This window comes from Ixodes scapularis, unplaced genomic scaffold, assembly GCF_016920785.2.
Source record: "Ixodes scapularis isolate PalLabHiFi unplaced genomic scaffold, ASM1692078v2 PGA_scaffold1__304_contigs__length_218370807, whole genome shotgun sequence".
Lineage (NCBI taxonomy): Eukaryota > Metazoa > Arthropoda > Arachnida > Ixodida > Ixodidae > Ixodes > Ixodes scapularis.
Window position 1 is genome coordinate 16,551,153 of NW_024609846.1, and position 72,089 is coordinate 16,623,241.

General features: G+C 44.7%; 2 protein-coding genes across 2 annotated transcripts; both read left to right on the forward strand.

Moving 5' to 3' along the window:
• The first annotated feature begins 763 nt into the window (after positions 1–763).
• Positions 764–35,832, forward strand: LOC115309204 (chymotrypsin-C-like). Its single transcript, XM_040223552.1, has 7 exons — positions 764–836; positions 10,927–11,107; positions 16,946–17,079; positions 19,576–19,707; positions 26,039–26,152; positions 33,983–34,182; positions 35,611–35,832. The coding sequence occupies exons 1-7, from the start codon at positions 764–766 to the stop codon at positions 35,830–35,832; spliced, it is 1,056 nt and encodes a 351-aa protein (XP_040079486.1).
• Positions 35,833–47,090: 11,258 nt separating this feature from the next.
• LOC120850861 (zinc finger SWIM domain-containing protein 1-like) lies at positions 47,091–50,076 on the forward strand. The gene is made up of 3 exons (XM_040223528.2): positions 47,091–47,435; positions 48,112–49,816; positions 49,951–50,076. The coding sequence occupies exons 1-3, from the start codon at positions 47,137–47,139 to the stop codon at positions 50,074–50,076; spliced, it is 2,130 nt and encodes a 709-aa protein (XP_040079462.1). The 5' UTR covers positions 47,091–47,136.
• Positions 50,077–72,089: the final 22,013 nt, after the last annotated feature.

The window sequence follows — 72,089 nt, forward strand, 5'->3', positions numbered from 1 at the left end:
GTCGATGCCAGCGCACCTAGAAAATGACGTTATGTGAATAGCACCTATAGAAACATTCCTGCGGTAATCGCAACGCTAAAGAAAGGAATAAAAGTGTTATGAGTTGGGACACGATCATTACTGATCAAACATTTATAAAAAAATTCCATGCACTTTTTTGGGAAATAAGTGCCTTCTGTACAAAACCGTATTAAAGTAAATTTCAGGTTGTCCGTGAGAAAATTCACATTCGCGTGGATTTAACTCACGGTTTTTAAAAACAGTTAGAAACCAAAGCATTCGTTTTCTAAAGAGTACAGATGTAAGTAACAATAGTTCAAGGTAATTAAGTTCGCGCTAAGAGCACACGTAAAAGCGACATTGTCTTCCTTACTTCATTATTATGACATCCCAATCCTATTGTTTAGTAGCAGGAAGTAGTTAGAGTGGTTTTTTGCGTTGTCGGAATCTCACAACTGGGAGATGTGCGTACGTTGGAAGCTTCTTGACGTGATAGGTTGCGTAGGCTGTGAGCTGCAACTCCTTGTGTATTTCCCTTCTTTTAATCAATGTGGCGTTTCCTAAATGTTAAATGTTGACCACAGCAGTCAATGTTTGCTTTTTTGCTCCTGACTTATCACCCAACAAACGGTGTGCGAATAGAAACGCGAAACCACATTTAAAAATGATAAATCAGAAGAAAAAGAAATTCACTGGGAGATATTCGCTTAAAAAAAGTTCACAGCGTACTTCGAGGCACGCTCCTCTCGAGAGAAGTCGTAAAATGAAAACCGACATATTGGTTTTGATTATTTTCTACTTAAAACGAAACTCCGCATCTTCTCCTCGCTTAACCGGTATGTATCTCATATACGTTAATGTTGTGTATTTGAGATATATGCGCGTTTTCCCCACTAGAAGGACGAAAACCATTGTAAAGTTCAAGATTACACAGCTGGCAGATTTCAGATAAGATCGACCAAAGGGTGGCTGGTCGACATCTTTAAATCAACTGATGTTTTTATATGCCCTTGTCTAGTTTCTGGTATAAACAAATTCACACCAAGTTTTGACCAGAAAAAAAGTTGGAGACAGGAAGAGTCGGAAGGCATTGATTGGTGAACAGTTGCATCAACACCCACTGATGGAGGCGGCAGGTTTGACAGTGAATAACTAAAATGATAAAATTAGAAAACTTCTATACTTTTTGGAAACAAACTATGACTACAGCTTTCTTGTTAGATATAGTAATAATATTTATTTAATTTAAGTTAAATTTTTTTCTTAAAAAATGCCAAACTTGCCTGATCGAACGAAAAATGTCAAACTTTGCAGGCCTGTATCTCATGAAATAATTTAATCCCACCATATATTTTTGATAGCATTCTACTTATATACGGCTGATACTTAAAATATACGTATATTAGGTATCTGAGTCAAAAGGGCTAATTTCCATCAGCCCTTTTCACTTGAAGAGGCTAGCTCCCTGTTGAAAAACGCTAAAGGGAGGGAGAGGAAGACTGAATTCGACAAAAACATGAATCGTGGTCGCCCCTATCTTTATGAGGTTTCCCATAACCCGAAACAGGTCGCAGGTCGCTATGGTGTCCAGACTGTATTCTCTGCCCCACAAAAAAATGGGTCAGATACGTGCAAAGGTGGGTGCTATTGCCGAAAGCTGTTAAAAAACCAAGGCACCAAAAGCACGCAGTGCCGTTTGTGGCCTGTGTGTCTGGCGTGGTCTATAAGATACCCCCGTCTTGTGGCAAGGTGTACGTTGGACAGACGGGCCGATGCCTAAATGATAGACTTAAGGAGCATTCGTATTCACTCAGGGCTACCAGTCGGGGTTTCGCTACCTTTACACTGCAGGGACTGCATGTGCCAGCCTAATTTTAGTGAAGCCACTGTTTTGGACAGACATAGAGACAAGGTGACAAGTGACATTATCGAGGCCTTTTTTGTCTCAGAACATGGCGGGAGATGCGTCAGCGAATCGTCAGTGGCGCTATCTGACAAAGAGTTGGGGTACCTGCGATCGACTATGACGGGCATTACGTAGCCACTTATTGGACCTATCGCGACATAATATGCTGGTTGGTTCGCACGTTTGTCTGTGTCTACATAATTTTATTCGATTAAGATGATTATTGTTTTCTTCCTTCCAACCTTGTGTAATGAACAGCAGTTGTTAATTCAGCGCCGTCGTGTCGTGTTTGTTCCTTTACTATTGGCCGAGTTTGTTTGCTGCTGGTTCTTCCCAAGATGTTCATTTTAAACCAACTAGCCCAACACGTCAAATTGCTGTATCTGAGTGATACGATAGCCGTAATATATTTAGCCAAACATGAAAAAAAATCAAACGACAAAACATTTCGATGCAAATAAAAAAAAAAAACACCAGCTTCGATTTTTTTAATTTGAGTACCCTGTCATACTCTATTTCGGAATTCATTTCTATAAAAAAAAACAGGCTCCAATATTTGATTGAGAAAGAAGACATAACTTCCCAAAGTAGGGTCCTTTTTCAAAGCCTGTACTTAACAGTGTCATATACGAGAAGTGACTCTGAGTTCGAGTTTCCTGAATCTAACACACATCTTTCATATATTTCTATTCAAATGGGGTCATTAATAACTATATCAATCGTTCACACAGTACAAGAGAGGAGAAACTACCGTGTACAAAAAGCTACCATATTACGGACTAGTGATCCGAGAAAAGATCCTGCAGCCATCGGCCACTGGGAACTTTGTTTACCTTATTGTCTAATGACACTATATGCTCTTCTTTCTTTCTCTCTATCTCAGTCTTTCTCTCTGAATTATATCCCTGACGTGTATCTAGAATAAAAACGCAGTAAAGCAGCTCCTTTCTCCGTGATGGTGTTCTGTGGTTAGCAAGAATCATTTCCTCACGAAGATCGCTATTATGGCGCTTTAGTTAATGAAGTATCAGACCACACTCCTCGCTAGTTCTGGCAAAATGGCTGATACAATTTATTTCGCATTTCCCCGCTCGATGTAAAGCATAAGATGGTTCGCTTCAACCAGCAAAATATTGCTTGTTTACTGAGCAGTCGTGGAAGTCGCCATCCCACTCGTTGGCCTCACGCGAGTGAACGATGATTCCTTTTTGGTGCTTATAGGGCGTTATCTGACCGCTACAGTATTTTCAGATAAAGGCCATACATATTTACAGAGAAGTGATGTATGCATTGGATCTCGGATAGCTCGTCACCTCTGCGATGTAAATTTGGTAGCTTGTGGCAAGATCATTGAAAGCAAACTAAAAGATAGCAGGATCAAGGCCACCTTCCGATATGTGGATGATTTTTTGTTATTCTGTGTAACACTGAAGTGAACGAAGAAGAGGGTGGGTGCAAAGCAAAAGTTTTGCAGTGTTTCCAAGAATGTTGTTCCGAATCAGATTTCACATATGAATTACCCGCTGCAAAATCCGCCAGGTTCCTTAACCTGGTGTTTCAGTTCGAAGAAGGCCACGCATGCTGCAGATATGAGCCGCGCTCGTGCCACGGGTTTCTTCCATACAACTCGGGGAATTCTAAAATCATCAAAAGGAGTGTTTCCACAACTGCTCTTATTTCCACCCTAAAGAGGTCATGTCACCATCAACTAGAACCAAGTTGTGAAAACCAGATAAGGCGTCTTCGTGAGTCTGGTTATCCAGAGTCTCTCCTGGTGGCCGTTTTTTAAACCATTTGGCAGAAATCGAAATGCCAGCATGCAGGGAATGTGGCTTCATCGAAAGCTACAAATCGAAGAAACTTTGCGGTTATACCCTGCGTACATGGACTCACGCACAACCTAAAATGACTGCTGGAATTTATGATATTCGGTTGTGTTCTCGGCACCAAACGAGGCGTACTCCATGTGCCGCAGAACTAATCAAAGAACAAATCAAGAAAAGGAACGATGCCCTATTGCTCACAGGACGCAGTATACCCCGTGCCAAATGGGCGTTGTGTACCACATACCACTTTCCTGTAGCAGGTGCTATATAGGGAAAGCTGGGCGGTGTGGTGAACGATCGAGCTAGGGAGCACGCGGCTTTTGTTAAAGGAACATTGGCGGGACATCTCTCCACAAACTGCCGCTCCTGCAATTGCACTCCTAATATTAACAACATTACCACTCGAGGGCTACACCGGAACGCATATGCAAGCAAAGTAATTGAAGCCCCGGCCATTGAAAAATGTGGTCAAGTGCGCGTGAGCACCCAGTCTATCACGGTCCAAACGAAAGAAAGACAACCCTTGAGGTGTGGCATGAGCCACTTGGCATCCTAATAGGTGCAGCGCCCGGACATGGGGGATAGGTTTTTATCCCTAGCTGCAGTAGAAAAAAGAAAAGAGGAAGGCGAAGTATTAAAGGAGGGAAGTCGATAGTCAGCGGTGTGTATCTGTTTTCCTATCTTGGTTTTTCTTATTTGTAACTAACTGTTCAGCTTACCCTATTAATATGTACCAACTAGCTCAAGTCAAACCTGTAGTATGATAATATTAGGCACAAAGGGGCGCACCGACAGACAGCAGAATCCCCAAATGCTCAAGCCCCGTCTAAATACAATAGAGCGTAAACACTGTCGCCATGTTAACCTAGAAAATGTTAACATGGCGACAGTGTTTACGCTCTATATAGCATGGCGTGTGGTATCAGCTAAATCCTTACGCGAGGTGCAAGGAGAGCCCTGAGAACGTGTCTGCTGCCTACGCTCTAAAAAGACATGGAGGAAAAAGGCAGCAACGGCTCGTCTCCCTCCCTTCTACTGACGCGCCCCCAAGCCGACACGAGAAAAAGGGAGGAACGAGACGTTTTTCTCCTTCTCCAGGCAGGCGGGACAAAGCTTTCGCCCTCCCGACTCATCTTCTTTCGGTTTCGTTTTTCGAGCACGTCGCGCACATTGTTTAATAAATGTTTTTGACTTGATTGAGCTTCAGCGGCAGCGAAGGCCGCCTGTAATTCCGTCTTGTAGTCCAAACGTGCAGAATATTTCGGTTGCACTGACGTTTTTATCACTTATTTTATCAAACGAGCAAACAAAGCCGCTAGAAACAGCGAAGTTCCGGAGCAGTGCCAGCAGCGCTACGTGCACTGGGTAAGATGGCAGTCGTCGGATTGCGGGATCCATGCGGAACTACAGTAGCGGAACCACGCGGAGCTGTGTCGACTTTTTCGATGTTATGGAAATCGCAGGAACTGCATCCAAGACAGGCAGGTTTTGCTGCCGGCTGCCTTCCGTGCTGAGTTCGGTTCTGTTTTCCGATGCCGAGTGTCAACCGGCAATCAACGTGGCTCTGTATTTCTGCGTGTCAGCAACAGCAGCAACATTGTGATGGCAGTGTTGTGCGTTGTGAACAGACGACTGGAATTATCGCCGATGTGACCGTGTGTTCGCGTATTAGTACTGTAACAACACAATGAGATAACGTAAACTGTCGGGCATTGATGCCGCTGGTCGGGCCGTGATCGGAGGGGGCGGGGTGTCGCAGTTTGACATTCCACTTTACATTAAAGAGTTTAAGACCACTTGAGGAATTAGGCGCAATCGATCGACGTGCGGATAGTCATGTTGGAACGCTGGTCTGAATGGTAAGCTAATATCGTACTGAAAGAAGCCAGTGTGACTGTCGGTTGTCTCCTCCCCGAGATTCGATTGTGCTCTGGGGAAAGGACAGAACAGTACGAAATTATAATGGAAAGTACGTGTATTCACAGTGTGGAATTTTAGCATTAAAAAAAAGTAGCACGAAATAAAAAAAATTGTTACTCTTTATTTTGCTGTTAAAATATACTACGGTTCCTGGAGAAACTGCCCTCCAAGTGGCGCGCTAGAATGAGCGCTATAAGTTTTCCAGCACGCCACGGCGTAGCTCCGTACACTTAACACCTGCCGCAAGTCGCGGCTTTGACTGCATTCCAGTTGATCGAAAAGCAATTTCTCTGCCCGTGAAGCATCATTTCCAGCTGGTTGATTATCTGTCCTACAGAGATTAATTCAAGACGGCAATTGCAGCCGTGCGCGAACAGCACAAATAGAAAAACAAACACTACAATAGAAATACAGGCTACGACGTGCCGTGCGGGGAAACAAACTCATGGCTGCGAACCGCATTGGAGCGGCGTGATTTATTGGATTTCAAATAATTACGGCATGATCGAGCGCTTACTTTTTAATAAGAGATTCATCCTCTGAGCCATTCAAAATACTCCCAGAGGTATGACATTGCTGACAAAAAAAATCAACACGCTGGGAATATTTTTTATTGCTTACGCAGACACCGAAAATTCCGTACGTTCAAAACGACCATTATAAAAGACGGAAACGCAGAGCTGGGGTGAAGTCTTCGGGTTTTAGTGTGCCGTTGTATTGATGTTCGTAAGTGCCATGCACGTGTATGCGCTCAATGTATGTCCACCTGATGCTTGTAGTGTGCGTGTGTGTGTGCACATGTGTGTACAGTACAGGTTCCCGAAGATAGCGAAGCGCGAGATGGCCAGCGGAAATATTTTTTTGTAGAACATGAATTGGGCGGCACCTGGCGCAACCTAGCCTAGCTACTTGCAATTACTCTGTTTGACCCTGCCATCTGGTGGCAAAAGATTTAACCTTCTTTCCCGGTACGCGATAAACAACAACTTCCAGTTTTTTTGTTTTTTTTCTTTTTTTTTTTTTTTTAAGGCGGCTTTTCGTTTTGCGGATGTGTTTGCCATTTCTCCGTGATGTGCGGTTGCCGAAGGAATTGTGACTCGAGGAACTGCAAAGGTAAGACGTAAACGGCGCGAAGAAACCGGGTATCGGTTGACTCCGTTTAACATCGCAGTGCTGACGACGAGAAGACTGAGTAGCTGCTTTAGAAACGCAAGTTTCTGTACTTGTGGGGGGAATGTGGCTTCGGAAAAAAATACAGTTCGCGGACAGCTCGTGTTACGCTTTTATTTGCTGCTCCTCCCGTCCCGTACAAGAAACATAGCGTCCTTGTTAAGCCTTATTGAGCTTGATTTGCTCGATTCACCGCCGGTATAATGAGATGCAGGCGACGGAGGAACTATTTGCTCCCCTGCTTCAGGGACGAAGTTTTCTGCCTTTCCCTATCGATACCCTTTTTTCTAAGAGTGCATAGTACTTCACGAAAGACGAGGTACAATGTTCGCGCCAATGTGCCAACCAGAAGGACGTGATCTTTGTCATGCTCGACGGGGAGAAAACGCTCGTGCCAAAGCGCTTCCTGACACGCACAAGCCGAGAGGCCTTTCGTGTATACGAAGGCAAGGATCCTGATTCCGGCGTTAGGCTAACAAAATTTTATTCCTTGCGCACTAAATAGGTGAAATGTATTCCAAACCAGGAAGTGTGTGTCTGTGTGCGCTGCGCTAATTATTGTCCTTGTATTGCCGTTCTAGAGAACGTTATAGGCTCAACATTCAACACTGGTTAAAGGAACTCAGCATTTCTGTGCGACCCACTAACAGGCCTGCGTCGTTAAGTACACTGTGATCACTGCCCAAAAAGCCAGTCTCTTAGACTCGAGGAACTTCATATCCCGGAGGATGAAGAGATTGTGCTTACAACATGGGAGTCCGGCGTTCTTGTGAAAGCGACCTTGAATCCTGAGACTTTACTAAAAGTTGTTCAAGTAACGGTTCAAAAATGGATATTTCAAAACCTTACGCGACAAACGCAAGGTAGAGCAATCTAGGATGAAAAGCAGTGCATGCAACGCAGAAGCATTGCCTTTCATTTTGACTTTCCTGAAAACTGGACCATTTTGCTTCCGGACGTGATTCAAGCATACAACTTAAAAAAATAAGAACAAATCACAATATTTCTATGTGTAGTAACGACAAGAAAATCTACAAAGAGCTTTGCTATCATCAATGAGGACCTATGTTGCGACGACGCTCACACGCGCTTGGCTCTGGAAAAAGTGAAAGAGTGGGTTGAAGACAACGCTGCGGTACACTCGCACGTGACGTACGTAAGTCACGGGGTCGCCAGTCATTTTAAGAATCGCTACCAGATTCACCAGTATGCACAGAGCAATTGCCCACAAGCCTAGTGGTTATTTTGTGCATCTGGACATAGGAAAAGGCACGCGATGGAGTTGGCGGACTCGTGAAGCACCAGGCCACGCTGAACAACCCAAGAGAACGTGCAGTAAACGCAATTCAGACGGCCAGGACAATGGTGAACTTCCTATCCGAGAAACGGAAATGCGCGCATCTTGTGTATTCGGACAAAAATGAGGTTGTTCGGTATCGTAAACAACAACTACGACAAAAAGTGGCTGACGGTGCGCGCCTTTCCTGGCATTCAGTCTTGGCGCGCGCGGCAGCTGTGAAAGACATCAGCAGAAGGGACCTGTGGCATATGCCAGCACGGACAGTCGAATCTGGTTAGAAAAAAAAAACTTTATTAAATGGGTGCAGCGGGGCAAGCCTTGGCGTAAAGTGGCGAATTTGATTCCCCAAGGACTGCTCATTTTGAATACGTGGACATCTTAGTTCTCCCAGTTTTCTTCGCGGAGTATTGAACCTACTGTTTTACTTGGTTATAGCTTATAATCGTTATCTGATCACCATACGAGAATCACAGAACGTTATCCTCTCGCAGGATAAAACATCTCGGCTTGCCACGATCCATTCGTACACCGAGAGTATCGAAGCTGCTACATTCAGGCGCGGTCGCACTCTTCACCTGAAGTTGTTTGTACCTGGAAATGCATAGCCAACCTAAACATTTTTTTATATTATATCTGTATTTCTGTGTGTGGATGTAAAGTAATTTCTTTTACTCTAACTGTAAAATATACCAGAAAGTAAAACTTCACACTCCCTCATCATTTCTCAAATCACTAGTCTTTAATACGATACCTCTTTGTACAGTGTATGTGAAACGCTGTAAATAGTTTCTCCCTACGTTTACTGTGTGACCTATTGCTCTAGCTGTCAGTGACCTCATCACAACAAAAACATATGAAAGATATGTGTTAGTTTGGTGAAACTGGAACTCGGAGTCACTTCTTGTATAGGGCACTGCTAAGTGAAGGCTTTGAAAAATGACCCTTATTTGAACAGTTATGTCGACTTTCTCAATAAAATAATGCGACATATTTTTACTACAAATTCATGCCAAAAAAGTACATGACAAGGTACCCAAACTAAAAAGAAAAAAATATGTCGAAGGTGGTCTTTGTTATATTTGCCTCGAAACTTTTCGTTGTTTGATTTTTTCCCTCGTCTCTAAATTTATCACGGCTACCGTATCACCGGATATATTTAATATATATATACAGGGTGTTTTCTTTTTGTTCTTACACATTTGTTTAAAAAAAAGCGTGAAACTTACAATAATGCGGTTTGTGCAGGTGTCCTATACGGCTTGGCGGACGTTATGTGGGTGGGTAATCTTTGCGATAAGTCGACCAATTAATTAAAATCTGTTAATTCACTTTTTAATTAGTGGAAATAGACATACGGTTTCAATTAGAAACTTGTAGATCGTCATTGAAAACCACTAAATCAACTATTTTTGGAAGGATATAACGTCGGGGAAGCATTTAACAGCGTTCCGTAAAAACGCTCCATTTGGATGCGTTTCTAGATTTCGGTTTCTTATCGGAGCGCATCACCGCGCCCGCGGTCCTGCACCCCAGTGGCTGAGACGCGCAACACACGTGCGCCGCACTTCCCTACATTCTACGAGGGAGGCGAGGACGTGGCTTCGCGTCGCGACCGCCGGGGAGCAGGATCGCCGGCGCGTAGATGCGCTCCGATAAGAAACCGAAATCTAGGAATGCGCCCAAATGGAGCGTTTTTACAGAACGCCGTAAAATGATGCCCTGGCGTTATATCCTGCTAAAAATGGTTGATTTAGGGGTTTTCGATGATGCTCAGCAATTTTTTCTAATTGAAACCATATGTTTATTTTCAGTAATTAAAAAGATGATTAACGAATTTTAATTAATTAGCCGACTTATCGCAAAGATTAGCCGCCCACATAATGCCCCCTGGCCGTATAACCCACCTGCACAAACCGCATTACTGCAGCTTGCACGTTTGTTTTTTATACAAATGTGTAAAAATAAAAAAAACACCCTGTATATATATATATATATATATATCCGTTACTATAATTTGAGCAAGCCGACCGCAAGCACTGAAAGCAGACCTTTAGTATACTTGAGTGCACTTCTTGTATACTGATTTTGAACTACTTTTTACCGTGGGCACTACGATTCTACTACATGTACTAGTTTTGTACGGACGGGTATACTTTCAGTCCACCACAATTCATACTGGAAGTATACTTTAAATACACTTAAAGTATACAATCAGTACAAAGACCGCACTGAAACTAAACTTTTAGTATACTGCAGTACACTTCGAGTATACTGATTTTGAACGACTCTTCACTAAGGGAAGCGCTTGAATATCTTTATGCATTCACAATTCCGATCAAACATATTTTTCGTCATTATTATTGTTCTATACTTCACTTTAAAAAAGTTAATGCAAGGGTGCAGGCGAGCTCGTTAAGAGCTGAGAGTTTTAACTTTGGTAAGTGGGGTGAGTGCTGTCCCGTCCTGTTTCCCCGGTCTGGTTAAAAATGTGAATGCTTCCCTTGCTTTCAATTCTGCTTGTGCACTAAGGTTTTGCGGAATCATTGTAGCCATAGTGTACTGACAGGATCTCGCCTGTTCATATTCTGACACTATAGTTCCATGTATGCAGTTTGTATTACTAAGTTTAGTTCTTCATGAAGAGCCAAGAACATTCATCGAAAAACCATTCTGGTAGTTCTCTGTCTCATATACCGGAACTTAATTAAATGTATTGCACTGCTATTCTTTTTCTACAAAGCATAACCCCCTAATAATTGCACATAACCATTACCAATAAGACATGTCTAATTCGTTTCGTTCAGGGAATTGCGGACTTGTTACAACAACGCCAGACTCTGTGATAAGTGAACGCATTTTGAACGGCACAAACGCGATTGCTGGAGCTTGGCCATGGATGGTTGAAATTTTACAAGGAAACCAACACCGCTGCGGTGGAGCCCTGATAAGCTCCCGACATGTGCTAACGAGTGCTCACTGTCTAACGTAAGCAATTCTAGATCTATTATTCTGTAACGTTCTGATAGAATAAATCCCAAAGCGATCTAAAATATTTCCTCTATATATAACACTAGTCAACAGTTTTACGAAGCTCAAGAGAAACAAATTTTCGGTGATCCTTTCCTTGAAAGCACTGTCGTATTTTCCGGACTGTCGTGTGCAGCCGGTTCATATTTCGCGCCTTGTGCCTAGAAGGCGATGTCAGTTGCGAGTTTAAACTACAATCCGCATGTAAGAGATTTGGCAAGCGACGAGACAACCGACTGCGACCCGCTTCGCTGTCGCTCGGTCAGTCGAGCGACTAGGCAAACTGCATGGAAACGACGGGAGCTAGCGGAAAATTTGATCAGCGACTATTCTCGAAATACAAAAACTAAGCGATCCGACGATTGACTGCGAAGCGCGAGACACATGCGCGTTAAAACTGTCCGATCCGGCGTGCGAACTGTCGGGAAGAAGGCTGCTCGGATTCGCCGCACAGGACGGTTCGTGACACATGGTTTCCGACACGTCGTTGCTTCCAGTTGCGTCGCTCCGTTCAGCTCCGCCCAGTTTCGGGTGTCCCTCTACCAAATGGATGAATGGATGCTAATGGCTATATCTATAACGGGCGGTAGCCCGCGCCACCTAGCCTAGAAAACTAAAATACTTGCCTCGCCCTTGTTGGTTTTTCTGACTTTAAAACAAACATAATATTTTTATTACATTCTATTAAAGTGTGCGTGTGTAAAGATTTTCCGTGAGGCTACTTTTCTGCTCAACATCACTTAATCGCGAAGGACCGCAGCGGACCTTAGGAGCCATCCCAGCGAAACGAGCACTGCGTACAAATCACGTGATTACGTACCGCGCGCATGGCTGCGTCTCTCCCGAAGCTCACATGACACTCACATGACATTGGAATGGCTCGTAGCGTCCGCTGCTGTCCATCCTAAGGTGAAACCGAGTATATTCGGGTTTCGACGGTCTCGATCGGTCCCACAAGGCGGGCTGGCTTGGGCGCGCGAAAACAGCAGCTCGTTTTGTTCGCGCGGGAAAACTCGATATGGTTTCCAGTGATGGCGTCCGTTCCCTTCACAACCACGACTCGCGTCGCGTGACGCACCGCGCACCGCAACATCCGCTTCCCCTAGCACGTAGCGCCTCCTCGCCCGATCGGTCCGAAAGTCACGTGACAACATGACCTTCGCACCATCCGTACTCATTGGCTGCGGCCCTCCAAAAATCGGACCGTGTGTGCGGCGATATCCGGCAAGTTGGTCGCATGCCGGCGCCGGACGGAGCCCCCGTCCGACGCTCCGGTGCGATGAAAACCCTCTCCTTCGGACGTCGTTCCGGCGGTTCGCACGTCGGATCGGATGCATTTTCCGCGGATGTGTCTCGCGCTTGGGAAAAAGTCGCACGTCGCTGACTCATCGCTGTCGCCACGCTCTTCTCGTCGATCGCTTAATCGCTTACATGCAATTCAGCCCTAAACGTTCAGGTGTGAGTTAAACATCGGTTGTGAGCTAAACTTCAGTTGTGAGTGAAACGTCAGTTTTGAGATAAGCGACAGTTGTGAGTATAGCATTTGTCCTCTACGTCTTTAGCTCTTCCTCGGCGTTTCAGTGTTCGTATATTGCGTTGTATACTTACAGAGAGAGTTCTTCTAACAGCACACCTTGAATAAAACCTGCTTTATTAGCTCACACAGGAGCTTATGTTATAAATAAATTATCAGTAAAAATTTCTGGGATTCACGAAATCCGTCATGTCAAGTCAGAATGAAGGATCTAGAAAAAACGAATATTTCTATTTTATACCGCAACTGGAGATACTCTGACCCACGTAAAACTTAAACTTTTGAATGTGTATAGTCCGCGGACTCTAGCTCGGGGTAAACGGTACGGTATAAGAAATGGGACGCCTTATTTAAAAATCGATCGTTTAAACTTTTTTGGAAATATGTGAACGTGTCACTTTCGGGGCGCAGGAACAGAGTGTTTATTTGTTTCTCCATGCACCCTTACAACATCACCACACACTACGGAGGACGCAAGCATACCGTTTAGACCCCTTTCCAAAGTCCGCGCCATCGCCTGTCCGATATTGCTCGCTCACGAACTCTGAGCGTGTAATGTACAAAAAGACTGCGTCTTCGTTCGGCGAGTACTCGGATCCAATCACGCGTTTCGTGTCCCAGCAATGGCGACCGCCAATGTTGCTCGGAGAACTTCTCAAAAAAGTCTATTGTGGTCGGAGACGTGGGCATGCTCTTCAGTCAATACAAGTGGAAAGCCGTTCAGCTCGCCCGGAGATGGAGCAGAGGGTGGTGGGCGAAGATCTATGGGTTTGATTTCTGGTTGGCGTGTATATGTGTTTGTTTAACTTTATCTGTTTCAGTACATCGTCTTAATTCTGCTGTCATGGTAACCAAACCGGTTTTTCTGACGTTTCCTGATACCGGGTATGTGTGGTCCGCGGTTTAAGATATACATGGTGTGCACACCGCGCACGCCGCAGCATACAAATAAAACCCACTCCTCGTCTTGGTTGCATTCGGTGCCGCCAGATGGCTCTTCGATAAGCGGCTAATGAAAGCTAATGGGAGCCCGTCCCGGGCTAGGGTTCCTATGGTTCTTTATGGCAGGCAGGCTTCTTAAATTTTCCTCCTGGGTGAGCCACGGCATGTAGAACCTGAAATTTGTGCTACTCGTGTTCCTTAGACATTGCTTCGTCATTGACTCTGGTTTGGCACCTCAACTATGGTGCCTGGAACGCGCGTCTCCGACTGGGTTGTTGACCGCGTACAAAAAGTAGTCCCTCGGGTTCTGCCCAATGACGTCATAGCAGTGCTTCTGTCGCCTGTCTCGATCCTGGCGGCGTCCCAGCAGCAGTGGAGTATCTGGCAAGCGCCGCTCCTGCTGCAGGTCCCTCTCAAGCTGGACAGTTCACCGAGGTTTCTGCAGCGAGCAGTTCGGACACCGTGACGAGAGCGACATTCGCGATCGCTCGTGCATTTTGCCAGCAATTCTACGACCAACTGCCAGGATAGCGACATGCAACAGCACGACACTCCAGGCTTGTGACATAATTTTTTTACACGAGGACTACATTTGATGTACGGGCAAGATAGGACTCTAAAGACACCAATCAGAGACGCGTTTCAGGCACCATATCTCAAAGGCGTCAGTGTCAGTTTTACAAAGGCCATGAAGTGGGCAGATATCTGGCGCGGTGTTCAAGAGAGCGTTCGTCAAGATCAAAGCAGACGCTTAGAGCGGCAAGACCGCACGCCCGGGTGCCATGGGGTAGGGGACATGTTTACTCCCTTTTTCTCTTGCTTAGTTGCGCCGCCTGGGCGGCGCAACTTAGCAAGAAACTCTAGCAACCTTAACCGATAGCACCATCCCGGTTCCTGGTTTCTGCGGGCTTAATTCCTGACCAGCTCTCTGTTTACTATTAGTTTCGAATTCATTTAACTTGTAGACGACAGCCGTTGCTGATTTGAGGCCCGAGCTAGTTACGAATTGCGGCAGAGACGTCGAGCGTCATCTCAGCTTGCAAACGTCGGAAAGGGTTGCGTAAAGACAGCGCTGTAGAGGTTGGTTGCACTATTTCTCTACGGAGTGCGGTGCCGTTGGGGCCGAGAAGCGCTCCGATTGCCAACCGAAACTTAAAAACCCGTCAAAATTGTGCTGTTTCTTAGAAAGCCGTCTAATACCCCGCGTGCCTTCTATCATTCTGCATATGTTGATGTAGTGTTTTTGGATGATGCTCAGCAATATTCTAAATGAAATCATTCCCTTAAACTAAATACTTAAAAAATTAAGGAAAAATATTTAACAATTTAATTATCCCGATCTTTAATAATTTTTTCTCAATAGGCCCCTGCCCTAGGACCAAAATAACACAAGCCTTTTTATGGTGCGATGCGTAGTTTTCGCAATGTCAAATTTGTCCATCTTTCGTGATAGGGTGTTTCTGCGAAAGCTTTAAAAAAACTAAAAATATGCGGATTAAAATTTAAAAAAATTACCTGCAGAAACAAAATAGAGGCCTTAGAGGACGTCCAGAACTGCAAAAATATACTAATTCGAGCGATGATTCACTAACATTTAGTAATTAATGGTTTAGTTATTGAAAACAAACATGTGGTTCCACAGAAAGACTTGCCCAGCATCATCGGAAACCACCGAACGAACTTTTTTTACAAAGATATAAAGCAGCTGCGGGGACAGCATTTTACGGCGCTCTGAAAAAACGCTATGTTTACACGCGTTTCTATGCTCCAGCCTCTTATAGAAGCGCACTTTTGCTTTCCGGCCCCGCTCCCCACTGGCTAGACGCGCAACACACGTGCGCCCTACTTCCCTCCACCCTACGAAAGAGGCGAGGGGGTGGTTTTGCGTCGCGACCACCGGGGACCGTATTCGCCCATATTCGCCTTATCGGGGCGCAAAGATGCGCCCCGAAAAGAAACCGAAACCTACAAACTTGACCAAATTAAGAGTTTTTTTTTTTTTTTTTTTTCAGAACACCGGGAAATGTTGCTCCTGTCTAATATCTTCGAAAAATAGTTGATATAGTGATCTTTGGTAATTCTTAGCAGGTTTCTAGTTGGAACCCTACCTTTATTTTCCCTAATTAAAATGTTCATTAACAAATTATACATAATTAGCTGACTGATTGTTACGATTATCCACCTATACTATGCCCCCTGGCTGTACAACTCACCTGCACAAAGCGCGCACGTGCAGGTTACGAGCAAGTAAAGCCAAAAAAAACACCCTGTGTAGATTTCGCAGTGATTTGGCTACATGGGCGAACGGACAAATGTCTGAAACTATGTGATTGTGTTATAGAGCATTTCATGCTTTAAAGGTAGAGGCTGCACCATCGGGTCACCCCCGTTATGAAACAAGTATAACTACAAGGTGAAACAAGGAGACATGAGGCTCTTTATATCAACCGGAAAATTCGGTTTCTTAACCTATCGCGCTACGACTCTGTGCAGCGTTAACCACAGATGGCGCTTTTTTTTTTTTTTGTAAAATTTGCGAAGAGCGAACTTACCTGAGGAAAAAGTAAAGAACGAAAAAGGCTTAGCTCCTATAGAAACGCGGCGACGCCACCGGTCTGCAAACAACACGGCGCCGTTTCGCACGGGAGACAAGAGATGGCGCAACAACCGCCGCCAACGAACGAGCATACGGCGCCGAGAGCAGGCCTTTTTAGCAGACGATCTTTTCGACTCAAAAGCGGCGCGCGTTCCGTAGGCGGCGACAGTCGCAGAAACAAAACAGACAGGCGCGGTAACAGCAAGGAACTGCTGTTTCTTGTCTGCAAAAGGGCCGGCTCTCGGCGTCGTCTGCTCCTTCGTTGGCGGCAGTTGGCGTCGCGACCGCTCGCGCCATCTCTTGTCTCCCGTGCGAAACGGCGCCGTGTTGTTTGCAGACCGGTGGCGTCGTTGCGTTTCCATAGGAGCTAAGCCTTTTTCTTTCTTTACTTTTTACTCGGGTAAGTTGGCTCTTTGCAAATTTTACAAAAAAATGTACCATCTGTGGGCAACGCTGCACAAAGTCGTAGCGCGATAGGTTAAGAAACCAAATTTTCCGGTCGATTTAAAGAGCCTGCCGTCTCCTTGTTTCACCCTGTATATGCAACGTGTAAGTCTTCGGCAGAGCAATATGTAGTATTTTTCAAATGTTTGTACTGAAGCCCTCTTTAGTGAATAATTTCAACCAGGGGGATGCACTAGGTCTCACATCGTGTTCATGTAACGTTCCTTTAAAGTAGAAAGTAAGCTCAGATATAGTAATGTCACGTATAATTAAATTACAGCAACGAACCCAAGAAATTATTTACAGTTTCGCTCGGGAGCTATTTAAGCCGCAATAAAGGGGGAGGAGGACGGAAGCAAAACATTAAGACAATCTGCATGTACTCTCAATTTGTGAACGGCGAATTCCAGGCAAGTGACCGCATGAATGCTCTAAAGAAGATTTTACATTACCAAGATGTTGTGAATGCAAATATTATTAATCAAGCTTGATTAAATTAACTGAGCTGCTGAGTTACTAATTCTCCATAAGAAAAGAACTTTCTAATAAATATCCATATGATCCGACTCTTTCAGCATATACTATGTATTGGTTTCAGTCTCACTTCATTTCTCGACTACATCACATACATTATGTACTTTCGGGGAAGTCAATGTGTTCATGCTATATATTATTATAAAATACTTTTGAGCTGTTACAGCTAAAGGGACGGTTAAATATTCCAGTTTCTTAATAGCTCAAACAGTTTTCAAGAGGCTATAGAATATAATAATTCAAGCCTGTATTGAAATTCAAATGCCTCATTTCGAGAAGGAATGCTTAATCGAGTTCGGTGGGACATATATTAAAGCATTTATTATCTGTGCTGCAACGGGAGACGATAATGCCAGTTCTATGAGTGACATGTATTAAACAGGTGGCGCCGGAAGTCTTTCCTAGAAACATCATCTCCCGCCAATATATGTATGCTCTTTGGTGTGGTAAGAGGTTAACCGCCCCTCGGCGACACCGGTATCCTGATGCCTTTAGTGTGCCTGAATTTGAAGTGGTTCAAACTGGTCAATAGGTGTCACGTGATTCGTGTTATGAGTTACGTTCAGCAGTACAAGGAGCAAGAAGTTGACGAGAGCGTTGGTCGTCTGCAAGCACTTCCGCCTTTCCGCCCGCGATCTTGCTCTTCGCATTGAAAACGCTGACGTGCAACGAACCTGCACACGAATTGTCCGCCACTAAACTGAGAGCGTTCTCCAAGGTTCAAGTTCCTCCCTTTCTCAAATCTATGTTTTCTGGAAGATCTTATTCTGAAAACAAAGCGACGAATTTACTTTGGTTTTACGGCAGCTGGGGCTATGTTTGGACATTCTTATCCCTATTGTGCCACTTACTAAATTCTTGGAACGCGGCGCAAATTCCATTGGCTGGTTTCCACACTTGCGTATGAGTGCAGCCAAGTGTTTTAAACAACATTGTGCACGCAATTGTGGTCGCTTACGACGAAAGAACACAATTACCAGTGACATCATCAATTGGGTATCCCTGAAGATTTAAAATGTTCGCACATTTCCTTTTCCTGAACAATTCTTTTGTTTCACCATGTACTTAAGAAACGTTTAATAATGCCATTAACGACCATGGGCAATATATAGGAGAAGCAATTGATATCGCAAAAATCGAGAAACATTCACACCAGTTAAATTCAGTTTTAATGCTACCTCAGTAATGGCGCCAGAGTAGAAACATCGTGTTATGTCGTTACAAGCGAGCGCAAGTCTGCAACACGCCCTTGGTTGTAGAAAAACAATACGCAAGGGTGTATACGAGCCTTGTGATGAAACTTTTGTGAGGGGAGCCCACCATTATAATCGATCAGCAAATTTTTACTGCGCTCACTACGCTATGAGGATATCATTGATCCCAATAAAAGCCAGCAGCCTTCATCTGTAACAAAAAGCTAATATTACAATCTAATTTATTGGGTAAAAACCATGAAAACACTTTCATGACGGCTAAAATATGAAGAAGTGTTTGACACAAATAAACACTTGAGACATTTTAATTACGTGAGTCCAGAACTTGTTAGAATAACCTATCCATTAATGAATCCATCCACTAGTCAACAATGACGTTCAAACAATTATTCTGTCAAAAGAGGTATGGGAAAGGGCTTGACAACCCTTCCCTAGGGTTGTCAAGCTTAACATCAATAACCTAGTTACTGGCTAGAATTCTATTCGTTCGGAACCAAGGGTGATTAGCGCACCTAGACTTGTTGCCGAACGTAAATAATTTATTTTGTGTGCGCAGCTTGCAAAGAGAGAGACAATCTGGCGTACAGCTGAAATTAATATCACGCGTCTGCTTGCTAAAACGTAATGCTTTCATGTGGAAAACTTTTCTGAGTACATTGTGTTATGATTGTTTTAATATTTTCAGTATGACCTTGTTCGTACTTCACACTTCTCAATTGCTCAAATAGCGCTTGGTAGCTGTCAACTTGACGGCACTAAAAAAGTATGTACGTCTTTTTTATTTGTTTTTTTCCTCTACTCCCAACGTCGTCCCATGGCATTTCTATCAATGCGGCACTAAAAAGAACAAAAATTGTGTTTCCTTAATAAACGATATGCGGTTCTTTCATACTTAGGGCTATAAACGAATTCCGGAAAATGATTTAAGATTAGTACCCTTATTGCATTTATACATTCACAATTACAAAGTTTTATCCTCCTCGAGAATAGACCAATTAACGCTATTATTATTTTGAATGCCACCGATTAGGTCATGCAAAGGGCTAATAAGTGAATTATATTGTTGATTCTATCGTAAGATACTAATCTTAAAGAATATAATATTGTTCCCACTCAATTCAGAATTATATCAAACCTCCCGTACCTTTCTTCTTTTAGAAAGACATTGCCATCATAACACTGGAACGACCTGTGAATTGTTCAGAAACCATTAAAACAGTTTGTCTGCCCGACATCAATGACAATCCGGATTGTGACGTTCCCATGTACGTTGCTGGATGGGGATTCACTGAACGTAAGGGCGACTAATAAAGTTGTCATTCGAAACTCCCAAGGCTAATATTGAAAAAAAAAACAAAAAAACGGAACGTATATTTTAAAAGTTTCTGTCTATTCACATTGTGTTAAGCTGCCGGCGTGTACCGCAAGTTTAGAAAAAAACGCCCACCCAAAATGAAGAGATATATGATGAAAAACATGGGGAGGTGGGCTATCTTTGGGGATACCACAGCAAAACTTTATAACGAATAAACGTTAAACGCCCTGGAACGGACTGCAAACTAGGTGACGCGGGTACTGACACCGCAGTCCGCGGACACGGCGAATTCGCGTTTCACGATGCGATAAACACGCACAAGTATGCTACGGACTCCTCTGCCACGGGAAGGGATACCGCAGGCTGAGGACGCAGCAGACAGGTGTTTCAAAGTGGGAAGGACGCGCAGAAATCCTCCGATAACTCGCACTTCGAGGGAGCGGGTACCGCAAATCGCGTACGCAGGACAATTAATTTTTACGGTGCAATAAACACGCGGTAACCCGCTACAAATTTGTCTGTATCGGGAACCAATATCACGCGCGCAGATCGTGGACAAAAACACGGGAATCCACGACAAATTGGTGTGCTACAGGATCGCGAGCGCAACAGAAACGTATTTCACAATACAAAATACAAACGGGACGAACTTGCATGAAATCAAGATCGCGCGCGCACATCATGGACAAAAACGCGAGAATCCGCTACAAAGTTTACGTCACGGAAACGGATACCGGAAATTGCGGACGCAGGAGATTCTTATTTTATGGTGCAACTTACACGCCGGAAGAACTCGCGTGTTACGGGAGCCGATATCGCGCGTGCAGATCGCGGAAGAAAAAACGCGGGAACACGGTATGACCTCGCCTGTCGGACGTGCCGGAACAGGAAATTGCGCGGTTGATGGGATTCCCGTAAGACAGCGCCTGATGTCCGACGGGAATCGGGTGGTGGGCGATAATTCGGAGTTTTATATTACAGATAATTACACATAAAAACGGGACGGGCGATCTCTCGGGGGCGTGCGTTGTCTTGGACATTTACGGTTGCTATAATGAAAGGAAGGAAATCACAAATAGTTGATGCCACCTCGGGTATTTGCTGGGGTTGCCGTTTTACTCATGAAAAAAACAGAACCTTCATTTTTGGGACCCTCGTTGTTTTTAATCCTTACTAATGAACTCGAAAATGATGTATTTTTTAAACGTGCGATTATATGCCCATGACTGGGTAGTTTACTGAAATTTTGGCATTTATTCAAAATACAGCATTATGCAAGGTGACCTTCATCGTATTCTCAGTTGGTGTAATAACTGAAACATGGAGGAGGAAGTTTAGAGGTGCCACCATGTACAGTTTAACAGATAACACCTTCCACTCCTTTGATCTAATTCTACTGCGTGGCCCAAGAAGCGGTGAGGCTCTTTAAATCGACCGCGAAATTCGGTTTCTTAACCTATCGCGCTACGACTTTGTGCAGCGTTGCCCACAAATGGTGCATTTCTTCCTTTTTTTTTTTTGTAAAATTTGCAAAGAGCGAACTTACCTGAGGAAGACGTAAAGAAAGTAAAAAGCTTAGCTCCTAAGGAAACGCAGCGAAGCAACAGCACGGCGCCGATTCGCAAGGGAGACAAGAGATGCGGTCGCAACGCCAAGTGCTGCCAACGAACGAGCATAGGGCGTCGACAGCCGGCGTCTTTAGGAGACGATCTTTCCGACCTGAAAGCGAAGCGAGCGTTTCTAATATCAGTTGCCAATGCATTATTTTATCAATCCTTACTAATAAAACATAGTGAATGAACTCATAATCGATCTAAAAAAAAGATCTATTAAGTTATTTGGACTGTTTTTTTTTTTTTGTTGTTTTTTTTTGTGGTACTTAAGTCGTCTGCTTTGCAGTTCCTTGTTGTTACCGCGCCTGTGTTTGGTTCTGCGACTGTTACCGCCTGCGGAACGTGCGCCGCTTTTGAGTCGAAAAGATAGTTTGCTAAAGACGCAGGCTCGCGGCGCCATATGCTCGTTCGTTGGCGGCAGTTGGCGTCGCGACCGCTTGCGCCATCTCTCGTCTCCCGTGCAAAACGGCGCCATGTCGTTTCAAGACCGGTGGCTTCGCTGCGTTTCAACAGGAGTTAAGCCTTTTTCTTTCTTTACTTTTCCTCAGGTAACATCGCTCTTTGCAAAATTTAAGTCATAAAAAATGCACCACCTGTGGGCAACGCTGCACCAAATCGTGGCGAGCTAGGTTATGAAACCGAATTTTCCGCTCGATTTAAAGAGCCTGGCCGCTCCTTAGGTCACCCAGTATAACAAATGAACTTGTACCTCTAAGTGACCGAATGTAGTCCTTTGGCGTATATTCCACTGAAAATCTTTCCTGACGAACCGACCTAGGATTAACACAGTGCTCAAAAAAGCTCCAGTCTTGTTTTTCTGTGTTTTTTTAATATACGTCTACTACGAGAGCATCAGTAGATTTTTCTTACGCCAGGGTATTTTTTTTTTCAAAACTGTCTTTTGTTAATACTCAAACAAAACGAAAATCGACAAGAGTAGGTTTGGAACGATACTACGTGTTACCCTGCGATGGACTAGGTTCCGAAGCCCGTCGTGTGGAGCACTGCGTCAAAAAATTGGGCATTCACATTGCAAAAGAGTGCGCAAGAGAAATTACACCGCGCAGTGTACGAAGAGCAATAATTTTTCGCAAACGATTGTCTGTTTTGGTAGGGCGCTCTTTTGTATAGGTGAAGTAAAACTAGACGGTATTTAGTCTCATAATCATTCATGCCGTATTTCGTAAACATGTCAACTGTTTGGAGAAGTTGGAGGGCACGCAGGCGACACTAACATAAAGTCGCTTAGCTAATCGAATCCAATCTGTTTGTACGAAACCAGACCCGCATCTGCCTTCCGCACATGGTCCACACATACGCTCTTCCATGTTGAGCACTCGATTCGACTCATCTTCATTTCTTAATGGCCATTGGTTTTGAACCCAGGATTTCTTCGCCCCATCTCATCCAGATGGTATTTAGTTCTTTCAGTAGTCTTTCACAAGTAGCAAGCAGATGGAGCCGCTGCCAGGGCTCGATAACCAGACGGGAAACTCGCCTCCGCATGATGCGTCTTGGCGCACTGATGCGTACGACGGAGCAAATATACAGCGTGGTTTCTAAAAGGCTCGTTGTTGCACCCGGCGGCCTGTAGCACTGGGCTTTAGTCCATTGCAGGATGATACGGAGCATAGTCATACGTTATTTCGCAAATGTCCGATCAAACTTGGAATTTTAAAGTTGAACGTTCTACTAATTGATGCTTTAAACAATTCTTTTATCCACCAATAGTTCAAGAAAGAAATCGGATTTACAGTTACATGGCGTGAATGATCTCTAATTTTTTTTTCTTTGCTTTACCTGTTAATCGTACGTAAATACTGCTCGTTTTTCCATGCTTTGGAGGGTAACATGCTCTTTTCCTTTCCATGATACTCCAGTTTGTTCATGCTTCTATTTTCGTGTATTTGTTGGATATGCCTTTCTTCCAAAGTTGTAATATATTGTAACGATTCCTGTGATGATGCCCTTTGGGCGTTGCAGTATACTCCTGTATAAACACATTAGACCATACCTAATTAACAGTCAGAGTAAGTTTATTGCATTAAAATTACGACACAGCTGTGTATTTGGGATACAACAGCATATTACATTTTTCAGACGTTACTAAAAGCGCTTTTCCCGTACACTGTTACGCTTCCACCGAGAGATAATCAAATTATAATTTTAAAGCATACATGAAACCTGCATATAAAACACTTTATTTCTTTGAATGGACTTTTTACAACAATAGAAATTTAATGTGCCGTGGACTAGTAACTATATGATTTTTCCTAAGAATTTAAGTCAGCGGTTTATCTTTAAAAAACTTCACAATTTAATACCCGCTCCTGAGGAAATGTTTAAAACGCTACATAAACCGTTAACACTTCTTTTTTTCTTGCAAGATACCCCCTTGAAACGCATTTTCTTCACATCACGTACGCTTACTTGCTGTTTTGTATGTGCGTGACAGTTCAGAACGGCAAAGTTCGTAAGGAACTACCTCAATAAAACACATCTTAGGAATGATACCAGATAATACACTCTAAGAAAAAAGATGGTCTCAAAAGACTAACGACAACATTTGGTCCTCTGAACTCCCATTTGCTCCCCGAAGAGACCATCTGGTTCGAGCTAGGTACCGTGCGCCAATGCTGGGGACTAACTGTACTCGACCAGGACTAACCGGAAGGCGCGCGGGAGCAAAAGGAGCCCCGGGTGCAAAAGCGCAGGAGCAAAAGCAGCGGAAGGCGCGGGGGAGCAAGAGCGCGGGAGCAAAAGACGCGCGGACAAGATGGCGGCGTCTGCTTTATCGCCGATGGCCAGCGTTAGCGACGCAAGAGGCGACATGTTTAAAGGTTGAAGCTGACTTTATAACGATCGCAGCCTCCGTACCAGCACGTCGTGGAAGCCGCCGCTGACTCAAGCGCAGCCATTGTTGATGCACTGGCCATGCCGCTTTTGAGCATTGTCCTGGCGTCCTTCTCCTTTGCATACTTTTGAACGTGCTTTGAAAGCGTTTATATTTTCTTTTGGTTTAACTGGAACGTAGAAAAATATTTTTATCACTTAGCACGTGGCAAAAACCTTTCCAAAGACGAAAAAGATAAATTCTGGTTTCTCTTCTTTTTGTATTCTTTACAATCCTTTTTTTTTTCGCAAGAGACGACGGGGTTGCCACGGAGACGCGCATGCGCACAGCGGGGAAGCTATGCGGGGAAGCGAGAACATGGCTCCTGGGAGCCTATGGGGACGCTGTTTTATAGACTGTCACAAATAATTACTGTGTGTGCCGTTTCTTCTTAGTAAGAGATACACTCATTGGAAAGTTTAGCAACAATATTGGAAAACAGTATTGGTGTGAAAGCAGCACCATATTTGTAACGTCGTTCACGGTTGAGATAGTCACTGACAAAACGACTCCTCTCAAATGATCAGTATAAAAGGCGCATGGGTAGGCTTTGGGGTGACGATTGAAATAGCGTGTCGTCGCGTGTGTGTCGTCGTGTGTGAGTGGTGCGTGTGTCATCTGTATTCTAATTCCTGATCTATGTTAAAATGTTATAACGTGTGCAAATGTGAAAAAAGCGTTGTTCGTATGTGAATGTAATGAGCGCGGATAAGATCTACCCCAGTGATACTAATTTTTTTTACCAACTTTGAATTTGACGTTGACTAGCGCCACCTGGGTGTGTAAGCGCGCAATTTGGTACTAAATAAGGTAAGGGCGCAACATTTAGTCCCAGGGGCCTAACTGCAAGGGTGCAAAAGTTACTCCTGGGGGTTCAACTTTGAGGGACTAACGGTAGGGGAGCAAGGGTTGCTCCCGTCGCCGTTGCTGCCCTAGGGGACCAATGGTTGTGTCAGCGCATTTGCTCCCTTGAGGGAGCAAGTCTCGCTCCCTTTTTTCTTAGAGTGTAGATACAGTAAACATGAGCGCGTCCACGTCGGCTGCCGTGATTATAACGTTAATAAACGAAATCTAAGGTTTTGGCAGTAAATCAAAGTTGATGGTGCTAAATTCCTGTCAAAGTAATTTATGGCTTTATTATTCAAATAAACATATAAACAAAAATACTGTATTTCATGAGAAACCACAAGGCAATTATTTGGGGAGAATAATTTCGGCATGTATTAAATCCCGTAGGAATTATACCGTTTTAGAAAATATTAAGAATGCATACAACAAGTAATTTTAAGAGTTTCTTGGTCACTGGTAACATCCACATGGCATTATGAAGGGCAGTCGTGATGGGAAGGCATTAAGTTCATAACAAAACTGAACTCTCGCTAGCTGTTCTCACTAACATTTCTTCATGTAACTACATACTGGCCGGCCCCTCGATGCGAAAACCAAATTTGCAAAACAGTTTAAAAAAAAAAAAACGTCTGTATTGGTTCAAAAAACGCCTAAATACATTGCCGTTATAATGTCAATTCTAAAGTCCTCACCGTGTGTATCAAACCTCAATTTAGCAATTGTGATGTACGGTGCCAAAAAACAATAAAATCGTCTTCGCTACGAAGGCGTACACGGCACACTGTTTTGCCAATGCTTTGGTGACTTGTATTCACATAATAGTTTATAATTATTCATACTTATTCCCTTAGACTATACTCGCGACAATTTGTTGAAGCACTCGTAAATGTGAGCACATAGGGGATCGAGCTACATTAATTAATCCCTCTATTTTATTTTGTACTTCCTTTTGCAGCGGTCATAAAAAATAACCAGTCTCGGTCTAAAGATGTGGACGTGTTTCAAGTCGAAGAAGCTTTGATGACAGTAAACTCCGGCTCTGAGAAAAAATCCCAAGAAGTAACTGAAGGTGGGGTATACCAATGCGCTCAGATGTCCTTACAGGGGCATTGAAAGGTTAAAATAATATTTTTTCTGCAATCCAAAAAGATTAAAAACGATGCATGGACATTATCCACGAACTTCGAAACTTGGAAACTCAGCATTTGCGAAGTAAAAAAAAACACGATTTCCCAAAGCCGAATTTGAAGTTCGCGCCCGAACCGCGCTAGTGCCGTGACGTCGAAGATACAGTCGTCCAGCAACTCAAGTTTCTCTTGCGCTTCCGAGTCATCCCGACCCGAAGTGTCGCGGTCACCCACGTCCAGCGATCGAACGCTCTTCTCCGTGCCCGCCGCCTGTTACAGTAAGCAGATGACGCTTCACTTGCGAGTTTGAAGTTATTTTAGGGCCCATTTAGTGATCTCAAATTCTTTCGAAAAGTGTGAGCTCGACGAGGACGCGCAGTTGACTTTTGTCAGCGGCGTGAGGGGCCACGTCGTGCCGGTTCTGCTTGAAAGGCTGCCCCGGCGGAGTTACCACCGAAACTACGGTCAAACAGACACCAGACCCAGGTGTCTTGATTATTTGACGATTTCCTTTTCGAAGTCTCAGAGGCCACCGGGTAAATAAAAAAGAGAACTTGGTCCGATTCCCCGACTGACCGATCATCCTCAGTGCTATATGTGCGTGCGCCGTCAGCGGCGCGATGTTCTCCGAAGGAGGATAAAAAATCAGGAGGCGACGTCACTCCGGACTCCGATTTTCGGTATCTCAAAATGAAGGGCGTTAAAAAACATGTTTTACCAATGTCGATATTAAATTTTCTAGTAATATAGCTAACAAAGCTTCTAAATTTTATATATTTTTTTTTTTTTGGCGTCACAAATAAAAAGGTACAGGAAGGTGAGAAGAGGAAGGCAAGGGTGTGAAAATGAAAAGCCGTTCCCGCTTGTGGGGAACGTTTTTTTTTTTTTTGCGTTGTGGTTTTTTTTGTTTTTTTTTGTGTCTATGTTACAATTTGCATCGTTTTAACCAACAAACAAGAATGCGACGTTTGGGGTGTCAGTGCCCCTTTAAAGGGTAACCGCAAAGAAAAAAGTGTTTTTTGTTTTTGTTTTTTAACAGGCCCTAATTGGGACAAGCATATTCCAAAACAAATCTTCCGCAATATTTACGCCACAGGACGTAATTTAGTCGGAGTCACAACTAGAGCACTGCACGGGCCGGAATTTCTAGGCCCGGCCCGACCCGGCCCGGTAGAGACACGGCCCGGGCCCGGCCCGAGCCCGACAGAATTTTAAATTTCTAGGCCCGGCCCGACCCGGCCCGAAAGAGACAAGCCCGGGCCCGGCCCGAGCCCGACAGAATTGTTAATTTCAAGGCCCCGCCCGACCCGGCCCGATGGCTGTAGCCCGAAACAACCGATATCCGTTTGAACCCGTCCTGTTTCGACCCGCTCCCGAAACGAGCTCCACATTTGAACCCGTCCTGTTTCGACCCATTCTTTAAACACCCTTCCCATATGAACCCGTCCCGTTTCGACCAGTTCCCTAAACGCCCTTCTCGTTTGAATTTGTCCTGTTTCGACCCATTCCCTAAACGCCCTTATTTGAACCAGTTTCCGAAACACCCTTTGCGTTTGAACGCGTCCCGTTTCAACCTACTTTTATAAGGCCCTGCACATCGCAACCTCTTCGCAAAAAGTCTCCATCGTTCTAAGCCTGGTCTGCGCACCTTTTCTGTTTAAGAATATGTTCTGAAGTAGCTTTACATGTCAACGCGTTCTTAAAATATACAACCCTTTCAGGCAAGCTTAAGTTTAATATATTCCTAGTTAACCCCTTAAAACGTTTTTTTCAAGATGGTTCCTAAAACGTGCAAGCGCGGTACGGACTATGTACACTGCGCGACACTGATACCGCGAACATGACGTTGGCTCTTTTTTTCGAATTTTACTTCGAAATGGTTTTAGTAGGCACCAAAGTATACCGCTTAGGTATGTGGCCCAGATGAGCACTTCTAAAGACACTAATATTTTTGAAAACAGCGTTTTGATTCTATGCGATAAGCATAAAAACACGACGATCGCTTGTTCGCACTAATATAGTGTCGCGCTCTGTGCAATAAGGGAGTCTTAGAATAACGTACTCAAGCACTTTGGGCAAGCTAAAATTAGCATCGCCAAGGTTTTAAATCGCAACGCTATTTTTACGGTACCCAAAGCGCTTGCGTACGTTTTTCTAAATCTTCCTAATAGTGAACTAGATATTTTTGAGAGCGATGAATCAGACAGGTTGACAAGCATATGACTGGGACTTTATTTTGTTTACAACTTATAACACAACCCTCGCTCACACGGAAAAAGCTTGAAGGCTTTCTAGCTTCAAGATGTCTTTTAGTTACTATTTTTAACGACGCTTTAGTGAATTTGCACTTCGCTTTTTTTGTATTCAATGAACCTAAAAGATTAATGAGCAAACTTCTTGCTATCAACAACAATTTATGATTTACGGCACAGAATTGCCCAGGCACGGCTCGGGCCGGCCCGGGCCGGCGCGGCCCGAGAACTTTTTTGTTCAAGCCCGAGCCCGGCCCGGGCCCGAGAAAATACGTGCTACCCGGCCCGAGCCCGGCCCGCGGGCCGGGCCGGGCTCGGGCTTTCGGGCTGGCCCGGGCCCGTGCAGTGCTCTAGTCACAACCTCTCCACTTTTGAAATTCCCGCTTTTTCGGCCGGCGCGGAGGAGAAGTACGCCCCGCCCCTCGTTCTTAGATTTGCTTTTGATTGACTTGGCCGCGAATTTGAACGACGTACGCAACGTCTCGGCTTCCGGTTCGTCTTCTCGAAGATACGCCGGCGGAGGACGGCTGCCCCTCAGCAAAAAGAGACCGTACTTCAAACGAAGCTGAAATATATTGAATACGAATATTCGTTTTGTATTTATTCTGTATTATTTTGGCCGCATTCGAAATACGCGGGTAAGGTATTCAAAATACATTATAAATATGAATAAAAAAATTATTTTAGATATACCAAAAATATTATTCCTTCACACTCAAGATGCCATTGGTGCATTAAAAGCCGGTCACACAATTTTTTTTTATTTTCGATTTTGTCAGCAAATGGTGTCCCAGTGGTATTTGAAGGCACTACTAAATACATCTCACAAAGCTACATTAGAAACGAACACAAACACAAACACCATGAGGCACTGAACAGCTCATTCACAGTCCCGTTGACCGCTCTAGAGCCTTATATAGCCTACATATTGAAGGGAATCATGTTTTCGGTGACCACCTCTGCGCTTATTAAGGTTCCAAGTATTCGATCTTCTCCTCGGGAGTCTGTCAAAGGGGAAACAGTGCTTTGACGTTCGTGGACCATATCTCTTACTAAAAAGCATTGGTCCAACTAATAACAATTCGGCGCAGTTCCTAAAACAATATCCACACAAACGGCTCATAAAATACATGTTATTGCTTCTCTGCGTAGCACCACTCAGGACGAAGCGAATCAAGGCAGTTTCTTCACTTTAAAATACTGTAAACTACTTTCTTTTCGTGAGGACCTAATTCTCGCAAAGTTCGCGAATTGCCTACAATTCCGAAAAATAGGTCCCGTGAACAATTCCGGCAAAATGTAAAGACATTAAAATCTATAATGCGATTCCAGCGCGTCGCGAAAATTATAATTTGCGAATTATTCCAAAACTCCAACTTTGATCTTAATCGCGAAATATTGAGCCCGCGAAAAATAAATATTTTACAGTAGTTATTTTGCCTTTCGTTTTTAGTAGTTGACTATTTAATATGGTAGTTAATGTCACTATATCAAAGTCACTACTCACATCACGTACAATGGTGAGTATACACGTTCAGTGAGCTAATATTGTGCTAACAAAACCACGCCAAACGTATTTGTTCACAGCACCTGCTGAAGATTTCCAGCATCAGCAAATGTTGTGGCTGTAGTTCCCGAACCCCGTTAGTGATTGGTGTGCAAGGAACTGATCAGGTGTGTTCTTGATAGAAAAAAGGAAACAATAACATAAACTTGGCTGATTTATCAGTGCGATGCTGCGCAATTCAGTTGACAAACTAATCAAATGTTGTATTTAGGCGCTTCAGTGTACTCCATATCTGCTTGAAGTGAACTTCTAGAAGGGGAGGTTTTCAATATTTTGGTAGCTTAAGTCAAACTACCAATGTATTGCAGTCAAAAGGTACTTAGAGTATAACACAACAGTATTTACGATTTTCAGGTATTTTAATAGTATTCTGCACGTATTTTTGATTGCTCCATTTTTTTAGGGTTGGAGTATATTTTGCATGAATGAAATAAATTTTTTAAGAAATATATGTGAAAGGTATTTTGTGCCTATTAATTTAGTATTTACATATTTCAAAACGCATGAAGGGAACTTCAAATGTAGTTTAAGTATAGGTATCTTAAAATGATTTTTAGAAGTATATTTTAGTACTAAGTAAAAAAAAAAGAAGCTTATATTTTCGGTCTATTTTCTGTATACTTACAATTATGAACTGTATTTCAAATACACTCAAAATAGAATGTGGTATATTTTAAACGTATTAGTTTTCGCTAAGGGGCCAGCAACGAAAACGAAGACGGCGCCGCACCTGACCATCCAGAGCCTTCGGCGAGGTTGGACGACACCCGCTGGTAATTGAACTTCAGGTGTTCTTTGTTAGGCGGGACAAAGGACCGCGTCACTTCTACCTTCTCGCGCGAGACGCCGCATGCTTCGACGAATTGGCCACTTAATGAATCGGGTGTTACCCAACTGCCACGATTTGGCAAGAGTCATACCCCTGTCAGACGGGCATTTTAACGGGCTTTAGAGCAAGCTCCTTTATGAAATCGGCGAACCAGCGCACGCCGTAGGGCACGTGCGCACTCAACATCGCGAGCAGATTGGTCGATTTTATAAAGAAGCTTAGTGAAAAGGACCTTTAGAACGCCGTCTGACAGGGGTATTAAATAAAGAAGTCAGCGTACTGTTGCTCTTGGCTCTTGAGATATTACACGCAACCAGGGGCCGCTGCGGCCGCTGCCATGTAATGTCGACGGCCCGCAAGTGCATCTGCTGCCTGGAGGTTCCGGAGGTTGCCTCCAAGGCTGTAGCTGCTGCATCACGAATCACGCCAACTTCTTCGGTGGCGTCCAAAGCCCAGTCGTGCTCCAGATAGCCTACCGGATGAGGGCGATGGAGCTAAACGACATGGAGCTGGTGTAAAACTTTTTTTATTGACAAAAAAAAAAATCGGCGGCTTCATTTAATGAGAGCAATCAGCTGATTCTTGTTTCCTTGCTTATCCTTTGGAAACTAAGACTTGGACGATTATATTGATTAGGCCAGTGGGAACTTTGCTCGAGGAAAGAGTGTGGCGAGTTTAATTCAGACAAGTGGTTTAAATATTTAGTTATCAAGTAAAATAGAATAGCATGCTTCACTCAAGGAATTTCGCTCTTTCTTGGGGGTCAGCTGTTTTGTGATACTACTCTGATTGTGCAAGGGGCTCATTTTGAGCACCTGACACATTTTGGCCGCCACCGGAACTTCACAAGAAACTTGTTATACCAAACAAAGGTGGCATAGGTATAAAAAGCGGAAATTTCTTTTGGCACCGTAACTCAAAGGGGAAAAAAATTGGACGTCGCAGGCTCTAGCGAGAATAGCACTCGTCTTGGGAGGTTGGCACTTTACAGGTATGAAGGGACCAGCACACTACATATTCAATTCAAACAACCTTACGTAAGAGGGTTCGGAACCGACAAAAAAAAAAAGTGTCCACTAACGCAGAATTCAGACGTCTGAACGCTTCTGCGGACGGCTGTTACGTAATAACCTGGTTGTGCCAGGTTTTTTTACATAATAGTTGCGTCTCAGTTGCAGATGTTCGGTGCACCCGCTGCGAATCTCGAAGGCCTCCGGAGCAAAATGGCGCGTTTTTCACTACGCGAACGTCCGATTGCCTCCAGCCAAATAGCATTCAGGTTGTGATCTTTCGGGGCGACATGGCTGCTGGTAGACTCGCTGTCGCGATCATTCACCTGGCAGCACTTTACAAAGATGGCGCCGCTTCACAGAATTTCACAGCGATGAAAAATCGACATTTGCGCGCGCAAGCAAAAACAAAATTAAAAATAAAGCACGCTAAGAAAGCAAAGAGGAAAACAAAAGTAACAAACCGCGCTATGAAAGCCAAAATTCCGCGTCGCTTCCTGTCACAAAGCTGTTAAACACACACTACCTCATTTAAGCAAGTCTCACTCAAGCACCTGGGTCAACGCGAAACAGTGATCACTTAGGCGCAACGACTAAGGTAGGCGAAACGCCGCGAGACAGGCGGGCGCAGAGTCTTCGGCGACCATGAAAAGAATGGCGAAGCTTTTGGTTGGTATGGTATGAATCCAAATGGAAGTGCCCGTCTAATAACTCTATCCAAATGAATCCAAATTAAATCCAAATGGAAGTGCCCGTCTAATTCTAAAAAATAATAACTCTCATTATATAGGTTATTTTTAAACGTAAGAATATGCAGCTGAAAACAAAATTACAAGGTTTAACAACCAAGATCTAAGATGTCAATCAATCTTCTGTCAATCAATATTTAGCCAATGAGAAGAGTTGCTATCGCACGTCCCTCCGTGGCGTATAGCACCCACTCCGTGACGTATAATTCCAACTTTGTGGCAAGCGATTTAAAACGGACGAAATATCCGCAACTAAAATCTGTCTCGCGCAAAAAATATTGCTGTATTTTTTCTTTGCGCGGGAAAATTGTTTTGTGACGTGCTTGTCCCCATTAGGCTGTTTAAAAAAACCTTTTATTTTTATTTTCACTTAATTTTTTTTTAAATGCTATTGCGGTGCTGTCTTCCTGTAAAAGCGCCTAACAGGTTAGGTTCTAGTATCCATTTGGTCCAATGCATCTGGGGCATAAACGTTTTCAATGTATAATACAAAAATATTTTTACGTTCACTAGCAACTCCTCTCACCCTATACTGATATTTTAGTGCCATTGCTGCAAAAATAACTCTTGATATAAGGATACACTACCTGTAGCGATACAATACTTAAAATAAAGCCCACTACTACAAACTTATTTTCAAAATTCAAAATCACGGTTTTAAGCTCTTGCCTTGAACGCGTTGAGAATGGTGTTCCAGCACTGCAACTCTCGTAATCTGGTCATTTAATTTCCAGGGGTTAAAATCCAGGACCCCAATCTTCAACGCCGTCCAAAAAGTATATTCTTAACCATAACTAACAAGATTTCTTTTGATGATAATGTAATTAATGCAAAGGCTCAAGCGAGCTGGACAAGAATATTGATCATAATTCCTGGGAAGGGGAACAAAGGAAAAACACAAATCTCCAAACACAGCTAGGTGACTAGTGCGCTTCTGCAAAATCCTCCTGGTACTAGTATCGAACCTGGGGCGTCTCAATTTCCAGTGGAGCGCTCTACCACCCGTACCAGGCGAAATTTCAGTCGCGTACAAATAACTGAGCTGTGTTTGGACATTTGCCTTCGTCCTTTGTCTTACTTGCGTCCCTTCTCCAGGGAATTAATATCATTAAGATTCTTTCATACCACAAACATTAAATACTTTTAACTGGCGAGAAAATGCAATCATACTAAAGTGAATTTCGCATTAAAAACGCTCTTGGACTCTCTAATTTTTCTCAAAATCCTACTCAAATAATGAAGATCAATCCAGCAAGATCGAGCTTATTTAGAACATTTTCGACGGTTTCCAAACTCAGTTCGAATGACAAAAATGTTTCATGGACAGCTTACGTCGTTCGGCCTTCATCTGGTTTTATATTACAGGCACAAGCGAGTATCTTGACGACTACTATGATACTGCAGTGACACCGGGGTCCGCGGTCAAAAATACGAATCCTGATATGCTCCAACAAGCCCGAGTACAGTTAATCGCAAATGAGAAATGCGCAGAGCTGTATCACCGGCCGTCAGTTCATGGAAACATCGTGTGCGCTATGCACGACTTTGGATCATCTATATGCACGGTGAGGACAAACATTTTTAGTAACATCTTCACCATTAGATTATAATAAGGCAGGTCTTAAAAACTAAAAATACCGATCTTCATTCCAAAAGCATTCGAAAACATTCTGATTCAAAAACTCTGCAGCCAATCTCAATATCTTGCGTGGGTGTTCGCATGCGCTCAATGGCCCTCAAAACAGCTGGCAGCCCAAGGAAGACGGAGTGCAGCCAGTCCCAGTGATATTACTACTGGAAAAGCGCAGAATCCAACATTTTCTAGCGGCAGCAATCAAGAACACTCTCAATTGTGCTCACTGAGAGAATGAGAATGACAGGGCGATTCTTCAGAACGCCCATCTGCCAGCAAACTCCCAATTCCTTCCACCTTTCTTTGGTAGCGCACGCGCCCTGGAGGTGCACCAAACGTCAAAGCCTCGTCAAATGTCGGAAGCTCGCTCTGGAGGCGGGACAACTGAAGCTCTTCCCGCCGTCATTCTGTAGCTTCATCCTTACAACCACTACTTTCCTCGATATATTTATTTTTCAATCGGAAATCACATGGCTTGTTTGTCTTTTAGTTATTATTTTTTTCGTAATAATAGTCCTTCTCCAAGGCTATTATCTAGGTACACCAACAAACTTCAAATGTTATCTTCAGCATTTTGTCCTTACTTCGTTCACTCAAGCTGACAGTGGGACGGGAGCTTCGTGCTCACCGGGTCAATCAACCGCCTTCCTTTATTAACTGACTCCACTCTCTGCGTGCTAGTATGGGCGGGAGAGCGATCGTGCGGAGAAAAATAGACGCATAACTGGTCCAAAAAGCACGCTGATTCTACCGCAATGTCCGTTTAAGAATGAAGTCGGTGTACAACAAGCCCCGACAAATAGGAGCCAAGATGTACTCAAACTTCCTTTATGACTCCCAACAGTAGCTCTTCGATGCAGTGTTTTCTGCGGTGAGCTCGGAAGTTTGATGGGTAATTTTAGAACTGATTGTTAGAACTGCTAGAGATTCACAGGATCTGACAGGAACGTTTTAGTCAAACAAGACAGACAGCAATGAGCATTTACGTCGGCCTTTTGGTGTTTATATTGGTTCGCCTATACTGTTTTTAGTAATATTGAGAATAGTAACTAAACCAATGCCACCCCTCAAATATTCGTTAATGTCAAACAGCTCCTGTTTTGAACTACAACACGAATTAAACGTTCGCCGCCGCGCAGACACGGTGCATTTCAAGTACTTTTCAATACGAATACATGTATTAGTAAATATAAGCCACAGGTTTCCATGACACAAAAATGGAAGGCGTCAAACTAAAAACGATGACTGACCCACACTGCGTTATCTCTTAAGTGTGAACGAATGTAAATTAGCTTTCTCGTGGGTTCCCGCTATTTAACCCGTTTAATTTTATCTGACTCGTCTTCTGATTCTTAAACAGGGCGACAGTGGAGGCCCGTTGGTGTACAAAAGAAATGATGGCCGCTGGACCTTGATGGGACTAACAACTGCTACCGCGATGCCATGCAACGTCACCAAACTCCCCATGTACTTCGTTAGAACTAAACCCTTCATGGACGAGTTCATTCTTCCGTGTGTTCAAAATTATAGTAATTGTACATGCAAGGCAGCAAACAATACGGAATCCGGCATTTATAACTAGTATAATTTAGAAAAATCTAAAGGCCGTTCAGATCTGTATATTCTTAAAAATAAAAATACTGCTATATCATCCGTGTAACTTCAAACCAAATCACTTGTGTCGCATAGATGTTCAGAGGTCTGCAGCAAAAAAACCTATCTGCTTATTTACATCTACTTACCCAGTATGTCCGCGCTAAAATCTATTTTAAGCACAAACTCAATTATTATATTAATTAAAATAGCAACAGCAGAAATATGCTTCTTCTGCATGAGGCTTAAACCGGCAAAGCTAGCCGATGCCGGACATGCCGCGAAGGTAACCGTGATCAAGGTCGACCACGACGATGACGGAACTGTGTTGAGTGCTGATGTCGCAAGCATGTAATAAAGCGTGCTGCTTTCATGTTGTTCTTGACTTCCCGTGACATGGTGAAAAAAACAGTATGATTTTGAACCCGGCATACCCAAATTCGAACTGGGCAAAATGGAAATCAAACTGGCTAAACTGGTGATAGAGGAAAGCAAGCTGGCCGAATTTGAACATTAACGAGCCAAAACTGGCACCTTAACATTACGAACAGGCAGCTGAACTTGCCAAACAGGCTAAACTGAGTGCTAAAGAGGTAAAAGTGGTAGCAGAACTGGTCCTGGTATTCAAGCTGTTCAAACTCGTGACTGAACTGATAATCAAACTGTTCTTCATACTTGTAGCATAGCTTCAAATTGCGGTGAAACTGTTCAAACTGGTAGCTAACTGCTCAAACTAGTCACCGAACTGTTCAAATTGATAATTGAACAACTCTAACAGGCAGTTCAGCTGTTCAAAATGATGAATATATACCGAAAAAAGCTTAGGAATTATATAATCTCCCTAGCAGCATAGTTTAGTCAATTACTTTGTAAATGTAATTTAATCATAGTAACAATGTTTGTCGCCTTGTGCCCTAGCATTCCAGACATGTAGTCTAAATAAAGAAAGAACAAACTACCTTTGCCCGGAATAAGATATTTACAATTAGAACTACTCCTGGAAAAAAAGTAATTCATTGCAATTTAGATTCCTTTTAGAACGTAAGGCAATTATTTCACAATTAGTTTCCTTTGAGCTACCCGACGTCAATATTTTTTTATATAACTGCATACCACTTTGTTTGCTCTGAAATTCAATTGTGTCCAGTGTTTTCCTTTAGGCATTTGTTTTGCTGATTTTAGTTCACATGATATAATGCCAAATTGCAAGTAGAATACAAGCAATTGATCTTGAAACGAAACCATTTAGGATTGTTAGTGTTTGTATCACTAACAAAAACTATATCTTACCCTTCTGAAAAATTTTGCAAACTGGGCCAGTTGAAACAGGAATATTGCCATTGGTTATCCTGGTTGAACTGGACAAGCTGAAACTGTGCATACCGATTTTACTGGGAAAATATGTATACTGGTAATACTGTACAGCTGTGTATACTGGTCCACTCCATGCAGTCAACCAGGTTAACGGGCCATATTGACAACGAAGTTCGTAAGCAGGTAAAATTAACTTCACATCCGCAAAAAATACACATACTTCAAACCTCCTTACAATATAATTTTTTTTTTTTTAACTTTCATGATATTATTTATGTCTCCCAAGCCGGTAGGCGAGAACTCCACTTGAGTTTAGTGTTGTTCGAAACACAACACTTCCCTCATTTCGGATGCTCAGGCTTATGACTGGCAGCCATATCGCTACAGTACCCAGGACTGCCGATTTCTCGAACAAGAGACAGCTGAACGACTAAAGAAAAAGGCAATTGTCCCTCCTTCTGGCCCTTGGGGACTTCCTGTGGTCATTGTAACAAGAGAAACCAAGCAGCGATTTTGCATCCTTTCTACTTCGCTTGCCTTCTTGCTTGCTTTCTCATCGTCCTGCACTTACAGTCCGAAGCCGCCCTTAGTAAGACTTTGTGATAGTCAAAGATGTGAACTGCAAGCAAGTTTCGCCTACCTGCCATGCCATAGTTGTTCCGGCTCTCTTGCGCCAAGGAGTGCTCGAACTGACTCGCAATAATAATAGTCACATGGACTTCACACAAATGCTCAGAAAGTTACAAGATTGCTATGGTGGCCTCTAATGAGTACTGCGGTATCTATACTCGTTTTCACCTGAAGGAAAAATCACGTTTTGTGCACTGTTTTGCGCAAGAACTACTTCGCGCCGCGAAGTAGTTCTTGGGAGATTGGGTTGTCGGAGCAAAAAGCGATGCTCTTGGCGTTAGGAACGTGTACGTCTTGATAAGATAACATACATCTATTCTAAAATTCACATATATACATCCTAATTATGCGCATGAAGGGGGAAATTAGTAAGGCTCCGCGAGGAGACGGACTTGTTTTACTACTGTTCTTGAGGTGAAAACGAGTATAGATACGTCAAAACGTGTTCGGTAAATAAAAGAAAAACGGTAGAACCACATCAAAATCAGTTGGAAAAATGGGCCTGGTATCAACAACGGATACACCGTTCGGTGTCATTGCCCTGGACCATATCATGATGTCAGAGGTCCGCAGTGCTCGGTACATTTTGAATGTCATCAATTTTGCAACTCGGTTCATCAGCCCGCAAGCGGGGTGATGAACCGAGTGTCGACATAAAAAGTGGTCGCGCACTTGTACAAAGTGTTCCATCGATACGGAACACCCGACTATTGCCCGACAGATCACGGCAAATAGAGTCGCGGGACTTCCGTCGTTTGCAGGCCCTACATGGAGTGAAACTTCTTTATTCTGTAGCCTACCGTTCCGCAAACAACACACTTGCGAACTCAGCAACGGCACGTTAGGAGCTGTTCCAAGGAGACTTTGTGACACCACTAACGCCGAGCGCGACAAGAAGCTAATGAGGGCTGTATTTACTGTGAATGTTACTGTTAACTTAACCCTCCAATTCTCACCATTTCACTTCCTCACGGATAGCCTACAAAACTTCCTCTACATAAAGTGTGCCATATTGATGCAAGACTAACATAAGAGCGTATGTTGCAGGAGCACTCTAAAAAAAAAGGTGGCGAAAGAGGAGGACATTTTCGAGTTCCTCCTTTTGACCAGCTCGTCTCTCCTTATTCATCGATTTTATGTGGTGCGCCCTCTATCGGTCAATGGAGTGGGAGGAAATTCTCTCCATCGCGTTCGGCATCCGCTCATGGACGGGCGGCCATAACGGGACGGCCAAGATAACTGCTCAGCTGCTTTACTTTCGCCAAACAATAGATGCATTTCGAACCCGGTTTCGAACTAACCTGCAAAACTTACTTAGCAGCAATATTAAATAATCAACCCTGGCTGGTCGCCAAATCCAAATCCAGTGGACAGGAGCGGACCGCAGTTCGGCGTGTTTACGGTGTTGCGTCGTGTCGCTTAGCTGCATTGCTTTGCTTGTCCGGCGTTCTTCCTGTCACCGCAGACTGGAAAAGAATATCTAGCTCTCGCATATAAGTGACGGAAGTGCGTAGGCCTTCCCTATAAGGCGGTCAGGCACGGATCGCTGCATGAAACGAGGTTGCACGAGTTTTTCGTCGACGCATATGTTGGTGGTATCCACGTCGCTGAGAGAAAACTACTCACAAAAAAGGCAAGTGCTTTCTTTTTTATGCGCGCCATTACGTCATTGCCTCGGGCAGCTCTTTTTATAGCAATGTGCAACAATTTTATAACAGCAGTCGTTTAGTTTGATTGCCTGTGGTGTGGATTCATCAGCCGATCGGGACATCCCCCAGCTTAAGTTTTTCGTTGGGCGAAGCTTACACCGGCCGTAGCTATGTTAGACAACGTCGATAACTACGGCCGGGTAACTCTTGCTTTTTGCTTGTACCCTGCCATGGACGCTACGAGCCTGTTCCCGGGGCGCTGAAGAGTGCCTCGACATCTTGAATGTCCAGGAAATCGCCTGAAATTAGAAGAGAGTTTTCGAGCCTGTGCCGACGGCTGCTTGTCTTCTGCACGAGAAAAAATATAATGTTTTGTTCATTTGTGACGCGCTTTAAATTCATTATGCGATAGCGGTTGGTCATATTCCTCACGAATATACACCTTAAACTTAATAAAACCGCCGTCGTACTGGGATCACAGCTTGTCGTCGTAGATGCAAAAAAAGCGTTTTTACCTGTCAGGACTCTCCCGGAGGCTGCAATGCAACGGGGTATTTGCGATTTCATTTGCACAGAAAACACCCATTTCCACTGCACGTCTGCTGTAGGTTTGAAGTGGGCCTGTCTGTGCAATATGCAAATCTGCTGATTTTATTTTAGCACATTCAGATCATATAGCATTATTATAAAGGGTGTCGTCTATCTACTAAAGGAAATGCAGCTGTTAAAATATCTCAGCAATCGGCACGGGTAGAATTAGAATTTGGGTCTATGTAACCTACTGCACCACAACTTGGCAGCTGACGGTGTTGGCGTCTCAATGCCGTTGCAGCAGGTTTTGACCATCTGATATTTAGCCGTTGTGCACCAACTGACTCGGGTGCCAATCCATCCGCACTCAGGCTTGGTGTAACCATGACGACTGTTCAGTTATCGGCAAGTCTGGAAATGAGCAGACTGGGACCAAAACTAAGTGTTATCTTACACGGAAGTATTTTAGTTCTGAGTAGAGGAGACCACATGAATGAAAGGTGCTGCCGAAGTTGCTTAAATTCGTCTGGTTGAGTGAATACTTTAATATAAAAAACTGCTCTGCTTTCCACCATTCCATCACTGTTTGCTTTATGTATGTTCCAGAACCTATGCCTGACACGAGAGCAAGCAAGGGACGTTGAGAGGAACACGGGGCAGCAGGCAAGGAGCCTTACATGGCACAAGCTACAGTCGACAGCTTCATGCTTTCGTACATCCTTCCAAAGGGTAAGGTGGACTGACAACGCCATAGATGTCTAACCGTCCTGAGGGACATCTAAAGCAAGGGCCTCAGGAGTTATGTGAGCTGTTCGGAATGCTGCAAATGTTGAAGTCGCTCTATGTTGGTTAGGATGCCTCTACATCTTTGCTGCAGTATATGTTCAGGGTGAAAAGTACTTATAGAACTCAGTGCATTCATGCGTAAATGGTATGTTTCATCAAAAATAAAATATTTTCGTACAATTTTGCTTTTACCATTATCGCAAACCGAAACTTTGGTAAAGATGGACAACGTCGTACCTTCGGCATCCCACACATGTGCACCCACATGATGTACAAGGGTCCACAGGATCTGCCACACCGAACACGTGCTGCACAAACATTATCACGCCGTCTGCACAACACACGTCATTGCTGTATCCGACGGCTTTCGTGAGAAACGGAAACACACAAACACGTGTTTTCCCAAAGCCTATTTTGTAGGAATTCATGCAAGATCAAGTGTAGTAAAGTGCATGTAAGTACGCTGCAAACTGGTATATTGAGCAGCAGGTGATTGAACACCAAGAATTTTTGCCTTTACGCATTGTCCTAGACATCACACACTTAAGTATAAAACAAAACACGCGGCTTAGTGCAACGGGGCCTTTACCGAGCCCACAGCGTTTTAAGCTGAGCGCAAGGCGCCGCGTAGAAATCTTGACGACAGGAAACGTGGCGACGTCCAGCAGTAGCTTCGGCCGCACCGCTGTTCTTTCGGCTTCTCCTCCTTGTGCATGAAAATATCAAACAGCACGGGGAGCCTCTCGATAAGTTAAATTTCACACCGTAGCTACTATATCGTTGTACGCCGACTACGAAAAGCGCACCGCGTCGTAGAGAAACTAGAGAAGTCCAAAAGAGTCTCGATATCGTTTTCTCTGTCGTCTGTGCGGAGAAAACACGGTAGCGATATCAACAGACAGTCACTTGTTCAACATTCTCTCTCTTGTCTGATGTCCGACAATCGTGTCACACCCCTTGAATAAGATGGCAAAAACAATGTTTCCGCAGTGTGAAAGCTTCCTGTCGAAACGACCACCAAAGTTTGCGGTTGTGCCTTGTTTCGGCATGTACTTAGACATGCATGGCTTAATCTTTCAGACAAGCGTATGACTACTGCCAGGATCAATCAGGTAATGATTCTGTGGTTCTCCTTAGTGGAAGAGCCAACACGCGGACTACTCCGTGCCGTGTCTCTTCGTTTGAATCATCACAAGCCCAAGGCTATGCTGTCATCGGGGCTAAAAATGCTTGGATTTGGGCTAGTTGGTTTGACATAATGAGGTATATTGCGCTGCGAAGTTACACTTAACACATAAACATGTAATCTATGAAACAATATGCAAGCCTGCGCTTTCACAAGTACGTCGTGTTGTTATCTGTCTTCCATATCGTCTCATATATTGCGTATTTATGTGTTAAGTGTAACTTCGCAGCGCAATATACCGCATACTGTCATCGGGAGCAACAACAGCTGCACTATGCACGGTCGCTCCCTCCCTCACAACTCTCAGACCTCCAGGCAAAGTCTCTAGGCCGGAGAACTCCCTGTTAGGATACAGTCACTGAACGACGACGCTAACTGGCGCTACGAGTATGGCGGCTTAAAATGAAATTAAATAGGTCGTTTCACCTTCGTTCAGATTCGGCTGCGCCACGAGCACCTTTCTCCGTTGTCTGTGCGGATGGTGTACTGCACAATACTCTTGTCTGGCTAAACCGGTCAATTTTCTTTCCCTCGAACCTTTTTGCCGTTGGAAGCGTAATCTGGTTTTGGCGCTAGAAACCATGAGCGGTTTCTACTATTGCACACTAACTACACTGAATGCCGCAGGTCATCGCCCTAGTCACAGCGTTCGGTGTTCCTTATTTATCCATTCATTCGAGAGGGAAACAATCATAGACAGTAGGCGCGTTCGATTTACCTACAGCTCCTGCACCGGTGCAGAAGTGTAGCCCCGAGTGCATTCGATTTGAGGGTGCAGCCCTGGAGGTCTCTGCACCGCGCTGTTTGATTTACAAAAGTGTCGCGCCATTTCTACCCCTGGCGTACACTTCCTGCAGTCGCACGTTTTTGGTGGTGTAGGCGGGTGCATGATAGCTGACGACATTGCAGACGACAAAATGAACTCCCAAACCATCCACCCGATCATTGGCAACGAAGAAACCGTTCCGTTTCGCGTTTACGGGAAGGATGGTGAGCCTGCAATTGACGGCGGCTTGCCACTTTTTGTCACGGCAGGTAAGTGACCGGTACTCTTGTCAACCCATGCAACAAGTAAACTGTCTCGTGCGTGTTCTAGGCAGGGTCTGGGTCCAAATGGCGCCCTCAGAACTCTCCACGGACGTTACCAAAGACGACGATGAAAGCGGAGGAAAATTTTGGGAAGACAACAAGGCGGAATATCGGATAGAATTCCACAAAAATACGAAAGGCCCTGGAGCAAAAACTAAAACGCAATTGTGGAAAAAGTTAGCCGGACGCCTCAACGAGGCATTTCAAAACAAGTCCGTCAGGCACCTGCAAGTCGGAAACAAATGAAAAGCGTTGGAGTGGGCTTACAAGCAAACGAACAAGTGAAACGCGACGTCTGGAAGTGACCGGGTGACGTGCAAACTCGAGAGGTCATGAACTTTGGCTCAGACGACCGGGATCATGACGTGTGCACGCTTGCGAGCGCCGGTTTCTCAAAAATAACCGCTGCACCCAAATTTCCGTAGGAAAATTGCGATGTTCGAAAGTGCTGCATCAAAAAAAAAAAAGAAAAGTTTTAGTTTAAAAAAAAAAAAAAAAATTACGCATATTATTATTTAACAATTTTCGGAAATTTATCAACTTACGTTGCAACGAAAAAACCAAGGGGGACTCATTTGTAACGCTAAATATATTGCGTGCCGTCGTCAATCTTTTTTTCGACGTGCAAGTTATGATAGTCAATTAAAGAGGCTACCTTTATCGTCAGGTAATTATTTTCAGTCGTACCGATTTATTTGAGAATGTTCGTGCAATATTCAAAAATGTTTTTTTTTTTTTGGCAATAGAATAAGTTGCAAGTACCTGAACCAAAGCCTGCTGTCTGAAAAATATGTGTTTCTATTTAGCAATAATGTAAGGAACTGATAGTGCACTATATCAAGTTTTGCAATTTAATTTTATTTTGTTTGTCTTCCCCATTAAATCCCAATAGAAGCCTTTAAATAATGGAGGAGGGGTAAACAATCAAGGTAAGTCTGTTTTAAATGAATACTACATTTTTGAACACACGTGAATCACCTATTAAACAGCAGTATGGACAGTTGTGATACAGCATATCTAAAGCATCTACTTTTCTTATTTCCAAATGATGTGCTTAGGACGACTAGTTGAGTTTTGAGAGGACGGTGTGTGGAGAGAGAGATAGGAAGAGCCAGCAGAGAGTATGTGCTGTTTTGCAGGAAACTAATAAATTTATGTTCGCAATCATATAAAACATAGTAAGTTTCTTTTCTATTTTCAAAGAAAAGAACTTATTTTATCTCTTCATGCAACACTGCTAGTGGCGTCCTAATTAGGAAGGGTGAAACGATCAGCTTGGTTTTGTGCGGCATCCAGATATAGCTCCAGACCAGTGATGCACATTTTAGCTGAGAACTAATGGAAGTATTATACACTATGGGTTTAGTTTTTATGTGTCCTTATGAAGGCGATAAAGGTCTTTTGGCAACTTTTCGCAATGGTGTATATGTCTGAGACTCCCATGATAAGATGTAAATAATATTTCTGTCAAGATATTTGTATATAGTGACAGCTCCAAGTGATGTGCTGAACAGTGAATGATCAAACTGAGTACTTCTGTAGTAAACTCAGAAATTTAGTTTTGCTATTGTTGATGTTCATCAGCCATCCTCAACACCTTACCAAACACTCAACAAGTCACTTCGTAAAAGGGTAGCGAGATACATTAAATCTTTTTTTCTGTAAGTCACATGGTCCTCCGCATATACGCGAATAGTGGCGTTAGAAAGTATGGTAGGTGGTTTATGTGGATTGGAAATAGTAGCAGGCCCAGCTCTGTTTTCTACAGTGGCAGTGTGCCTGGTATAAATAGCCTACAGGCGGATGTGTGTAAATTTTCATGTCACGTGCTGCACATACTTGGTTTTATGAGCAGCTCTTATAGTATAGACAATACGCCATTTCTCAAAGCGAAATGTTATTTCTCAGTTGTTTTTTAATGAAATGTCACCATCTTTTATGACCTGCTGTATGGAGGAATGAAATCAATGGTCTCTCAGATAAGCAGGTTAAAAGTTGAGTCTTTATTCTTGTGCATGTTTATTTCAAGCGACCTTGAAGAAGTGCTCGAAAAGGAGCACATTGTCAACCCAATGATCCTGCTTGGCCCTGGATAAGTGCAGAGCCATGGACAGTGAGTGACTGTTAATTCACGTAAAAACCTGTCTCAGAACAAGAGGGACATACTGGGGGGTTAAGGGAAGCCTAGATTGGGAGATGGCAACACTTCCTGAGACAATAGAAAATCGCGTCTTCTTAAGGCTTTTAAGAAACATTTGGATTAGATAAAAAGGCATGTTGGTACTTTCTAATTGGGTTTACCGCATCATTTTGCAAAAACTCATATCCTTCCCATCATATATTATTTTAAAACACTGATAAGTTTGAAATGTAGGTTAAATGAAATGCCAATAAATCTATGGAATATTGATTGGTTCGCACTCGAATCTACTTTCAGTCATAACTATTGAAACATTTCAGTGTAATATATATTGCGAACACTTCAAAAATTGTGACTACCTAGCTAAAAAAGGGTGTTTCTGATATTAAAATCCCTACTTGGCTACTTCATTGTTGGTAAGGACCAAGCTTCTGAAGTAAGCGTGGAAAGAGTTAGGTAGGTAAAATTATATTAGTAATAAAAAATCACAAGCATGATTGATAAGTCTGAGCATAGCAAAAAACACGGGCCGATTTATTTGCATGGCCCCTCATGTGAAGCAACTTGAGGCAGTGGATTAGTATACGCATAAGATGTTCAGGTTTCACTCCCACCTCTTCTTCTAGATAACGATGTGGTCAGACATGGAGCAGTGAAAGTGGATTCAATCTCTTCATCCTCACATTGTCATAACATTCTACATTTGTCAAAGAGTGATTTCGAAAACTTACATTAAATTATATTTCTGTAGCAAAATTTTGCTCAGAAAAAGGCAGAGACAACGAATTGATGTGAAGCGCATTCATTGATTTTGCAAGAACATTTTACTTCATCAATCATAACATTTATGCTCTTAGTCGTTGAACTTCTGTATCAGTTCTGAGCTACTTCTGGAACTTCCTAAATCATATCTGAGGTGTCATAATCAACATGGTCATAGTAACCAAAACTCATGTCATTAAACAAGGCTCGTCCAGTGTGGGTCTCAGGAAAGTACACTTTAGCCGTTCTTGGTCCGCATGAGTACTTCAAATATAATTTGCTTAGCAAAGTATATTGTATGATCTAAAGATGCCAGCGTATTCATCACAGCTGGTAGCCATAATGACCTCATTAATAGAGCTAACTTGACTTTGACTGTTCCGGGTACGAGGGACCAGAGCGTTCATGAATTAATATGCGCTTAAGGATGCTTGGGCCTCCATTCAGTTTTGTGGCCGTTAAGCACGCTGTACCACATTCCAATTGTGCGCTGCAAAGCAGCCCACCATAAAATGTGAAGGAGCCAAAAGAAACAAGTAGGGGTCTGCATGGTGGCAAACCCTTAAGGCAATTGTAGCCAGAGTGAATATATTTATGGTTCACAAAATAATTAACCTCACACTATCTCACAGTACCAATATGTAAAATCTGAAGCCACACTTTTAGAGGTCAGGAAGTCTTTTTATTCGAGAACAATACTTTAATCTCCCTACCGAAAAAAACATTCAAACGGGTGGCAAACTGGTAAATCAAACGGGTGCAAACTTGTCGACCCGTTTAGATCAAACGTGATTATGGGATACGGGTAGCCGTTTGAAACGGTACCCGCTCGAAACGGTACCCATTTGATACAGGTGCCCGTTTGATACCGGTGCCCGTTTGATACAGGTGCCCGTTCGACCATGCACGTGACCACACGTTTGAACGTGCCATTCGAATCGGGAAATTATGCGCTAGCCCTAAACGGGGATCGTCTTGTAGGTTGGTAATCTTAAACTTATTTAAAAGGCGGTGTCTATTCTACCGGCAGCCGGCAAAATAATTTTTCCGAAATTCTACCGGCAGTCACCTCCCATTGGCTGCCTGAAGTCACGTGACACCCGCGGGCAATTTGGCGCCCGCGCCACATGTCCGCCATAGTTTACGTCGTACGGGCATGCCGTGCTGTTGAGTGCTCGTGTTGTGGGTTCTTTTGCCCATTTGAGGATGTCGGGACCGTTGGAACCAACTTCCGACCAGCCCCAAGGGGCCAACGACGCCGTAATCGCCGTAGGCGAGCGCTTCGCGACATTTGAAGCGTTGGACGAGAGGATGACCAAGTTCAGCGACGCGAACTGCGTTCAACTCTGGAAGAGAGACGCTCGGACTATTGGAGCTGCAAAAAAGCGCGCGGGGAAGATCGCATCCAGGATGCCCGAAGAGCTCAAGTACTACCAGTTACGCTACTGCTGCATCCACGGTGGCGCGAAGTTCGTAACCAGCAGCAAAGGCGCGCGAAAATCATCGTAAGTCTTTTCAAATTATACTTTTTCGAACTGCGTAACGTTACGTCGAAAGTTCCGCCTTCCCTGGGCTTGCGTGAAAAAGGGGAGCCATTCACTTGATCGAACGACGTTTTAGCGACTGAAACGCAACCACGACGTTTCATCGAATGATCACTGAGCGAAGTTACGTGGACATCTCGGATTAGTTTCTTTTTGCAATGTGCCGCCTTGTCTGTCGCCGCGAAGCGGTGTGGACGGGTGGTCCGCATGTGTTTACACGCGTCCCAGTGATACACGCGCGACAAAATGTTCCGAGCGGCAGTGATACACGCGCGGCAAAATGTTCCTAGCGCGGCGAGAAAGGGGGGGGGGGGTGCGTGCGTGCGTTAGTGCCGCCGTGCTGGGTGTTTCTCTCGGTATATCCGCTGCAATCATGTCGCTTCCGATTGAGAGTGGATAAAACAGCTCGGATTGGGTCGCTGTACGAGCCGGAACAGTACAGGGCGGGGGGGGGGGGGGGGGGGGGTGATTTTGTTCCTTCACGATAAAGCCTAAATGTACCACCTCATATTGTGCATTTCAACCGTTCTCCTACGCTTTTCTTGTCGCGATCTAGGACCCCAAGTTTCATCAAATATTTTTGTTTTCTCCACTCCCCCCCCCCCCCCCCCCCCCTCCAACCACTTTGTTTATCTAGGACATTCAAGAAGGATTGTGGCTTCAATGTCTACATCGCAGCAAACAAAGAAGGCAGCCACCTGGAGGTACGATCCCTAACCCTCGAGCACAATCATACAGTTGTACCAGAATTCTTCAAGCACCTGCCCCAGCAAAGGCGACTCCCTCCTGAACTCCAGGCCAAGGCCCGTACTCTGTTGAAGCTCAAAGCCAACAAGATGATGGTAAGGCAAGAGATGCAAAAAGAAAGCGGAAATGCTATTCTACTGAAGGACCTTTCAAATATTGCTGCGAAGGGAAAGGACGCCAAAGAAAGGAATAACTTGCCTGAAGTTGTCCGTGCCCTGCAAGAAAAACATCACGCAACTGTCCGTGTGCTGACAGATGAGAACGATGAGTTGCAAGCGATCTACTTCCAGGATGATCAGATGAAGAGGTCATTTCAGGACTGCCCAGAAGTGCTATTTATTGATGCCACTTACAAATTGCTGGAAACACGAATGGCTTGTTTTCTGGTAATCATTGAAAACAGCAATGGTGAAAGTGAAATTGTTTCTGTTGGACTGTTCACAACCGAGGATGCTGGAACACTTCGTTGGTTCTTTGAAGCCTTCAAGTCTCTGAACCCAAAATGGGAGTCAGTGAGAGTGACCATGGCAGATAAGGATGTGAAGGAGAGGAGTGTTGTCAAACAGCTCTTCCCATCATCAGCACTGCACATATGCTCATTCCACACGCTGCAGGCTTTCCGTCGGGAAGTTAGTGTCATGAAGCTTGGCGTTACAAGAGTAGAACAAGAAACAGCCCTAGATATCCTGCAGCGCATGGTATACGCTAAGAGTGAAGAGGAGTATCAGGAGCTCTACGCCCTGCTACAGACGTCCGCTGCAAGAGCAGTGGTGGAGTATTTCGATGACAACTGGCATACCATCCACGAGGAGTGGGTGATGGGAAGGAAATGGCTGTGTGGCAACTTCTTTAATGCAACAAACAACCGTGCAGAAAACATGAACTCAAAGTTGAAACAGCTTGTTGAACGCTTCAGTTCCCTCGAAATGTTTGTGGAGAGGTTTTTCACAATGATTCACGCTCAGCGAAATGAGAAAAAACACAAAGCAGCAGTTATGCTGCAAAAGCAAAGGGTGGACACCGCCAGTGACGAGGCAAGCGAGCTTTACTCGAAGCTACTGACACCATACGCCTTCAATCGTGTAAAAGAAGAGCTTTGCGAAGCAACTCGGAAGATGAGCGTTGATGCACTTGCCGACGCGCACAGATTTTCTGCCACAGCTCGAGGGTGCACGTGCACCTTCAGACAAGCAATGCTGCTGCCTTGCCGCCACATTTTTACGGTAAGAGATCATCTCGGCATCTCAAAATTCGAGAAAGATGTCTGTGCAAAGAGATGGTTTCTAGATGTTTATGTACAAAGTTGTGGGCTCACGCAGAACAATGAATGTGCCGGGGAAGAACTGGTGCAAGTAAGCAGTCGCAAGGATGAAAGAATCCTTTCAGCGCATCAGAAATTCAGGAAGGCAGCTGCCATTGCTTCAACGCTAGCTGACCTTGCGTCAGACTGTGCAACTCCAAGATTCAAGGAGAGGCTGAAGGTCCTCGAGAGCATACTCCAATCCTGGAGGCATAATGTTGAAGTCACTGTAACATCCTGTGCTCCATGCACAAGCAATGGAGTAGACACACAAAGCGAATGTCTGTTAGACCAGGTAAGCCAAGCTGCTGCTGGCGAAGGCGCACAGGACAGTGCAGAGTCAAGTGATCATAGCAAGCAAAACTGCGCATCACGTGATGTCACGCAAAGGAGAGGTGCTGCTGGAGATTGTGTCACTCAAGGTCACAGCACACAGATCTCGGATGCCCTGGCAAAGATCAAGGTGCCAGTAACCAAGAAAAGCTGTGGTCGGCCAAAAGGCCAGATGGTTACCGTTATTGGACTGCCAAGAAAGCGCAAGAGGACATCCACTGAAAGGCCTTATGCAGAGCTTACAATGAAGGAAAAAAAATTGAAGCTGCTCACATGGCTAACAGGAACACAAAAGGCGGCAGAAGCAATGAAAGGAAAGCTGCTTGACGAAGACACAGTCGAACAAAGGCCAGAGTGTGTTCATAGCGGCATTCGTGATGACAATATTGACATCAACTTAGTGCGGCGTTTTTTTACCGATGACGCGTGGCAAGCTGTACAAATGGTCATGGGCATGAAGAGACAAGAAAGCTGGAAATGCAATGAGTGTGAAACACATTTGGACGACCATGACTCAGTGATGTGCGACTGGTGTTTGACCTGGAATCACCTGCCATGCGTTGGCCTCAGGAAGCAACCGAAGACAAAGCTCTGGAAGTGCAGAGTGTGCAGTGGCTTTGCACTTGGTAGTGTCCCTCCATAGTCATAGGCGGCTCTAGTCATTTTGAACAATATTGTGCAATCCTGCGTCATCATTTTGCTTATAATGGAAATTATGTTGTGCAATACTGCTTGTCATTTTGTGTTTAGTCATTTTGTTAGTCCGAAATATGTTGTGCAATCCTGGTGTTCTAAAGCCAATCATAATAAGTTTTGATGTTTTAATATTTTTTCAAGACAAAGCTCTGGAAGTGCAGAGTGTGCAGTGGCCTTGCAGTTGGTAGTGTCCCTCCCTAGTCATAGGTGGCTCTAGTCATTTTGAACAATATTGTGCAATCCTGCCTCATCATTTTGCTTATAATGGAAATTTTGTTGTGCAATACTGCTTGTCATTTTGTTTTTAGTCATTTTGTTAGTCCGAATTATGTTGTGCAATCCTGGTGTTCTAAAACCAATCATAATAAGTTTTGATGTTTTAATATTTTTCCTATCTGTCTCATGTCTGAAAATAAATTTTGCAAGTGCTTTTTTGCGATTGGTAACTGCTTGTATGCATATTTTTTAAAAGAGGACCAGTATCTCTCTTGCGTGAAAGAACAGCAGTTTTACGTCAAAAGTTCCACTAGCCTACAAGATTACAAAGGCTATGTTCAAGCCATTTAATACCAGATCACACATAATGGACCTTTTCCGAGAAGCGTTCTGCGCACGCGCGAGCGCCCGATGTTACGCGGCGGAAGTCGGAACGAAAAATCGAGGAAATTCGGAAGGAGGCTGTATATCAGCGAGTAGAACACGTAACTGCAGCATACATATAATTGTGTTACACAAAAAAAGAACGTCTACGGAAAGGAAAACACGACGTTTGGGTGGACGCTACGGATGCCCCTCTTTAAAGTCGCGTTGGGCAGGCTCCGCTGCTCAGAGAGCGAAGAAACTGGTAGCGTAGCTCCCTATATCGATTGGTAGCGCAGGTAGGTCACTTCCTCGATTTTTAGTTCGCGCAGCCACCGCCTGGTGCCGTCGGTATGTGGAAAAGGTTCATTGCCCGACATCAATTTTGTTTAATGCAAGAGCAGAAATGCAGCTTACTGAGCCAAAATAAATATAAGGTCATAAGAAAATAGGTATTTTAATGGCGGTTGCCGGTAAAAAAATTATTCCAGTACTTTACCGGCAGGTGCCGGGAGGAATTTAGAAAGTTATTCTCCCGGCTGCCGGGACAATACAAATTTCATTATTTTACCGGCAGGTGTCACGTGACTTCAGGCAGCCAATGGGAGGTGACTGCCGGTAGAATTTCGGAAAAATTATTTTGCCGGCTGCCGGCAGAATAGACACTGCCTATTTAAAACGTTCCGAAACTCATAAACCTATTTATAACATGGCGGAAACACGTAGAACAAATGTGCTCACGTAGGTGCTTGCAAATGGACAGGAAAACAGACACAAAAGATTGTTTTCAATTCTCCTCAAAGTTTTTTACGTCTTCTGTAGACAAGTACAAACATGCAAGCAATCTGTGAAATGTGAGAGGCACTCTAAGCTTTTATATAACTGAGAAGATATCAAACCAAACAAGGACCGCGTTAATTCTAGACTATGAAGGTAGACTTTCGGGAAATGATTCGCCCGGCTTCCGCGAGAATAGTGGCTGCATAATTATATAGATAATCTGGAAGAGTACGAGTAGAAGAACGGTCAATCGTTGCCAAGAGGTAGGTTGCAGTGCACTTACCATAAAAATAGCGGACTTGAAAGATGTAATTCGTGATATTTGTCGAGACGGTCAAAGCAGGACAACCACACAAACACAAATGAGAGGGAACGGCTTCTTGGAAGTTTCAACACGATGTGGCGCACAAGCTGTCACTTGCCGAACGCAACCAAATCGCAAGAATTCCTGACTTCTTTGAAGAATCGCTTGTTGCCGATATAGACGTAGGACTTTTCGAACACTGATAGCTTTGGCGCGCATCCAATACGTTTTCGAGAGACATCCTAATAGGACCGCAGGGTTAGGCGACAGATCGAAGCAGGTGGACGCGCGAAGTTCGAGCTGGAGCTGACAACAAGCAGACAAAGAAAAAAGGGGCTGCTAGGCACACCCTTCCGGATCTTATCAGCGTGTAGCTCGCGCGCAGCTGCGGGTCACGTGACGGGTGACAATAGAGAAGGGAGGGGGCGAGGACCACAGGGACAACCCCTCTCCCTCTCTCCAGGCATCCTAGTGAGATGTGTTTTAATAACCTCGGAAAATAAAAAAATAAAAAAACGCGCGCGCGCATTTTGGCGCGCTTGAACGTTGGAAATGGCGGCGGGGCGGCCAGAAGCTCGGCTTGCGCTCGAGCGAAGAAAGTACTCAGCGCGAGATCGCAGTTTGACTGCTGCAACGGCGGGCGTGCTCTCGTAATGCTCGATGTTCTTGCTGCCGCGTGTACGCGTGCTACCTTCGCTGCGTCTTGAATTAAAGTGAAACGGAGTCTAGACGTACATTCTTTCACGCGGTCGCGTCTTCTGCGAGAGAGATTCGAGCTGAATAAGTAAATTGAGGCAACAAATATGGAAAAAGTTTTAAAGTTCTGTCAAAAACATCGCCTCACCAACGTCACGCGTTTACGTAAAACAAGAACAGAAAAAGGTGTTAGTTTTAGTTGCAGTATAAGCGAACATCAGCGCAATTGAAATATAAGTATAATTACTTGCATTACGCGGACGATCTGAAATCGATGAACCGGCGCTCCTAGCCTTCCGGAAACATTGGCTGCCACGGCTGAAACGCTAGGCGTGCCCACGCCCCCGATCTGTACGTTCAGTATCAAATAGGCTCCGGAGAGCCGTTTGATTAACCGGGTACAGTTTGCGCCATGGTCACCGGTTTGAGCAAACGTGCGACAAATTTGCCCAAACGAGTCGCCCATTTGCCCAAACGAGTCGCCCATTTGCCCAGACGAGCGACCCATTTGCCCAGACGAGCGACCCGTTTGCCAAAGGAGTGACCTGTTTCTCCAAATAGGTGACCGTTGTGGCTCATACGGGGGACCCCTTTGAGCCATACGGGCGACCCCTTTGACAAACTGGTGACCGGTATGGCTAAACTGTTACCGGTATCGACCCGTTTATTTTCATAGAGGCGCCAAATGGTTTTTTTTAGTAGGGGCTCTTCTCACAAAATTCATCAAGTTGTTCCTACGTTACAACCTCATGTTTCTTTATAGTTTAATTTCTGTTATAAAAAGAATAGATATATTTTGTGCTGTCCAAAGTGTGTTACCTGTGGAATGAAGTGCATATATGTACTAACAGTTAGCTTGTACAATTTGCCTACATTGGTTCACATCTGTTCAGTGCACGAAAGTGCAATTGTGAAACAGTGCAAAAACACTTGAGCATTGTGCTTTCAGCATATGTTTTATGATGGACGCCCCGCACGCTTTAAACAAGGCAACATGGACTAAGTGTGAAATATTGCAAGAGCTAAAGATAAATCAAATACGTTAATTGATAACAAACATCTGCCAGGTGCATACAATACTATGCAAGGTGAAAGCAAAGCCGTCATGCCGGAAACTTCTCGCCTGCATCTGTTAATGCCTTTGGGTGTCACTGGTGTATATTAAAACAACACTACTTGTTACAGGTTTAAATGTACAGAAGTATACACACAAAATGACGGAGCAAACGTGGCCCGCAGCCGAGATCAGCCTGCCAGCATTCCAACTGTCCCGTGTCCGCTGCACGCTGTCCCACCGGGCGGCCGCCCCGTACGTAGTGCTAACTGCTGCCACAACACCCTTCCCCCACAAGTCCGTTGTTATGGCGAATAACGCTGCGGCGCCTTTCGGACTCTCGTAGATTTTCGGAGGGCTGGAGACTGTTGAGCTACTGGAACCTCTGGGCGACAGTTGCCTGCTGGGCTGACGGACAGCCCTGGTTTTTCTGTGATGCCGGACCGGAAGTCGCTCGCACGCTCCACCTGCACATCTGGAGCTGCCCCATCTGCCTCCTCTAGTTGCTGCCCGATGTACTGCGGCAGATGCTCTCCCGATTCGTCATCCATTAGTTTAGCCTCCGTGACCCGAGGCCGCAGGTTGTCTCCATGACGGTTCTAAACTGAACTATCTGTCAGCTGAACCTCGGCCGACGATGCGCTGGTGGTCGCCCAGCAATCGCAGGTACCCAACGAGGTCCCGGTCTGAAATTCCTAGCCCAAACAGCATCTCCCGGCTGGGATACCGGCTCTGCTCGTGCTGACCGGTCACTGAATAGTTTTTGCTGCAACTGTTGAAACTGCACTTTGCCCCGAAGATCCGGCCGCAGTAAGTCCGATGCTGTCTTCAAGCGCCAACCCATGAGCAGCTCTGCTGGGGTGCGTCCGGTAGATCATGTGGTGTTGTCCGGCACGTGAACAGCACTCTTGCGATCTGACACTCGAAATCCCCAGGCGCAGACTTCTTGAGTTTCTTTTTTACACTCTGTACTACCCTTTCTGCGGTGCCGTTCGAGGCTGGATGGTATGGAGGGATAAGTATTGGTTTGACCCCGTTACGGTCCAGAAACAACTTGTACTGTGCGCTTGTGAATGCGGGACCATTATCACTCACTATCACATCCGGCAACCCATGACTTGCGAAGATGAACCTCAGGCATTTCACGGTAGCCTCTGCCGACGGTGACGTCACGCGGACTACTTCCACCCACTTGGAGAACGCGTCCACCAACACCAAGAAGTAGACACCTTGAAAAGGTCCCCCGAAATCCACATGGAGACGTGATCACGGACGCTCCGGGAAGGGCCACGGTTTCTGCAGCACTGCCCGTGGAGCCTTCCGATACACTCGGCAGACTGCACATCTGCCCACTCTGGCTGTGCTGTCATCATTGATGCCCGGCCACCAAACGTGACCTAGGCCCACGAGCTTCATCTTCTCCACCCCCGTGTGACCCTCGTGGAACAGATCCAATACTGCCGCTCGCAGCGAAACTGGAACCACCACACGGTTCCCCTGTAGCACGCAGCCGTCCATCACCGAGAATTCCACCATGCGGTTTACAAATGGCAACCACTCAGCTCCGGATGGTGGAAGGCGGCCAGTCCCCAACGCCGTACGTAACGATGCCAGCACTGGGTCTCGGCCAGTCGCCGCCTCCACTACTGCGGCAGACAGAACCTTTGGGTATGTCCCCTCGAGCATGAATACATCTAGGACTCTTGACTCCTCCAACATTTTGACTGGTAGTGGCAGTCGACTCAGGGCATCTGCATTACCCACACTGGCACCTGGCCTGTAGGGCAGCTTGTATTTGTAGCCACTCAGTGTCAAAGCCTACCGCAGTATCCGCGGTGAACTCTGGAGCGGAATGCGGCAATCGAGCCCTATCAGACCTAACAATGGCTTGTTGTCTGTAAACGCTTCAGATAACCTCCCCCGACGTATTGGTGGAATTTCATCACCCCGAACATCACTGCCAGAGCCTCCTTGTACAACTGGCTATAGTTCTTCTCTGCTGCTGTTTACCGCCTTGAAGCAAACCCCACAGGTCGCTCTGCACCATTTGGCATTCGATGTGCACACACTGCTCCAACGCCGTACGGCTACGCATCGGAACATAGTAGCAACGGCAACCTGGGATCGTAATAAATGAGCACATCAGCAGACGTCAGCAACAGTAACTGGTGCAGCGGATGCAGCACAGATGACAAGTTTGGCAAAAAACTTCGGTAGAAGTTAAGAAGACCCAAGTAACTTTGTAGTTCACGTAGATCCGTTGGCTGGGGTGCTTGGACAATGCTCTCGACCTTCTGGGGTGCCGTATGCAGGCCATCCTTGTCGATGACGTAGCTCATGTACTCGACGTTCGACGCCCCGAAGGTGCACTTTTGCCGCTTCAGCTTCAATCCTGCAGTGCTCAGACGCCGCAATACATCTTCTAGGTTCCGGCGATGTTCTTACTCCGTCACGCCCGTCACTAGAATGTCATCAAAATAGACGACCACCTTGTGACAACCTCGCAACAGGTTTTCCATCTTTCGTTGAAACACTGCAGGCGCCTAAGCCACACAAAACGGAAGCCGGTTATACTGGAAAAGTCCTTGCTGGGTGTTAATAGTTACATACTTCTTTGATGCTTCATCCAATTCTACTTGTTGGTAGGCGTCCCGGAGATCTAATTTCGAGAACTTCACACCTACCGCCAACTTGGTCTAGATTTCTTCCACCCGCCGCACTGGGTACATCTTAATGTCTGCCGCCTGGTTCACGGTAACCTTGAAGTCCCCACGCAGCCGCATCTTTCCATCCTTCTTCAGAACTGGAACCAGCGGTGCTGCCCACTCTGATGTGCGCACCGGACTCAGGATGTCTTCACGCTGCAACCGCTGGAGGTCTTGCGCCACCAAATCCGGAAGTGCGAACGGCACTGCTCTTGGCCTAAAAAAACCTTGGTCTGGCGTTTTCCGGCACTCTTATCCTTGCCTTGACATCACGAAGGGTAGCAAGTCCCTCCGCAAACAGTTCTGGGAATTTTCCGACCCGATCCTTCGCACTGTCGATGCGGTGGACGACTAGCAGACTGTCGAGCGGCATGCCAAACGCTCTCGCCCAATTCCTCCCAAGAAGAGCCCGGGACCCTCCTCTGACCACGAACAAAGGCAACTCAGCGTGCCTTCCTGCGAACTGGGCAGCCACCATGGCCTTCCCGGCAACCGCCGCCTGTGGTCCGAAGTACCCTCGCAACTTGACGTCTGACGGTTGAAGAGTCACTTTCAGGAAACACCGTTTGAACTCCACCTCATCAATGGCCGAGCAGACGGCCCCCGTGTCAACTTCCATACGCTCCTTCTGACCCTCAACCGTTACCATAGCACATATCGGCGGTACTCGTGGCTCCAGAACGTTCATGACTTCGGTTTGCGCAACTGCTGCAGCATCCTCCGCCGACCCGTGGTCCAGTAACCACAAGCTGTCGTCGTCTGTCCCTCTAGCTTCGTCGCCGGACGCTGTCTCCACCACCATCACGGTTTGTCAGGCGTTGTTTCCCGCCCGGTCGCCGCCATGCTGTCTGCCACAGACCGTTGTGTCCTCCAAATTCTTTGTTTTCTGCTTAGACGGGCACTTCCTAGCCACATGTCCTTTCTTCTGGCAAGAAACGCACTCTAGCCTTCGAAATCTGCACGCAGACTCATGGTGCCGCCACCGCAACGATGACAGTCGTCGGCCGCCTCCCTGGCACTCGATACTCGACGCAGAGCCGTCCCTGCCGCCTGGCCATTCATCAGTTCCGCTCCCTTGGCCGCTGCCTCCATGCTCGAAACAATCTGTACGGCTCGGTCCAGTGACAATTCGGGCTCCTCCAAAAGGCGTTTTCTCCTCAAATCGTTCCGAATGCCGTGGACGAGTCTGTCTCTTAGATTGTTGTCCAGCTCCCGACCGAACTCACATGGATCCGCCAGCTTACGTAGCTCGACGACGAAATCCTTAATTACTTCACCTTCGTTTTGCGTTCGGCGATAGAAGTGGTAGCGTTGGACAATCACGGGCGGTCTTGGTGCATAATAATCCGTGAGCAGCTGCAAACTTTCGCTTAGTGCAACTTCACTTGGGCGTCTGGGTACCGCCAACCTCCGGAGCAGGGAATAGGTCGGTCTTCCGCACGAACTCAGGAATAGTGCACGGTGTTTGTCCGCCGCAACGCTGTGAGCAACGAAGTATTGCTGCAAAACTTTAACGGTACTCTTGCCACGCGTCCCCACCCTTTCCAGTAAATGCTTCCAACTTCGGCATGGCGCCGGCCCGGTACAGAACAAGACTGTTCACGCACGTTTCTCCTCGTTGCCAGTTGTTAAAAGGTTTATATGTACAGAAGTATACACACAAAATGACGGAGTAAACGTTGCCCGCAGCCGAGATCGGCCTGCCAGCATTCCAACTGTCCTGTGCCCGCTGCACGCTGTCCCACGTGTCGGCCGCCCGGTACGTGGCGCTCGCTGCTGCCACAGCGCTACGATTTACTTTTCTTTGACTCGTGTACTACACGAAGAGATGTTTTTCACTTCAATAACGTTGATGGGGCTCTAATTTGTATGAATTATTTGTTTTCGCAGGAACTCTACAGATCAAAGGGCTGGCACAAGCCATGACGGCGCAGACACTGGCCGAGTGCCGTCACCGGTTTCGGAGCGCGAGCAAGGCCAGAAAAGGCCCGTAAGAACACCGGCCAGGAGCCCGCCGCAGAGTTTCTTACCAATAATAAAATAAATTTGTATTGTCATCAATGAATTTTAATGTAAGAAGTTCCCATAACAGCTTGAGACCGACACTTGAAAATGATACTGGAAAATACACCAGCTGTTGAGTCTGCGGAAACGTGCGATTTTGTACGCTCTTTGGCAGTATGAAACAGCGGGTGGTGTGGTATACCAAAAATTTCTTTGCGCTCAAGTGATAGATCTGAAGGCAAACACTCGAAATGTACAGAAATAAAGAAAATAATAAATGTAATTTTTAAAAAAAATTATGGTGGCGCGAAAAAAAACAATACAGATGTAATGATATTCATAATCACGCATAAATAGTGCGAAGTAAAGACAAAGATTCTTACATAAACCGCATTTGGGCATCGTCTTGCAGGAGCTCGAAACTTGGCGAAATACTGTCTTGTGGGGTAAATGTGATATTTGGCTTTGCGAACACTTCTTTTGAGCCTTCACATTACAACTCTGTCCTTTATCACAGATGCCCTCTAGCATTTTATTATGCTGTCGCATATCATCGCGAGACTGCTAGGAGCAGTGTGTTTTGTTTTATTCTGTTTTATTGATTGCACATTTTTCTAAACAAAAGCCGATATAGTTGATAAAAATCTACAGAAATGCGGTCTACGCGAGTGAGTTACACGGCCATGAAGACATTATGTTAAAAGGAAACCGAACTAATAGATGACTAACAACCATTCACTAATTACGTTTTTGACTGGATGCCTTTGGGCAGGAGTTTATATTTAATAAATGGAAGCAATGACTGTTGAAGGCCTGCCGAGTTTTAAAAAGAAATTCTGGATCGAGCACGTAGTAGGATTAAGGCTGAACCTGATGTAAGCGATTGAGCGAGAGACGAGACGAGCGACGGCGACAGAGGCGAGAGTCAGCGACGATCGAAGGAGATTTCTCACTGTCGCTTGTCGCGTCGCTCGGTTTTTGAATTTCTACAAAATGTCGCTGATCGCCTTGGTTGCTTGCTCCGGTCGGTTCCATAAGGTTTACCTCGTCGCACGCCTGACCGCGCGACAGAGAAGCGGGTCGTTGTCGTTTGTCTCGTCGCGCGCCAAATCGCTTACATGAGGTTCATGCTTGATTAATTGTTAAATTTTGTGCTGGAAATCTGTCGATAGTGCAACTAAAGGCGCGATGCCCGCGGGAAGGACAACCCTAGTTTGTCGCCGGAGAGTCACGTTTTAATGACAAAATTTGCATCACTTTTGCGTCACAGCACGTCAAAGCATTCACTCTTTGTTGAGTGCTTTATGTTGAGGCTCCGTTTTTAAATACGAAAGCATTAACTGTCCATGAAACGAGCCGATGTGATCACCTTGAAGCGCGCCAAACGGCGCCTTAAAACCTTTTTATAAGGGAAGAAAGCTGGCAGCTATGAAACCACGCGAAAAGCCTAGACAAGGGCACCTAGTTTCTCCGCACCCAAAGAAGCGGAGTAAAGCTGATGGATTTCGGCTTGGGTCCCATTGCCGGGCACGCGTCGACGAGGCTCCCATTGGCCGTAGCGCGTCAGTTTCAACGACCGCTCACCCCACGGCGCAGCGTGTCCGTCAGCGCGCCGTTAACACGGAGCGTCCAGGGTCAGAGCGGCGAGAAGAGGGTATATAAAATTGAAAGAATAAAACGCGGAGGACAACCACAGGACAACCACTTGGTGGAGTTGCAAGCGCGAGGTGCTTCGGCTCCTGCGTCGCAGCAGAGCACCGCTATTCTAAAACTCTCTTGCGTAGCGTGCGTTAACGCAAGCGCTAAACTTAGCACTAGCGTGCGTCAAAATTGCCTACGTTATTCTAAAACCATATTAGTCAGTGTTAGTATTACTGTACGAGTGAACGCAAGCCTTATGCGTTCGCTATAGCGTCGCGTGTTCCCCACTGCGCGTGCGCGGAGCCCAAACCGCGCCCTTGGATTGGCTCATGGTGACTTCGCGCATGCGTAGCGTGGAACACGCAGCACTAACAGAAACGCATAGCCCTTGCGTTTGCTCGTATACGCAATACGAAAACTCACTATTATCCGCCCAAGTGTAGCGCTAGCGGGCTTCACCAGAGGCCAGAGTTTACTACTTTTTTGTGAGTACTAAACTAGTTTACTACTAGTTTACTACTAAAATTGTGATTTCCCAATGTTTTAATGAAAACATGGGCCCTGTTTTTGCCCGTTTTTGGTAGCTGGCGCCAATATCAGCTCCATGTATTCAAAAACTCCGTCGGCCGCCATTTTTTCATAGAATATTTGAGAAAATTTCATAACTTTTGATTAATAGAACGGCTACTTCTTAAAACTTTTCCATCTTGTTTGAACCGGCGAGGCGTAGTTCATTTTTGTCATGGAAAAAAACTTGACTTTTTTTTTTTGTTTTTTTTCTGGGGGACACCGTGAACATTCGTAAAACGTCAAGGCGAAGCAGCAGACAATGCATCATCTGTTCCGGCAGCCTTTGTTGTTTTGATGCTAAGTCACAGGCGTGAATAATGCTCGGGTTAAGCGCGGTCAGAATCGACACCTGTTTTGCTTATGTGCGCCGAAACTCGTAAAAACTTCCCACGGCCACCTCTAACTTCACCGCTCGATCCGACATTCTGGTCTTCATACCGTAAGCTCAATATTAGGGAGTTTTAGTAATGAGCATTCGAGCAGACGCAAGCACTGTGCGTTTGCGTAAGCGTTGCATGTTCCATATTGCGCAAGCACGAGCGCCCAAACTGCGTCTTGAGTTGGATGCATGGCGACGAGGCGCCAGCGCAGCGTGGAGTACGCAACACTTACGCAACACAAGAAACGCAAACGAAACACATATGTGCTTTTGACCACAATGCGTTCAGTAGCGGCAGGCGGCTGCCGAACGTTGCGAAGAGCGTTTGCGCTAAGCTTGCACACGCAGTTGCGTTGAAGCGCAGACGACCGCTGTCAAGAGTCAAGGAAAACGGGCTATCGCCGCTTGCGGCTCGTTAATAGTAAGCGAGATCCACTGCAACTGCCGTGGCGCCGCCATATTTACATGGCGGCGCCCGTTGACGGCGTCGACGTGGCCTGTCTTTGGGGGTGATCCCGCCGGTTTCCGCGACTCTTGGCCAGCTTGAACCATCGCAGCCACCGAGTAACCATCTCCCGCACTTACCCCGATCGCTAACGAGCAAAAGAAAGATCCCTTTTCGAACGGGGGATCCGGATGCACCTCGCTGACGAACGCGGGCGAGCGTGTGACCTCTACCTTTTTTTTTCTCTGCTTCTGATTGGTCTCAGCACTCCGTAACCGCAGTCGCATGGGATGCTGAGCGCGGCTCTACTTTCTTCCAATGCGTTACGATGGGCTGTGGGACGGCGCGCGCCGTACCGCAAGCAATTCTGCTTCTGGCTGCAATGACGCTGTTCCACACTCAAACACACCGCCCGCGGGCCGCATTCGGCCCGCAGGAAACCGGCTGCAAGTCCATGTTCTCATTTCTCGGACGCTAAAAAAGGCATACACCATAGTGATCTCATATTGCCAATTTTTTTATATAAAAACGCAACACTGTTTTTTTTTTTTTAACTTATTGATATATTTCATACTTATCTGTATTTATCTGCCCTGGGTTTCGCTTTACTGTTTGCTTCCCAGCTTTTTGTCGTGTTAACCCCTTGTACAACAATTCCGCTCCGTAGGCTGCATGCCCGAGCGCTTCGTTGAAGGATGCGTCTCGGCTCCGCGAACTGTTGATCTGCAGGAACAACTGCCAAAGATAAAGCTATGCAGTTAGGAATCTCGCCTTTAAAGTACCGCCATTAAAATGTAAATATCTTATTGGACTGTTATAAAAATCGTCAGGAAAGCAAGAACTATCGCATTAACACTTTTTTTAGAGACATCTCGAGCTTGGTTAGTCTCTAGGTGAATTGAGCAAGGAGAACGACAGTGTGCTTGCTCACTTGTCCTATTAAAGATGCCAACTTCTTGGCGGGGTTGTGCCGTTTTAATTGTTGTTATAACATCAGGTCTTGGCCCAAACTTGTCCTATAAACAAAGCAAAGCAAAGGATGTCACTGGCAAAAGTGAGTGTTTACAAAATGCATAGAGCACGATGTCCCTTCTCTTTAAATCTTTTTACAACCCAACGTACCGCATTATAATTCCGTACTACATTATAACTTTTGCAATATCCAACCCAGCAACAGCATAAATCGAAATAGCAACCGTCACACGAAAACGGTCTACAGGTTCGCATAGATTCCCAGTCTGGCTCTAAAATAGGCCGGGATAATTGATGCTTGCGGTTAGCTATTTCAAACTTTCGTTAAAATTGTTTTCAGTGATGAATTTTGCCCTGGGAAGTTTGAAGCCATAGAATATTCCCTGTGAAAAATTAGACTAACGAACTCACAGGCCTAACAGCGGACATCGTCGCAAACAACCGAACTTACGACTGTTGTCCATGCGGCTCCATCTTTTGATAGGCGCAGCAAACCGACGACGCACTCATACCAAAGTAGACGACGTGATCGTCTGCTTAAACATGCATCACCTGAGCGGTGAAACTATGTCCCGCGCTGCCCTTGCTGCTCGCCGCTAAACACCACAGGCATTATTTGCATCGACCAGATCCGAGCGACGCGGCGCCACGCGGAAGTGACGTAAGGACGCCAGCACCGTTTGCTGTGATAATGCCGCGCGGCACCCGTTTTCATCGCTGGGATATGACCTCCGAACCACCACCACCACTGACTTCCTAACCCATCAAGTTTTTTGGTCATTTTTTTTCACAGCAAAGGAGCAACGCCTTAAAATGCAAGAAGGGAAAATCCACCATTAGAATACGCCTCTGATAAAAATTAGAAATTGATACGTGCGAGTGACGATTCTAATTTCCGGCCAATTTTTTCAAACATAAAATGTTTTTTAACGCTATCCCCCACCCCTTTCAAAATTGTGTCCGTCCGTCCTTTTGTGCATTTCACGCTATATTTAGCGGAGAAAGTGGAGTCACATTACCTACACAACTTGGGGGAATTGACGGCACCTGATTCAAACGTCAACTCAGTTTCCCCATCAGAATCAGAAGAGAAATGCACGTCTCGTAGTCAAAACATTAATTCAGTTTCCCCGCTAAATTTAGCGGGAAACTGACGTCACGTGATATATGCGCTTATTCAGTTACCGGCTAATTTAGCGCGAAAATTCACGTCGTGGGACTTATACACCAATTCAGTTTCTCAGATAAATTTACCGGGGGAAATTGACGTCACGTGACCTTTACAACTATTCAGTTTCCCCGCTTAATTTAGCGGGAAAATATGCTTCACGTAACGCACCAATTCCCTAACTAATTCTCTTTAATGCATTTCACGCATTAGAATTGTGAAGTTGAAGGTCGCTGCCATTTTTTATATTATGTTTTGTCTGATTACTCAAGCAAATGAGATTGAGCATAAACATTTTTACGTATTCTTTCTTATGATAAAATTGGTTACTGCGGTGCATATATCCCGTCGACAAAGTAAGTTTAGCGTTAATCCAGTAATGATAATTATGATACCAAGTAGATGAAAATAATTTCAGAAAGAGAATATCGCGTTTTCGCATTTTGTTTTAAACAGCTAGAATATGTCAAGATGTGTATGTGACTCTTTACGGTGATGATTTTTACCCAAGACTGAGCCAGATAGAGGAAGAATTGTTTACAGAGGAAGGAAAAGTAACAGGGACAGACGTCTCTAGCTCAGCTGATAATTTCATTTAACCACCCCCCTTATATGCCGAACCACAACTGCCACAGAACTCCTGAAAATCCTGTTTTAGAAGTCGCGCGCCTAGCTTTCGCGTACATCACAAAACAAACTAAATAAAACAAGTTACAAAGCAAAATCTCGTTTTTAGTTTAGTCAAAAAACCTTCTAAACTACTTGAGGTGACACAAACAAAAGAAATATATATAATACTTTTGAGCCGCGACACACACACAGTGGTACTTTTGGTTAAGGTGAAAAGCACCTGAACTCTCAAAGGGTCACACTAAAAAAAACTGGAACCCCGACATACAACCAGGGTTGCACCCTTGAGGATACGTGAAAGGTGCCACCTTGGCTGTGTGTCACGGGGCAAAATATGTTTGAACGCCTTGATCCTTACAAGACAGCCTTGACTCACAGAGGAATGAACGCTCTTTTTTATTCTTATTTCTACGAAAAAGAAAGAAGAGTGTCGACTAGCTAAAAGACACTCAACCTAACAAAAAAAGAAATCGATTGAACCCTACGTTTAAAGCAGCACGTTTGACCCAACACTTCGCACCCCTACTTTTAATTTACAGACAAGGGGCCAACCAAAATATTTTCAACTAGGGGACAATTAATCAGTTCACAACTGGACTTGCAAAACTTTATTTGAAGGACTACTAAACCGCAAAAAGGCCTGACTAATACAATTTCCTATTCTTTTTATCCGGATTGTCTCTCTTACAAGCCTATTCATGCTATCTACTTTTTCGTGTACTATTTCTGTTCCCAACTAGTGTGCCCTACAATTATTGCTTTCGTCAACATACCTAGCTAATTTCGCATTTGCGGCATTATATTCACATTGTTTTGTTTTTTGTTATACTGTCATTGATACACCTTGAAGTTTACCCTTCTTACTTAAAACCAGAAGCCAAGGGTATCTCATAAAGCGCTTTGTTTTCGCAGGGGACTGATTCCTCAAGGTGCGCTTTTTTTGCACCCTTTCGAACGTGTCTAAAATGGGGGAATCAACTTAATATAAACTGAAAACGGTGTCTACTAAGAAATGTTTAGCAATTGCTTCAATTGCCTTCGGATTATATCACATTTTACGGTAATACGGGATTACAGCAAACTTGTTTTTGTTTTTAAATTTCAGTTTTCTTTTATTTTGGTCTACAATTTGTAGACATAATTGTCGTTTGATGAACTGATCTTCATAACCGGAATTTTTCAATCTTTTTCACTTTCTTTCCAGCGATTCATTCATCTCTTCGTTCATTTATATCACATTAAGAACCATTTAAGGGCATTACATAAGGAGGTGTGTAATCACGGTTTATAAAAATGCCAGATACAAACATCTACCCTCAGGGAATACTCAAAGAATTTATACAAAATTGGAATGTGATTAAAAAACGAAGCAAATAACAAGAAAGATGTAGCTTTATGGAAGAAAAAATTAACCAGGCTCCACGATGGTTACAATGTAGGATGTCAGTCTGTTCCAGTCGCTGATGGCTTGAGGAATAAATGATCGATTCAAAGCGTTAGTAGAACCAGAAATGCGTTTGATGGTGCAGGCGTTGTTGAGGCGAGATGTTCGCTCGGGCGCTATTAACAATGTGCTCTTTAAGGACGAAATGTGTTAGTATCTTTTATTAATCAGGCAGAGCTGAAAGAGTTTCCTGTGAAGCCGCAAACAGTACATGGTTAGTTGACTTTTCGGCGCTGATACAATGAAAGAATGGTCATTAGTGTACAACTTGAAACGAGCAGCTCTGCTCTGAACTACTTACAGGTTATTGATGAGTTGTGGTTGATGGGTGTTAGAGATGGTTGCAGCATATTCTAATTTTTGTCTGACATAGGTGTCAATGCCACCTTACGAACAAAAGGTAGAGCGCATCTTAAATTACGCCTGTATAGTCCGAGTGTTCTAAATGAGTAGACAGTAAAGGCTCCGATGTGGTGATTCCAGGAAAGGTTTGATGTTAGTCTTACTCCAAGATATGTATACACATTAACTATTTAAATCAAATTAGACTCCAGAAAGTATCAAAAGTACAGGGTGAACTTTTTCCTGATGAAGTGAATTAGTTTGCATTTAGATTTGCTTCATGACGTATTCCACACTTTGTACCATTTTATAATTTTAGATAGGTCTTCCTGAAGCTGGTTATTATTTTGCTCACAGGTTACGTCAATATAGATCATACAGTCGTCGGCGAAAAGACGTGTTTTGAGGGAACTCCACTGGGAAGGTAATTTATAAATATTAAGGAAGTAAAGGCCTCAGGACAAACCCCTTGGTAACGCCAGAAGATACATATATTACGGAAGATTCATGATCAATAATGGACGTCAGCTGTACATTGAAAACAGTCTCTAGTCCATGCAAACTTTAGTTGATCAAGACGAAAACATGATAGCTCAGAAAAGAGGAGTTGATGAGGGACACGGTCGAACGCTTTAAAAAAAAAATACTGCGACAGTCTGGACTGTGTTTTACGGAATGCCCCATTTGAAAACCGTGTTGCTGATTAAAGAAAAAGGAATTTAAGGATAGCTCCCCTATGATATGGAGTAAACGATATTTATGCTCACGTAGTTTGCAACTGGAATAACTTTGCCAAACTTCAAGTCAGAAGAAACGCAATCTGTGTATAGGAATTGGTTAAATATGAGTTGATAACGCTCACTTGAAACAACACAAGTATTTCTCTTAGAGTTTATGTTGTCACTGCTATCGCACAACGTAATGTTTAGTCTATCAGTCAATGTTTCTTAATACCGGCAGAGCTAACGTTGATAGGAGGATGTGCTTATAGAGATCTTCGAGGAGAGAGGGGACAAAGTCTAAGCACTCGTTAGTAGACACTACCTAAATGTACAATTGGACGAGTTGGTAAGAGCTCATCGTAACTTGCAGCACGACTGGGACAAGGACAGACAGAGGAGAAATCACAGGACAAGCGTTGAACTAGCAACTGATTTTATTGAAACGAAAAAACGCCCGTGAGGCTGTTGCTCGTGCAGGCATGCCCCTCCGTGCCCCTGACTCTTCATCTTTCACTCCACACGAATCCGGCCGAGTTATCAAGGATCCAAAAGGCTGATCTCGCAGCTCGTCAAAGTCACTGTCGGCTGTCTCACACGCGAGGAACCGGTTTGTGTTATGTCTACATCATTTCTCGGGGTGTTTGTCCTTGTGTCAGAACGTCACTCTCGTGTTGGTCAAAAGGGGTTGGCATCCGCAAGCCCGACAATGTATCGCGAGTTGTGTGTGAGCGGTTCCTTTCGAAAAAGGTTGGTGTTCTCGCAATATTTAAAACAATTTTTGAAGCTTTATCTAAAAATTAAAAAAAAAAAGTTTTTCCGTCCTCCAAAATGTTTAAACAATTCGCGACAAAAAAAAGGAAGAATATTACATGAGCTTTCTAATAGCTAATTTAACGTTGAAGAAGTCGCATTTTTGAATCTTTACAATCGGCATTTGCGTCTTCACTGCACTAAGCACCAAGAAGATGGTGCCCGCAACACCATTGAGGAACAGAGTGTCGGTTCTCTAAGCGTAGCTCAGTCAGTGGATCTAGGCCCATCCACCGGGAACTGAAGCGCAGGTGCTACTGATTTATTCAACGTTTCTAGGCTGTTTTATATACCTTTGCAAAGAGAGCTACTCACTATGTTATCAACATATATTATAACAATGCATGTAGCTGATGATTCCTGCAGCCTATCAGACACAACACAATCTAAAGAGTTCTGGTAAGTTTCAGCTAATGCCAGTGCAACAGACGACCCCATGCACAGTCCCTATTTTTGTATATACTTTTCACCTTCATACTCTGCAACACTTTAGGCAACATTAAAAAATAGCGAGACTAGGAAAATTTTTGAATTGTGATTGAAATGTAACCTAATTCAACTCTAGGACGTCGTTGTAGGAGAAGCGCTAAAGTAGACTCACTCACCCTCACACTCACACTCACACCAGAAAAACGGTCACTCACGTCGGGCTGACTTTCAACTCAAATTGTATTTTCGTCTTTTTTCGTTTTTCTTTTACCCGTATGAAATTTGTCTTCTCACTTCGTTCTTTTCTGTACAAAATAATTAGCAATGTCTATCGCACATTACCTACGAGAATCAAAATAAAACAATTCTTTTTCCGTCAGCGTTATGGATGGACTACTAACACAGGTGTCACTCCTTTTTATGATGTTGGCGGCCTCTATTATCTCACGTGTTAACTGATGATGGTTCTTTCCGATTATGGTGCTATTTTTGAAGTCCGCGGCGCACCAACAGTCACGGCAGTGAATGCCCAAAAGTCCTGAGTTTGCTAATCGGGTATTGTTGTTGTGTTCCCTTAATCTGTCGTTAATACATCTTCCAGTTTGTCCTATGTACTGTTCGCCGCATGAGAGGGGAAAGGAATAAATCACTCCTTGTGAGCAAGGTATGTATGGGGTTCTATGTTGTTTTGTGCAGACGGTATTAGTTTTTGGTATGGGGTTAACCTTTTTACATAGGCCTGATAGTTTGATGGGGGCGGAAAAGACTACATCGATATTTGCGTGATTCCCAATCTTCTTCAGGTTATGAGAAATGTTATGAATGTAGGGGATGACTACCGGTCTCTGGTTACTGAATCTTTCGCGTGGCTTGCGGGATGTGATTTGACCTATTTTTAATCTGTTTAAGGAGACTTTCGGCGACTGAAGTTAATATATGTGAAGGATATCCCGATTTTAGTATCCTAGATACTTGTCCTGTGAAGCTTGTTAGGCCTGAATGCGGGCAGGACTTGAAAATAGAGTTTTTGAAGCACTGATTAACTATGCCTCTCTTTACCAATTTAGAATGCGCCGAATTATAATTGAGGAGTGGTTTTTTCCTCTTGGCTCATACGACCAACAGACATGACGGGGCTGAAGAGACAATCCTAGGTCCCGAAATCTTAAGGATCCTAGCTCTGGAAGCTCGTGCGTAATCTCCAAAGGGTTTAAGCATGTTTTAAACTTGACGAGCACATTGGGCACATGAATCGGGAGGTCTTTTTTGTTGGTGTCCAGGAGTATCAAATAGTCATCAACGTAGCGGAACACCTTCACAACAGTCGAGGAATCTAAGCTCTTTTGAAGCAGTCTGTCGTGGTGTGCTAGGAATAAATCACTGAGAATTGGCGCCATGCAGGATCCAATGCAGATTCCCTTTTTTCGAAGGTAGGTGTTACCGTTCCAAGACACGAAGGTAGACCTGAGGTAAAACCTGAGCAAATAAAAAAAGTTGCTTTGGGAAAGTCCCGAGGTATTCTGGAAAGCTATGGCACCATACGAGTCAATGCTGTCTTTAATGCACTCTAAAAGGCGTACCTGAGGCAAAGCATAGTATAGGTCTTTGATGTCAATTGAGAAGGCCTGGTATTGGTTGGCACTGTGTTCTTGTAGAAAGCTGATGACCTCATATGAGTTTTTTTACCAAAAAGGGGTCATCAACTGTTAATAAATTAAGTCTTTTTTTGTAAAAATATAGCCAAAGATTTTTGCCAGGTGTCTCTTTCTGACACAATAACTCGCAAGGGACACTCAACCTTGCGCGTCTTGGCGCTGAAAAATATTTCTAAGCTAAGGTGTTTGCTTTTTTCAAAGGAAGGGCAAGGCTCTTTTATATTTAGGTCCTGAAGGACAAGGAGATTTATTACACTACTGAAAAAACGACGGAGTTTCTGTGGCGTCTCGCGCTAAACCATCTTCGTGCGATCACACCAAAGAAAACCACGAGTCCCTGCAATCTTGTACACATCATCGGAGACGTACAGTTACCGCAACATGTGCAGCACGTTCTCAGTATGGGGTCTAAGTTCGCCGTAGAACCCAAAAAATCGGCACCTGAGCTATTGTCTCTAGTAAGGCAAGTGTCAAGAAGGGCTTCCTTATCTGAGTGTGATAGATGCACTTCAGAGGGCGTAGACATTTTATCACGATATAAACCTTCTGTAAGACATCTGTCAATCAAAAAGGTTGAAAATTACTTGAAGGAGAATTCCTTAACCATAATGCCAGCAGAATAAGGAAGGCGGTTTTGTTGTCATTCCCAAAGAGGAGTTCGGGTTAAAAGCACTTTTAGGAGTCGAATCTGTGTTCCAACGTCACGACGGCATCTCATTAGAAAAAGTAAAATGTGAATCTAAAAGGCTCCTTCAGGACCTAAATATAAAAGAGCCTTGGCCTCCCTATTGGAAAAACCAGCATGAAAATCAAACTGGTCAAGCTGGTAATTAAGGTGGTCAAGCTGGTAATCAAGGTGGTCAAACTGGTCAATGTGGTAATTAAACTGGTTTAGCTGGCAATCAAGCTGGTTTAAGCTGGGCAAGCTGGAATTTAAGCTGGTCAGTCTGGTCTAAGTAAAAACCAGCATGGTCTCACTCGAATCTGGTTTTAGATTCAATCTGGTGTAGCTGGGAGCCAGTCTGGTCTTAACTGGTCAAACTGGTTTTCCATGGAGCCAATGTGGTCAAGCTGGGAGACGAGCTGGTCATGCTGGGAGACAAGCTGGTGAATCTGGTCGAAATAATAATCGTGGTGGTCAAGCTGGTCATGCTGGGAGCGCGCACGCCAAGGTCGGCTAGAGATAGCCGAACTGGCATTGCTGGGAGCGCGCGCGACAAGGTCGGCTGCTGGAACGAGGCCACGTCCTGTTCTTTGTCCTCTCGTTTTTGGTAGACCACCGGGCGCGTCAGGCGCGCTGCAAGCTACCTTTGTGTGCGAGAAAAGAGAGAGAGAGAGAGAGAGTGGTAGAAACGGAGAATCGAAGACGCGTTTGGATAGCTTGGGCAGAGGGCAGATCGAAGGGACGGCTGTGTGCGCGTTGTTTGGAGACTAGTTGAACGACGGTGCAAGCGAAGCGGGTTTTGAGAAGACAGCGAGCGGCAGTCCGTTCAGTGCGGGAAGATGTCAGACGTCCCGACTGCGGCGTCGCTTCGTGTCTTCGAACGTGTGTGTGCCCAAGAATGACGGCGGTGCCGAGGAGTATCGCCAATGCCATCCAAGCCACACGGATTTCCTCGCCTCTGCCGACCACGCAAGTTGCCGCTTCGCCCCCATCGCTGGCGGGACCCAGGTTCGCTTCTCTCGTCCGTGTAGTATTTTCGTCTGCTATTGCCTGTTTTTGGCCTGTGTCTAGTATTTTTTTCGTGTTGAGAGATAAGCAATCTGGTTTTATTAACATTGTAGACAATTTGCACCGAGAATCTGTGCGTCGGTTAGTACTGTGTCAGCGCCGAGGATGTGTAGCATTTGAGTTCATGTGAGGCTGCCGCAAGTACGAAAATAATAAATTGGATGCCGAGTTGGCTTTTCTGACGAGCTTGGCTTTTTTATTCTGTGTATTAATTTAAACAGGTTAAACTGGTTGGGAAGTTCACCAGCATGACCAGTTTAACAGCATGACCAGCATGCCAAACTGGGCATGCTGGGGCAATAACCCAGCTTGAAGCTGGGACCAGATCAACCATCATGACCAGTATGACCAGATCAACCAGCATGACCAGCATGCCAAGCTGGGCATGCTGGGGCAATAACCCAGCTTGAAGCTGGGACCAGCTTAAGCTGGTTTTTTCAATAGGGAAGCTTCCTTTGAAAAAAAAGCAAACAACTTA

Bases quoted from the DNA above. Each gene is read 5' to 3' on its own strand.
- LOC115309204 (XM_040223552.1), top strand. From the start codon at position 764: ATGAAAACCGACATATTGGTTTTGATTATTTTCTACTTAAAACGAAAC. The intron at 11,108-16,945 runs GTAAGCAATTCT...ATTAAATTACAG, and splicing joins ACGAGTGCTCACTGTCTAAC to CAACGAACCCAAGAAATTAT. The intron at 34,183-35,610 runs GTGAGGACAAAC...ATTCTTAAACAG, and splicing joins TTGGATCATCTATATGCACG to GGCGACAGTGGAGGCCCGTT.
- LOC120850861 (XM_040223528.2), top strand. From the start codon at position 47,137: ATGTCGGGACCGTTGGAACCAACTTCCGACCAGCCCCAAGGGGCCAAC. The intron at 47,436-48,111 runs GTAAGTCTTTTC...TTGTTTATCTAG, and splicing joins AAAGGCGCGCGAAAATCATC to GACATTCAAGAAGGATTGTG. The intron at 49,817-49,950 runs GTAAGCCAAGCT...TCAAGGTCACAG, and splicing joins GCGAATGTCTGTTAGACCAG to CACACAGATCTCGGATGCCC.